This window comes from Phaenicophaeus curvirostris, chromosome 7, assembly GCF_032191515.1.
Source record: "Phaenicophaeus curvirostris isolate KB17595 chromosome 7, BPBGC_Pcur_1.0, whole genome shotgun sequence".
In the NCBI taxonomy this organism is placed as follows: Eukaryota; Metazoa; Chordata; class Aves; order Cuculiformes; family Cuculidae; genus Phaenicophaeus; species Phaenicophaeus curvirostris.
In genome coordinates, this window is record NC_091398.1 from 14264661 (window position 1) to 14334866 (window position 70206).

General features: G+C 41.0%; 4 protein-coding genes, 1 long non-coding RNA gene, 2 other non-coding genes and 1 pseudogene across 17 annotated transcripts; 4 read left to right on the forward strand and 4 right to left on the reverse strand.

The window, feature by feature from the left end:
• The first annotated feature begins 360 nt into the window (after positions 1–360).
• On the forward strand, positions 361–23988 carry CMKLR2 (chemerin chemokine-like receptor 2). Of its 8 annotated transcripts, none has more exons than XM_069860922.1 (2): positions 361–544; positions 21217–23988. In XM_069860922.1, the coding sequence occupies exon 2, from the start codon at positions 21233–21235 to the stop codon at positions 22283–22285; it is 1053 nt and encodes a 350-aa protein (XP_069717023.1). In that variant the 5' UTR covers positions 361–544; positions 21217–21232; the 3' UTR covers positions 22286–23988. The 8 variants fall into 8 exon arrangements, with proteins under 8 accessions (XP_069717023.1, XP_069717024.1, XP_069717021.1 ...); XM_069860923.1 differs by lacking the exon at positions 361–544 and adding an exon at positions 937–958; XM_069860920.1 differs by lacking the exon at positions 361–544 and adding an exon at positions 1192–1268.
• Positions 23989–26767: 2779 nt separating this feature from the next.
• Positions 26768–30756, reverse strand: EEF1B2 (eukaryotic translation elongation factor 1 beta 2). Its single transcript, XM_069860928.1, has 6 exons — positions 30609–30756; positions 30159–30281; positions 28656–28779; positions 28219–28285; positions 27424–27549; positions 26768–26960 (listed from the first exon to the last, which is right to left on the reverse strand). Exons 1-6 carry the CDS (start codon positions 30686–30688, stop codon positions 26806–26808), a joined length of 675 nt encoding a protein of 224 aa, XP_069717029.1. The 5' UTR covers positions 30689–30756; the 3' UTR covers positions 26768–26805.
• On the reverse strand, positions 27796–27929 carry LOC138722999 (small nucleolar RNA SNORA41). Its single transcript, XR_011337805.1, has one exon. It is a non-coding gene; the product is annotated as a small nucleolar RNA SNORA41 (small nucleolar RNA).
• Positions 28358–28439, reverse strand: LOC138722998 (small nucleolar RNA SNORD51). Its single transcript, XR_011337804.1, has one exon. It is a non-coding gene; the product is annotated as a small nucleolar RNA SNORD51 (small nucleolar RNA).
• A 572-nt stretch (positions 30757–31328) lies between the features above and the next one.
• On the forward strand, positions 31329–44716 carry NDUFS1 (NADH:ubiquinone oxidoreductase core subunit S1). The gene is made up of 19 exons (XM_069860927.1): positions 31329–31350; positions 31769–31920; positions 32146–32237; positions 33600–33707; positions 34616–34692; positions 34785–34866; positions 34973–35103; positions 35888–36073; positions 36521–36655; positions 37059–37173; positions 38156–38301; positions 38916–39044; positions 39644–39773; positions 40273–40433; positions 41993–42147; positions 42729–42904; positions 43631–43765; positions 43960–44032; positions 44346–44716. The coding sequence occupies exons 2-19, from the start codon at positions 31857–31859 to the stop codon at positions 44435–44437; spliced, it is 2187 nt and encodes a 728-aa protein (XP_069717028.1). The 5' UTR covers positions 31329–31350; positions 31769–31856; the 3' UTR covers positions 44438–44716.
• A 5719-nt stretch (positions 44717–50435) lies between these two features.
• Positions 50436–54608, forward strand: LOC138722591 (dual specificity protein kinase CLK1-like). 4 transcript variants are annotated; one of them, XM_069860932.1, is made up of 8 exons: positions 50436–51060; positions 52450–52566; positions 52700–52866; positions 52943–53037; positions 53128–53257; positions 53406–53488; positions 54082–54261; positions 54355–54608. In XM_069860932.1, coding segments are annotated over exons 1-8 (924 nt in total). In that variant the 5' UTR covers positions 50436–51058; the 3' UTR covers positions 54505–54608. The 4 variants fall into 4 exon arrangements, with proteins under 4 accessions (XP_069717033.1, XP_069717032.1, XP_069717031.1 ...); XM_069860931.1 differs by having other exon boundaries at positions 52943–53257; positions 54076–54261; XM_069860930.1 differs by having other exon boundaries at positions 54076–54608.
• On the reverse strand, positions 51604–52615 carry LOC138722592 (uncharacterized). The gene is made up of 2 exons (XR_011337729.1): positions 52553–52615; positions 51604–51676 (listed from the first exon to the last, which is right to left on the reverse strand). It is a non-coding gene; the product is annotated as an uncharacterized lncRNA (long non-coding RNA).
• Positions 54609–68734: 14126 nt separating the features above from the next.
• On the forward strand, positions 68735–68790 carry LOC138722992 (U2 spliceosomal RNA; annotated as a pseudogene).
• The last annotated feature ends 1416 nt before the right edge of the window (positions 68791–70206 follow it).

A 70206-nucleotide genomic window follows, 5' to 3' on the forward strand; every position in this document is an offset into this window, starting at 1 on the left:
TTTGTAGGAATCATTCATAAAATTTTGCAGATAGAGTGTTTCTGCAGAGTAGATTTACACACGTGAAAGCTTAGGCATGTGCTCAAATTATTACATGCCTGCAGAGCTGCATTGTTTAAACCTGTTTATTCCATCAGTGGCAAACACATTTTGTAACACGTTATCTTAGGCTTAAATAGTTTACCTTTATGGTGGTTTATGGCATGCTTAGTGAGTTACTGTGGCTCCGCTAACCTTTCATGACTTGTTGAAACAAAGGAAGCTCAGTTACATAGCTGAGGGACTCATGGTTTTTTTCCAGAATAGCTCATGTAAAACAGAAAGCCTTTTTAGCGAAGAGAAGGCTATAGACTGTATCTTATAATGCCAAATAACTTGTCCTTGGAATGTTCCTGAATATTTTTGTGAGGACAGAACGTAATTTTCTATCTTTTGGAGTGTTACTCAAAGATATCAGAGCTCAGGCTTGTGTTGCCAACTATTTCTTGGCTTTCAACTCTTTCTGTATTTGTGAACTTGAGGTTGCACCTTGATTCAAGCTCAGGTAAGGTATTGAGAGATATCCTTTTCCCTCAGTCTCCTCTTTCCCCCTAGGAACCTACTTCTCACCCATGTGCGTGAATAGTGAAGCAGGGCTGACAAATTTCCTTCTCCCTTCCTAAAATTCGTCTTCCAGTCCATGCATCAGACATTTTTCTCTTTGCTGTTGTCTATACTCGTCTATTCAATTTCCATAAACTGTCCAAAACAGCTTTCACTGCTTTGCTTCTGATTTTGATTTGATTTGCTCTGTTCTTCCACTTCTGTTAGACAAATATACGTCAAGGCTATAGTTACAAAAAACATTAAGAAAAAACGACAAAGGTTAACAACAGCTATTTTACTAAAAAGAATCTCAAATTCCTTCCAGCAGTTGGGTTGAGATCATAAAGAAAGAATGTGACAGAAGAAAATCAAGGTTAGAAAAACTAGCTGGCAGGAAACTCTTGCCTAGATTTTTATTTTGTTGCATGCTTGCTTCGTACATTGTAATTTTAAAAGCCTGATTTATCCTTAAGTTGTTGTTTTCACAAAATTCTTCAAAGGAGCTGAGCAAAGTGTTGACTGACTGACAGCAGCTGAGGGCTGGGGTTTGAGTCAGGCAGAGAGTACTTTTGCCAAACATCCACAAAAACGGATTGCTAGATCTAGCTTGGATTCTAAAAAGAACCACAACTTCCAAGACAGTTGAATTACATACGTGGATTTTAGAGCACTTCAGATTCTGAGTAGGCTTAGGAAAGGAGGATCTGTTCAACTTTATAGCAAAATAGATATTGCATAATGTCTGGCCTTTTAACCTTTAATTAGTAAGAACTGTAAAATTCTCTTAATACAATTTTGTTGTCTTTCTCTGAACAATCTGATGCTGGTTGCTGTTCAGTATCAGATACTAGACTAAATGGAGCAACAATCTGTTTTTCTATGGTATTTCGATTTTTTTCCTTTAATAACAGTTCAGTTATATTTAATAATAACGGTTTTCAAAGTAGAAAAAAAGAATTTATCATCTGTGCAAAAGGCAAGTATAATCTCTCAAAATAGAGCTGCTTGCTTTCTTTGGTTGACTTTAATTAGACCTTTTGCTGAGGTTGGCAAATTGCTATTACACATTTGTTTTCTGTGTTATAAACGTGAAAAATATAAACTGAAAAATATACAGTTCTTTTATTTACTATGGTATGGCACTAGAATCAAATACAAGCCAGAAAGAAAACCAAATCTTTATATATGGTTGTTTTTTGTTGTTTTTTTTTTTAAATTGTGGGCATTCTGCTCACTTTCTCATAATCTAAAACTGAGCTTTCTTTTTTTTGTGCTGTACTCAAGGTTTTGTAAAGTTAAATAAGAGCTTTATGTGAGTTAACACTAAAACCATTCCCAATGTATGGGATATTAGCTTAAAATCCCCCACACTTAAAGGATAGTCTAATTTAAAGGTTCTTTCTATTTTTCATTCTCTTGGCAGAACCAAGATTCTTAAGATTAAAAAATTGCAACTTAAATTATTATTTAAATTGCTTAGTCATTAAAACAACCAAAAAACTTGGTGGTAATGTTGTAATTGATTCATGACTGGGTAGGGACCAACAAAGAAGTTTAAAACTGAGAGGTTTATTAAAAAACCCTCATTTTTAAATGCATGGACCAAGAATCTTTTAAAAAGACATCTTATTTTACTTTCATGTAATTGGGTCTTTAATATTTAAAAGGTTACTTGAAGTACTTTCCAGTTTGAATATTTTTGCATGTCTTATTAGAAGTAAATCATCCCTACAGGGTTTTTTTGTGGCTCTTATTTGAAGGCCTTGCTGCTTCTTTGATGGGCTTACGTTTTCATAGTTGTATGGTTTTTACACTTTTTTTTTTTGCACTAAAATCTTAATAATATATTTTTTATACATGCACTTTGGAGAATACTGAGTTTTTTATTATGAAAGCGCTGAGCAAACATCTGAGATACTTGGGTTGATCCCAGAGCATATTATTATTGCTGTTACAGCTGCTGTTGCTGTTCATTTGCTGGCAGGTCATCCAGAAGGAGCAGGTGATGAGGCAACACTAAATATGTCACTTTAAACTGTACGGCTATAAAATTTATCCAAATGTATTGTTTTCAGAAAGTTTCTGCATGATGGGTTACTAACATGCTTAATTACATTTAAAATACATACCCTAATACTGCTGCAATTGTTTTGAATCTGTCAATTAGCTTAAATTAACATGGTTTTAGGACTTTCTGTTCTAAAGTTCAAAAGAAAATGCAAAGAAATTATATCAGCAGTTGTGCGGTTTGTCTGCCACAGCTCTAACATTGCATTAATTTTTCTTGACCGGACCAGGACCACCAAGCTGTACCTAGGATGACACGGAAAAAACAGGGTCTCGGTGTCCAGACAGCTCTCTCATGGAGCACAGTAAAATTCACTTGAGTTAAAGTAAAGGGGAAACTCCTCTCCGCATCCTTTTCCCATCTGTAACCTGAAAGGGCATTGTGCTTTTAGAGAAGGCATCTTTCATCATAAAATGCTAAATAGTTTGCTGTTACATTCACGGTTATTTCTGGATTCTGCTAACAATTGTTCAGCCAGTTCACCTCTCTGAAATAACTATGCCTGGTTTTTTTAGGGAAGTGACACAAAGAAAAGGACGAGGTCAGGAAGTAGGTTGGGGGTTGCCTGTAGGTGACTGCTCATGAATTGCAGGATATTCTTTGACCTTCAGGTTGTGCATGGAAGTTTTTTTAGCTTCAAAAATAGCAGTCCTTTAGAATTTCTCAATCCTATTTGCCGTTGTTTCATATTTATTTTTAAAAATGACACAGATTTTAAAATTATCTGATTGATGTAGTTAGATCAACTTTTGAAAAATGGCCAATTTGTCAAGAACAGAATTATTCTCATGTGCATGGCAAAATGTTTTGATTACCATGCTTTAAAACATGCCTCTTTTTATTATTATAGACATGGTACAAAATTTATGTGGCTTTCCTAATCAGATGATAATGTGAATCTTGAAATAGTTTGAATAAGTATAGCAGATTACTATTAGTCTTTTTTAGCCTACCTCACATTCTATCATATGAGGAACTCCAAGGCATTTTTACGAAAGTAAATATTGATTCCCATTACTCAAGCAAGGAATAATATATTTCTGATACAAAGAGGTAACTTTCTCAAAGCTTCTTGGAGGATTATTATTTCTGGTTTTGAAGAATTTTCAAGCTCCCAGGAGTTTAGAACCTGCCTTGACCCGTAGGAATATTCTGAATTAACTTTTTATAGCCGTCAATTTCAATGGAACTGTTCTGGTTTTAAATAGATGCAGATGAACATAAGATGATCCTGAATGTAAAATACTTCTGCAGCTTCCATGTCCATAGTGTAATTTATAGGAATCAAAGTCCCAAATACATATACTATTATGTTGAATCACTGGATGTTCTGCAGTCAGTTTGAGGTGGAGTCGAGATGTATTCCCAAGGTAGTTAAGTAACCGTTATTTCCTCTGCACTGACTGTTCTAAATCATACGAAATTTTTTTAATGTTCCCATGATAAACCACATAAGATATTTTCTTACATCTGAGAGCAAGCAGACTCTCTACCTTGCCTTACTTTGGGAATAATTTAAAGAAAGATTTCTTTATCCTATTCAGGAATAAAAAAAGGGGGGAAGTAAAACAAGAGAAGTTCTTTTTCCAAGGGCAAAACTTAATTTTAGGTTAGGAATGCTGATAAGCAAAACCATCAGCTTTTGGAAGAAACCTCTTTCTCTCATAGTTTGAAAAATATAGAGACTTTTTTTTTAATGGAAGATTTTGAAGAGAGAGAAAGTATTTTAAACAAAAAGCCTTTGATACCTGTTTCTTCAAGATTTCACATACTATTATTGGAACTGTAGTAGTTCTTTGGATCAGAGTGTAGTCTCTTTCTTTCATGGCCCAGCAGTAAAACCAGAAGTCTCTTCCACATTGCTGGGTGGTCTGTGATCAGAAGTGATCAGAATTCAGTTTCTGGTTTGCACCCAAGCTACATACAATTAATGTAATTCCCTTTGCCTAGTTTCTCATCTTGAAATGGAGAAATGGCTGTTCCTTTCTCCACAAGCTCCTTTCTCTTCCCTTGAAAAGAAGGAAGCCTGCTTAAATAGCCTTTACAAGAAATGCTGCAGTTGTAGTCTCTCCATATATGTAAATTCCGTATTCAAGTTCATGCTAAGTGCTGAATTTGGAGCACGTAGACTTCCTGAAAAAAAAAATTGCAAAGTAACAGGGATTTAAATTAACCTTTATGTGTCTTGATACAGCTTAAGGAGTAGAACTACAATGAACAAATAAATATTGTGGGGGTAGCTGCCTATGATCCCACTTTCAGCTTACTAGAGATACTGCTGGTTTTGCTTTCATTGAAGGCAATGGGAGAGTCAATATTGATGTAATATTAGACTTTAACTAACAAGGACATTTTCAGAGCTTCTTATAATTTTGTTTATATCACAAGCAGCATGTTGATTGGGATTTATCAGCTCCCATTTCATTAGAGAGGCTGAAGGCTAGGTAGGGTTTAGAAGCAAAATTATGTTCTCTACCCTAAGAGTGATCAGAGGAGAGGGCAAATGCAGAGCAACAGACAGAAACGTGCACTGATTCTCCCTGTCTCACATGCATTTCTATGGATAAATAACTTAAATCCATGTCACCAGGCACCTTTACAAAATACGTATACATCTACTAAGCAGAAAAACAATCTGACAAATGTAGCTGACTATAAAAAGTAACTTTAAAAATACAAATGAATATGTGCTGAAAACACTGACCATAGCTTCTCAGAACATCCATAGCTGACTGAGTTTGATTTGGATTTGATTTGCACCAGCTTTGCACTGATAATTCAGGAGGCATTCTCCATTGCAAGGAGCTACTGTCCAATTTAAAACCCTTGCATCTCCACAATTCCACATGTATGTAGATGTTTGTCTTAGTTAAGATTTTGAGTAGTCATGCTGCGAAGCGGCAACTTTGCTTGGTCTCCCTTGAGTCCTGTATAGGCACCCTGCCTATTACCCTGGATTTCAGGGAGCTGTCCTTCATTTTGCACTGACCTTCAGTTTTGCTCCATGTCTTTTGCAGGGGATTAGAATTTCTTTTCAATTTCCCTTTTTGCAGTTTGTTAAAGACTAGATCTGTCACAGTAAGCACAGCAGCCGAGAGCAATAGTATAGCTGCAGAACAGTGAGGGACTGAAGCTTGTAATCATCTCCTCCCTGCTGGTCTTGGTTTGTACATTGTTGTTCATCATGGCAGGCTTCAACAACTTAGCTGTTAATAGATGAATACAGAATGTGAAACTTAAATACCTCTTGGGTCACTGAGCCTTGTTCATTGTATGTAGCATGATAATATCCTGTTTGAACTGTGGGTTTGGGATTTTAATCAAGAGACCTATTGCATAAAAAAAACCACATGACTGAATCTCCAGAGTTTATACTTGAAATGGAAAAGAAGATCTCAGTTCTTTGAAAAAAAAATAGGTGTAGGCAGCTATGCTGGTGACTTAGATCCTGAGTTGATGGAGGCAGCTAAAATCCTGAAGAGGTGTGGCTCAGGTTCATCTCTGTGCTTTGGGTTTCTTTGAACCTGGGCTGGTTAGGCTTTGGGCAGGTTTTGAGACATCTGACTCAACCCATAGGTTGTAAGTTAGATGCGTAACAGTAAATCCTGTCTTCCCTTTCGAGGGCTTCTCTCCTAAGTCTCTAAGTGACGCTAGTTCCTGGTAATTTGTGTCGGGTGAAAAAGTGCAAATTGGTTAATCCCTATAGCAACACTAAAGATTGTGAAATAGGCAGTGAAGCAGCTATCGTTCGCATAGCCTTATTTTTGTTTCTGTAATCTCTATAGATCTCTCTGAAATGATTTTTCCAAACACTAGCATTCCTTTGTGTGGGAGGGTGACAGCATTTCGGCTAAAATGGAAAAATACTGTTTTCAAGTTGGCTATTTTTTAAGTTTTTTTAGTACTCAATGATATATCAGAAGATTTGTTGTTAAGACAAAAAGTCTGAATTTCTACTGCTATTGGAGTGGCAGATGCAGTCTCCTAATGCCATATGAATACAGAATTTGAATAGCTGTGGTCTGAAAGTATGTAGAAAATAATTCCTTCTTATTTTTGGAAAATGAGGGGAAAAGTAAGTATAAAAGCAACATCTCTGGTGAAAAAAAGGCTATTCCTGGTAGTATTTTCTTCAGGCATCATTCTTCATAATAAAAAAATATTTTTATTTCTCTTCCTTGTAAATTTTTTCTCTAATGTTCATGATTTAATAGAATGTAACACACTGCTCACTTTGTAGGAGTTAAATGAAGTGCTGTTTTTAAGCTCATGCTCAAATTTGTATGCATATTCATATACATATACACACATGCACATGTAGCAATTAATTCCTATACTTGTGTGCTTTGACCTGACTAAAGTAATAGATGAAGGGGTTTGCCTTCTGCAGAATTAATAAATTTCTTCACATTATACATGAAAACCTTCGTATTTCTAGTATCAGCATAGAAAGAGGATGTGAACCTGCCTAATTGAGCCAAACCTTCCTTCACCGGGTGGTGTGGTTTAAATGTGTCGCTGGAGAATTTTGTCATAGTTGGTGACTATGGTATATTGTGGGCAGTTCAACCACAAGTAAACATTAACAGCTTTACCAAAAGGACAGGCATGAATAGTCATTAGTTTTACAGGAAGGGAGGAAATTACCCTTTTCCTGATTGTCAGGTAGTTAAAATCTGTCTTTCCAGAGTGGATTTTAATCAATGAAGTGTTAATTCAAACAGTGAGAACAAAGGAACAGTGCAGTGTTTTTTTTAAAGAACAGAGCTGTAAATAGCTGAATCCTCCAAAGGTAAGTAATTTATTGCTTGTGTTGTTTAGCAGAGAAAAACTAAATATCTTTTGTTTGGCCTGATTTGCAAATTCATGGTTGGTACGACTTAATTTAATTAGTTGAGTTTGGTCTGGCGTTTCCACTAATTTCTGAGATTATCTGCAGTGGGAAATAATTATCAGAACTATCAGGCAATTATTGGTAATCCAGGTAAAGTAAAACTACTTCTGTTGTGTTTATTGCTTTGTATAATTTGTGCTTTGGTTAATAGTGGTAAAGTATTTCTGAAGGTTCTCCCCCTGTATCTTTTTTCCCCCCATACTTCTCCTGTCTTTGTTTTGCCTTATAGAGTTTTTAAAAAACCACAAAGAATGAAAAATGCTTTTAATACTAATCTGCTTTTCAACAGACTTAGTTTTTTCACTGCTGGACAACCCAGTATCTATTATTTGTATGAAAATGCTCTCGTTTGTTCTTTTTCCATCTGGTATAAAATCATATTTCTCTGTTCTGCAAGTCCCACATGCACTGTATGTTCATGAATGCGTGTCCCTCTTCAGTCTAGCTCTGGCATATTGCCATGCTCAGTGCAGAGGGAAAGCATGAAGACTTCATTAACTTACTCATTTGAAAAGGCAAAATAAAATACAACTCCCAAGCAGAGAAAGGAAAAGACAAGAAAGCAAACAAGGTGGGTTGGGCTTTTTTTCACTAATTTTCTTTCAAGTATATATCTTGCACAAAATTATCTGAAAAGATCACACTCATAAAATGATGTCAATGGTTAATGGGTTGCATAAACGTGTATATTAAAAAGCTGTATAATTTTGGACTAGACATTCAAGTTTTACTGTGTCTGAGCATAGAAGGAACTAAAATAAGGAAAGGTTTATAGCCCAAGCTTACATTCCTTAGGGACTTAAAGTTCCCACTGTGTGTAATCAAAACTGTAGAAGAATAAAATGCTGTACTTAGCTCTGAACGGAAAACAAGTACAACAAAAGCTTTTCAGTTGAAATTCAGTTTTGTCTGTAAAATTCTGTTCTCCTTTTTTTTTTTCTCCCAGATACATTACATATGCTGGTTATGCTATGCAAACTGGGTGATTGCTCACCAGAGCAAAAGTGCCTTTCAACTGAAAAGAATCAAATATAGGTAGGACAGATAGGTAGAGAGACACATTCTTTTATATTCAGTGGGAATCTCATTTGCTATGAAAATTTGTTTCCAGAAAATGTCTTCTGAGTCCTTAGCAGTTGTGATTTCATGTTTAGTACAGTGGTAGGAAGGTTGAGGAAAATTGCTGTGTCAGGTTTAATACTCCCTTGCCTCTGAAGGATGAAGGAGCTGAACTATCATTCCCAATACAAGTTAGAGCAGTCCTAAGCCTGCTTTAGTTTATGGTGAAGGAAGCAGCCCCTTAAGGACAATTTCCCACTGCCCCAAAACTGCTAGAATCCATTGCAGTCTCCAGAATGCTCCCTGCACTGAGAAGGTGAAGAGCATTTGGCAAATGTGTGATTCTACATACCTTGCTGAGGCTTTTTTTCTTTTACTGTAGAACATTTGTGAGGGATATTTACCTAGTAATTTCCTCTTTTGTCCTACTGAAATAGTACTGAGCAAGCCTGTGAATTAGCTGCCTTACAATAACTGGATTTGGCAAAGTACCTACACAGACTCACGTGCCATTACAAGCAAAAAAACCTCGACTGACCTGCTGTTTAACAGTGCCTATATTTACCCTATCCCAATATTTACAAAGAAGAGAACTGCTATTAAAAGAGCTTTTATCAGTGAAGGTTCAACAATTGGTTACCTAGAGAAAACAGGAAACCTTTAAAATGCAGTAAATGAACAAATACGTAAGTTCATGAGGTTCTTGAGTCTTTCCATACTCTTTCCTCAAGCAACACCCCTGTTCATCTCCTAGGTCATGTATTCACAGGAATCATAATCTCCTGTCCTTTCCTCATGATCCAGGGACTGTGTCCCCCACTGTAGCATCATCTTCATCCTCCTTTCATTCATAGCTTTTCCCCACTATATACAAGCTGTCAGCATTTTAAGTTATATTGGCAGAACAGGAAGAACTGTTATAGAGGGAAACCAAAGTAGGGTATTTTTGCTGGAAGGAGGTTTTGGTTCCTGTTAAGGGAATCTATGGTCTGTGAACTGTATGAGATGCTTAAGACTTTGCTTAGCTGAAATTCCAGTTTTGCTGCTTCTCATTAAGCCCTTCCCTTCTGTGCCTTTTTTGTTTCTTTCTTTCTTTATAACTCTCACTGGAATCAATAGAGCTAGTAACGTGAAAATTTGAAATTTACTAGATTCAATCTGCGTTAAACGTTTTACATGTTTTGCATTAATGACAGAGGAGTACTGCTGTTAGATTATTGCTTCCAGTAGAAGATTCAGGTTTTGGTAGAGGCAGACTGGCAGACGCTCTGCTGATTTAAAAGGTATTATGAGTGCAGTACCATCAAAGTCACGTGAAGCTATGGTATGAAGTTACTAGTAGAATAATATTTCCATTTTACTGACTGAGAAACTAAGCTACATGGAGATCATGAGACTTGGCTACAAAAACTCAGCAGGCCCTTTACAGAACTGGGAATCAAGCCAAGTCTCCTAAAATCCAGTTTGAATTTTTGACCAGTGTTACACTGACTGACAGAGAGAGGCACTGATTAGTGATGTTTTGAGGAACTCATTTCTCTCTTACATGCAAAAGGAGATTAATCTACTTATCATAAATACAAAATGAATGTATCTCACCATACGGTTACAAAATTATGCTTTCAATGAGACTTTTAAAGCATCTTTCTGCCCATTCAATATTATTTTCTATAAACCAGAGTGCTTACAAAGAAATACTGTTCAACCTCTTCTCTGCATAACAAAAAGCAACCTACAACTGTAAGGTCTCTTTCCATTCATCAGCCACCACATCTGTTGCTTGGACGCTGACCAAAATGATTCATTCACATGTCTAACATTTATTTTTGGTGAAATACTGGGATTATACAGAAAGCCAATATTAAAAAACTGGGTCTAGAAAACCAAGGGAAGTTAGAAACAACTTCCTCAGCTGAAAACAAACACGGCGTTATATCATTCTGCAGCTTTATTAGAAGGCAGGCAGCAGCCAAGTGAAGCAGCTGGAGTCACACTGAAGTCACTCTGAACTCTGCAGATCACTTCGGTCTTCCTTCTGCTACAGAGCTCACGTCCCTGATTTACAGTGTGTTTCATTTCAAAAAAACGAGGTAGGTGAATCTCTTGGTTATATTTTAAATCTTTCTTTCTCTCCCTTTTAAATAATGTGTTTCTACAACTACAACGCTTGCAGGCAAATCATGTAAGTCAGGGCAGCACATACTGGCTGAAAGAGACTCTTGGAAGAAAGTATATGATACTCCTTTGTTTCAGAGATTATTTTGAACGACCCCTGCAGCAAGAAAAGATATGAAAGTAGGTATGAATTCAATTCATAATGACTTTTGAATGTGTTTATACACATTTCAAGGGTTCTTTTATCCTGTCAGAGAATGAAAAGTGATTTTGAATTGAATCTGTCCCTCCTACCTTGTGTGTTGGTTTTATTTTTTTTATTTGCTTAGGAAGAGTGTGCCTCCTATAGCAACAGTAATTCCCAGAATTTTTAGAAATAAGTCCATCAGTTCTGATCTGAACAGATTCTAGAACAGAAAATCATTTCAGTTTAAGTAACAGATTAACAAAATAATCCTGAAGAATTACAGTCATGCAGAATGCTTCACATGCTTCTGTGATCTGAGCTGGAAGGTGTGTGTGTGTGTTCCCTAACCATCGTGGAATAAGATACAATGTGGATTTAGCTGTCATTAAGTGCATGGGGTCATGTTTCCTAGGAGGTGACAAGAAGATTTGCAGCCTTATATACAACCACACAATGAGACAGTGCTTGATTCCACCTCCTATTCAGACCTACTGATAAGTATGTCATTGTCACTGGTCATCCTTCTCAATGTGATCTTGGAAAGCCAAACAATATCCCAGACCTGGTTTTTGTAGATTTGCAGAAGATGTACAGATTGTCTATGAATTAAATTAAATTTGCTTTCTAGCTGAATAAAATTGTATTACTGAATAATTTTAAATGTTTATTAATTCCTAGTTGGGAGTGAATAAGTGTATGTTAGGGTAAAGGAATGTCAGAAACTGATTCAGAATTAAGTTGCGTATGACAGTTTACTCTTACTAGCAACATATTATTGGTTTGCCTCAACTGAACTAGAAAATGCAAATATTTTGATAACCCAGTTCATTTTTTTAATGTCACCACAGCTTCTGCCCAAATTTGAAACATTATCAGCTACTTATGTCAGGCAGAAGGATAGAGGTTTTACTAAATTTACTTTAATCCTAGGGATTTTATATGTGCTATAGAGTCCATTTTTATTGCATTTAGAATCTCTTTGAATGTGGCATAGTGGAAGTTATTTGACTCTGGAGAAGGAATTCACAGTTTGGATTTTCTAATTGCCTTTATGGAGAGGGATCATAAGGATTCCTAGGCAGGATCTGACCACAGATTTTTACTGCATTGATGGGGACAGAGGAAAACTGTTGAGACAGTAATGCAATTTGTATGTACCATACATCATAGATTATGAATTTCCTTCTCTGCTGACAACCTAATGAGCAACATCTAACACTATTAGATTTGTGTTTATTTCTGATACATTTGTTCAAGAGGAAAATTTTTATCTGTTTCCTGATAAAGTCAGTTGCCCTAATAAATTTTCTTCTCATGCTTTTTAGAGGACTCTTGAAGTTTGTGATCTTTTCTTAGATATTAACTTTTTATTAATAACACCACTGTTCCAAGCACTAAGCAGCTAGTTTTGTAGTTTGCTGAATGGTCTTGTTATTTGCTTATTTATTCATTTTGTCTTACGGAATGTGCCAGCAGTTCAGCTCTTTCTTACTGTGGTGGCTGGTTTTCTGGCTAATTTTCAGTCATTATTTCTGATAATGGTTTGATTGGTGTTCATTCTGTCTGAAACTAGCAGTTTCACAACAGTGCAGGGCTCTGTTGTTGATGGCTTTGCAAAAGAGATCTGAGTGGGAGGAACATTTTCTCATGTTATCAGAAGAAGGGATTGCTGTGACCGGAGTGGTGGTGTGCAAAGGGCAGCCAGTTTCAAGAGGGAAGATACAACCATGCACAACTCTCCCCCTCCTGCTGCTGCTTCTATAATATGCCTCAGGCTCCTGAGACAAAAAGAAAAATCATATGTCCTCAAGAGAAGCATATGGTACTTCTAGGAGAGCCCAGCTAATTCTGTGTTCTTTGTGTCTTCAGTATGTTCCAGAGGTTGAGGGCTTGGAGACAGGAGCAAAAAGTCCATGGCTGCTCTTTTCCAGAGAGAATTTTTGCTGGCTTATTGCAGGTCTCTTACACCCGGCCCACAATTTACTGCATTACAATTCTTCAGATGAACTGAACAGACCTGCTGCAGATATAATACCTTCTCATTAGTGAACCCAAAGGGAAACAAACAAAACTTGTTGCTACAAGGCAGGTTTGTTTGCAAGGGTTATCTGCTAAAGGGCAGCATTCTAGAAGTCTCCAGCCCTTGCGAGGGACAGTAGCTAGCAAAGAGTTTGCAGCTTTCTCCTATTTCTCTTCCCCAACCCAAGCTCTCTTGTCCCTTTTTGATACTTCTCAAAGGATGACTTTCAAGAATCACAAGGCACAAGTGTGAAGAACCAGTACCTTTACGTTTTATCCACAAAAGATATTTGCCTCTTCCTTCTTTTGGCAAGGTCTTAATTCTGCCTCCAACTCCTTGAGTCTGTTTCTTCTGTTTAATTGTAAACATGCCAGGAGTTGTCTCTAATTATGTGCTTATAGTGCCTAGCTCCAGCTAGGCTTTGATCTGAAAGGTTAGGGCCTTTGGGTACTTTCCCAACGTAAAATACTTGTCTCTTTCAGCAAGTGTGAGCCTGGCACAGTTTTATTCTCTTTTAAAGCCTTCTAGATGAGAGAGAGAAAATGGTGAATAGTAAGTCTTGTACCATCAATGTAATATCACTTTCTACACTCACATTTCTTCTTTGTAGTGATCTTCTTTTAACGAGCTCAGCCCCACATCATTTTAATGAGATGTTTGGGAATGTTAAGAACCATTGTCCATTTAAAAAAACTGAGAAATGTGTCGTCAAGGTCCTAAACTCTTAACTGAGGGTGTTGTGTCATAACTGGTGGAGTCAAGTTCAACATGACATAGAAGTGATTTGTTAAGGTAATGTGGGAAGCCTGTAAAACCAGTATTTCCAAGCTCCTAGTTTAACACCTTAATCATAGGTGCCAGCTATGCTTATCAGTGCTAGGGAGTGTTCCCAATGCCATTTTAGGGAGATACATAAATATCCAGCCCCCCTGAAATTGCGTCAACAATATAAAATTTTCAGTTTTGCAGGAATACAGGTACTGCTTATCTTAGACGTGAACTTCAAGTAAATAAAAGAATTAGTTTTGTATGAGTGGGAATATTAGGGGAACACTTACACAGAAATAGACACCCTTAATCTACTGGACACAATGATCCTAGTATATTAACTGTGAGTACAAAATAAAGCATCTTATCTTACCTTATTGGCTGGAACATTCTGGTTATATACTAGGACTATTTTGGAAACAGATGTTCTGATATACCCATGCAACAGTATGTGTCAAGAGTGATATAACCATAACAATTTTGCAATTGCGCTAAAAGAAACTGCTGACATAAATTTAATGAGCAGTAGAATAAACCTAGAAGAACAGAGATCAATTTAAAGGGTAGTACATAACCAAGCATGCCAGTAAAAGTGACTGGGAAATTAATATGTGAAGTAGGATATAAGAAGCCATATTTGAGGAATAAGTTGTGTTGCTAATTTTCTCTGGGGCTAGCTCTTTATTCTTGTTAAAAGAACTGTAAGTGTAACAGATTGTAAGCTATTTTCTCCCTGCTATTTGATAGGGATTTTGTATCTTGCTGGAGAGGGTTGTTTCATTTTTTCTGTAATGACCTATTGTTACTCTGTAGTAACCTGAGAATGGCTGTTGTCTGATGTGTTCAATTTGCCTTAATCTGTCTGCTGGGACAACAGTTGATAGTCTTAAAAGAATCTCTGTGTTCACTCTTTATTCTCTGCTGTCACTTTGCTGTGTCCAGTTAGGAGGAAGTGGTGGTTAAAGCATATATCTGCTGAAGGGGTACAGCCATGTAAAAAACATGCTTAGAGCTGGATAATCATGTAATGATCATATGAAAGCTGATCTTCTTTCATCACAACTGTATGGAACAGTTGCAAAGTAAAAATTCCATATAATTTTTTGCATGAAAACCATAAGAAGCTGTGCTTGGTTAGAAATACAAGTATTCATTATCTTATAAGTCCAGTCGCTGTGAAGCTGAGGCACTTCAAAAATATTAAATCAGGTATTTCCATAACTCTAGTTATGTAATTATTATGGTGGCTTATAGCCAAAGAAAATTCTATGGTGTTTGTGGAGGAAGAGAGAACTCGTGAAACTTCCCTGGAACAATGCTTCATTAGCGTGCATATCTTACATGCTGCAGACACAGCAGATAAATAGTGTATCTGCTGGGCTTCATCATCTGAGAGGTGTGCTTAATAGTTCTGAGGTATGTCCTGGGCCTGCAGAGACAGATCATAGAATCATAGAATCACCAGGTTGGAAGAGACCCACCGGATCATCGAGTCCAACCATTCCTATCAAACACTAAACCATGCCCCTTACGACAAGCAAGTGGTAAAGATCCAGGTTCTTTCTCTTCAGTGTGGAGAAAACAGATCAGAATCTGCAAGGGCTGCCCAGGTAGGTGCTGGCTTTCTCCAACACAGTGGGCATAGTGGCACAGGGGAGAGCCTCCCTTCAGGAAGGGGAAGGTCTCCCGGAGGTGAAGCTGTGGTTTTTCCACTCCATCATGAGTGAGAGCACAGTGTTAAGTTCAAGAAAGGAGGATAGGACTGTGGTCAATCCACTAGGCAGGGACTCTAGGTTTAGCACTTGGTTTGATCAGAGACTTCCTGTAGGTCATTCTCAGCCTTCTCATTCAAGTTCACTTTCACTAGGGGTTGTGAATACTGAGGTGTTATGACCGGTTATGTAAATATTTCAGCAGTGCTGACACATACAATATAAAACTATATTTTAATCTCAAGTGGCACTGCTTAAGTAAACTTCTGTTTTTACCTACTTGTAAGAATATATTTTTTTACCAGAATGGGGCCACTTTTAAGTGTTTCACAGATCTGACCTGTCATTTTCTAACACACTCAGACACATGGTGTGAACTTTTGGGGTTGTCCTATGCAGGGACAGGAGTTGGACTCGATGATCCTTTTGGGTACCTTCCAACTCAGGACATTTTATGATTCTATATTTGTGGTCACATGATAGATTTGCAGTGATTGCGTCAACTCCTTGGGTTCAAAAGGAATATTAAAAAATATATTTCTGCATTTAACTGTATAAGTGTAAGGGAATAAGAACAGAGGCCAAACACTAACTACAGTTACCAGGTGTACCCCATCCTCCTGACACATCCTGAGGATATCTGAGTGGTTTTGTCTTCCTTGGGGGTGGAAGCCGTGTTTCTTGGGATCAGCATGAAAATATATCACTTTTGATGATACGCAGTTGCTGGTTGCAGACATTTATGAGTTACCTGATTGTGGAAATGGTGCACTGCTCGGTTGCAGCAGTTGTCTGGATGATTTGTTGTATTCAGGCCACATTAGTGTAGATACTTTTCCTGCTAGAGCAGCACTATTTAGATATAAAGTTGGTTTTTCCATTTGTTGTTTAACATTTCTGCGGCAGCAAAAGGGCTGGTCTGAGATCACTGCTTTACCAGTATGAACCGAGTCTGCTCTGTAAGAGCTTGTTAATCCCACACTAACACTTAGTTTGTGTAAAATGTTATGAGGCTATTATCTGGTCAGATGACTTCAATACCACAGATGAAGTGGTGTGTTATGACTAATAAGGTCATGTTTGGCCTTGCTCAAAGAAAGTTGGTTTGGGCATATATTTTAGGAGATGTCTAGCTAGTACATTGCGTATACATTGGTAGCACTTCTTTGCTGAAAGACGTAATGGAGAATGATGGTTGTTTGTGTTCTTGTCTTATCTGCTAGAACAAGTACATCTATATTGTGGCTCAAAAAGGTTTCCAGGCACATATTGTATCTATTATGACCCATTCTCTTTGAATCAGGATGGCTTGCAAAGTCATTTTGTTACCGTATGTCTAATGACCATTAAAAGAACAGTCAAGAGACAGGCGTTAGTGGATGTGTCTTTGAAACAGAAAACATACACACAAGCCTTGATTGCCCTTTTGTGTACACTAGCTTAAAATCCTCGTTTCCAAGTAGCTTTTTCTGCAGGGACAGCTTTACACTTAAATTATAGCATAACTATGATTTAATTTTGTATTATGGGTGTATCAAGCACTTTCTGCTATAGGAATGTTTCTACACGGAGGCAAGCGGTCTTCTTGGCTTTGTTCTCTTAAGCGAGAAATATGAGTCTATGGTAGTTTGTAATCTAATCAGTATTCCTTATGAGTTTTAGAATCTTATGTCTTTGTGAAATACTTGCTAGAAGTACGTATATACCTCTAACAAACTTGCTCACACTTCTGTGTGTTGAACTTTACAGATAAACCACTGGGTGAACTTCATGCTTCTCTTCTGAAGACCATTAAATTAAAAACATAGCACCTCAAAAGTTCCAAGAAGTTTTTTTGAGAGCTCTCAAATGAATTCAATATCCAAATTTGCTCACAATTTGACAAGCAGGTTTTAGGTGACCTTTTGAGAGTAGCTTTCCAACATTTGACCCTTACAAATGACAAAAGTTAAAGTGAATCAATCAAATAAGCTCTCCTTCAGCCATAGATCATACACATAGAATGTGATATGCTCAGAATTATTCATATAAACACTGAAAGGTGGGTTTTTGCAATATATTCCCTCTATAGAGTTAACTGTTGAGACAGCCAACTCCACAAACCATAATTTCCCTGTTAAGTCAGGACCAGCTATTGTGACCACTGAAATCAATTTAGCTGGCCAGAGGCTCTGAGCCGTTTTTATCAGACTGAGCAAATAGATTCGGGACTACCACTCAAATATTTGTGTTAACCTTTAACTAACATAGACAATGAATAATCTCTTCCCTTGGACTTCTCTGCAAGTTTGAAAATAGTGAGGACCAAATGTGAAAGAGGGGTTGTCTGGGCTGTAGCACAAACATGCAGCATAAACTACCACTTAATTAGAGTTGGACCCTAGCTTGGGTGGTGCCCAGAGAACTTTGAACCCCCAGGAAAACTTTGCATCAAGTGAAGTGAGTGGAAATTGCAACTGTTTTGTTTGTTTTCTCCTATTTTAGGCTTAAAACACAACATAATTTCATCCCAAAGCCCTTGGACTGACCTCAGGGCTGAGGCGTGGAGAGGTCAAATGACATTCCCCTGGTTAAGCAGGATGCATGTGGCATAGACATGAATAGAGTCCAAAGTACTGGTCCCATGTCATAACCTTAAGGCCATTATTAGTGTGACAAAAGCTGTTCTATTTCAAGCAGATCAAATCATTTGTCTGAGTTGTCATTATGGCTCAACTTTATGAAATACTGTAATGATGGCAGAGAAAATGAGCTCAAGGTACTTGTTGCAAAAAGCTATGAATATGTCGATTGAGATCCAGTTCTGTAATTCCCTGCTGAAATTCAGAGAAAGACAGTTCATGTAGCACATGATGTAGTCTCTTTCCAGCAGTTCTGTGGCTTTATATTTTAGAAATATTTCATAACGATCTGTACTTCTTAGTAATTCTGTTTTCTGTCACAGGATCTAATCGGTACCAGCCTGTGGTACTCCTATGAATTCGTTTAGTAATTAACTTCTGTTCTACGGAAGGGGGCAGGAAATGAAACCTCCCGGTCAAACATTCTGAAAATTCTGAAAAGGCATTTATTTGCTTAAAATTAAGCAACTATATTCATAATTAAGGAACTGAATCAAGGAGGCTCAGTTTTCAGAGCTGCTCATGACCTCAGCAGACAGGAACAGACTCAAGTCAAACAACTGTGGAGCGTACACTTTACATAGGCTCTTTACTATTAAAAAAAAAAAAGACAGGATGAACTCTAAACTTGGCTATATTCATCCATATGCAATACAACACTGTTCTGTAACCTGTGGCTGCCCCCAAATCCTATTGCCAGGCCTCTAACCACACTTTCCTGTTTATTGAAAAGAATTTTCCTCTCTCTGTCTCCTTTTTGCAAGCCCAGAACAGCAGGGACTGAGAAGGTGAACTGCACCAAACCTCCCTTACCCCTGTTACTAGTTGGCCTGAAAGCCAAGTGGAAGCTAATTGTTTTCTCTACCAAGCCTCTGTTTGCAGACAGCTCATGAGAGTCTTTCCAGCCTGGAAATTAGGACATTTGTCAAAGATCTTAGAGGAAATCAGAGACAGAATAAGGAACAGAATTAGTATTCTTCACTTTCAAGACTTAAACTTGAACTGCAAGAGAGTTCTGACTCTGGAAGTTATTAATAAATAAGATACAAACATACATATTTGAGACTATGTGTGTTTCAAGAACACAAAGAGACATCCGTGAAGAATGATGGTTAATGGTTTTCACAGAAGGAAAAATCTGGGTCCTTATGGATGTAAACCAGCATAACCCTGCTGAAAATCCCCTACTGCTTATCTTTTTCAGTGCAGGGCTTCATACTGTGAGTGCTGTTATAGAAATACCTCGTATACGTGAATGTCAGATGCAAGGTTACTGGGTTGTTTAATTGCATAAATTTGTTTTGAAGGCGTAGTTCTGCATATAGGCAAAGACGCTTAAGAATTCAGTTATTACCCTAACTGTCCTCTGAAACTGTCCAGATATAATGCTGTTCCAGATGTTAGTGGTAGTGCTCCTTGTTTATATTACTTCTCAGCAGCTGTTAAGCCATTTGAAAAAAATGACTCAGATGGGTGGTACTGGTATTTGATGCAGAATCTACCCCCAAGGGGCATGTAATTACATAAATGCAGCACAATAAGTATCATTTTATCAGGACAGCAAACCAAATAACATTCCTTTAGCCTGATGTAAATTATGAAGGGCAAATGTTATCATAGCCTCTTGACAGAACAGGCTGTATTAACACTCACTACATTTTTTTATAATCAAAAGATATGCAATTACAGATATTTCCCCCTCTCTGTCCCTCTACAAATGAGAAATCTGATCCTACTAATGTGTGTGCCTATGTGTAGCTTCAGTCGCGTGAATAATCCTTTCAAAATAAGCAAACTACTTTTTTTGGAGGAAAGGTATGAACATGAATACAACCTTGCTGATGTGGCTCTGCAGGCAGTGTGCTCTGGAGACTCTGCTCCTGTTGTCCTTAGCTTGCTAAAACTAATGGAATTAAAGGAATGCATGGCCGGATTGCAAAACACAGGCTAAATTTCAGTTTCTGAATTGAGCTAGTGCTCCAAAGCGTACCAGTGAGCTCATCCAGAGTATGGCTAATGGGCTGGTTGTATGCTGCTCTCAGGAAGAGGTTTTTTGTGCAGCAGGGTCCAGCTAGGCAACATAACTTTAAGTGATAACAGAATTTAGCAAAATGTTTGTTCTGACCATGGTGGATGCTTTTATCAGACTGTGGCCATCTGTGTCTTTGACTGTACTGTAGAAATGAACATGTAATTTTTCCTGTGCAAAAGTTATGCTCAAACACATAACTTTTCCTGTTTTCCCATCCATTTCTTTTTTTCTGGGTTTTTCTTTTGGTTTATATTTCATATACACACTTCTCTTCCTCCCACACTCTTCCTTTGGAGTTCTAGAAGAGAATTCCTATGTGAACAATCATGTTCTATTTCTAAGTTCCAGAAGCTTTCTTAAAAAAATAAAAAGAGAAAATGAGACACATATTTACGTATTTCTACCTATAGCTCTTACAGAGCTGGGAGGCTTTAGTTTCTTTCACCTACTACCTGTTTCTCAGCTCACTAGTAGAAGAATATCACAATTGTATGTGATATCCCTGAAATATATTCTGTATCTTTCCTTCTTTACTTCCTTTGCTGTGTTAAGGAAATCAAAGACGTTGAATGTGTCTGAAAATCAGCAGTCCTTGATAACAAAGATAGATACATGCTTGAGAGCAATAAACCCAGGAACTTACAGCTGCCGGAGAAATCACTGTCTATGATTTTATTAACTATAATTTGAAGGGTGGTGTGGTAATTTTATAAAAAATGGTTTCCTGACATTTTAACTGCACTTTTTTTTTGCCTACAGAGATACCTAGTGCTTCTCTGATAGATACAATCCATAAAACTTGCTTCAAATAGGAACAGACCAGGAAAATACAAAACCCAACTAGAAAATAATAGAAAAATTGCACTTCAGTAAAAATTCACAGCTGCTCTCCCAGAAACATATCAATGATGCTGTGTGTTCAGTGCTCTCAGTTAAGAAATAAATGCAAGGAAAACAAGTTCTTGAAGATTCCGAGTGTTGTCTTGATTCTATGATTTCTTAAAATGCCCGTGACCAAAAAGTGATAGATATGTGAAACTAAGTCCATGGTTTGGGTCTTTTTAAAACCAAGAACTTAAAAAGGAATTGTAGGTTACTCTTTGCAGTGCAGTGAAACATTTCTCTGTTGACTGATCTATTTCTTTTCTTCCCCAGAAAGCAGCTGTGCAAAATGACATTTGAAGATTTTGAGAACTACTCTTATTTCTATGACCTGTCTGAGGAAGATGAATCACCCCAGTCCTCCCTCAGCATTGCCCATATGATTTCCCTTTCCTTTTACAGTGTGGCATTTCTGCTGGGAGTGCCAGGTAATGCCATTGTCATCTGGTTTATGGGCTTTAAGTGGGATAAATCTGTTTCTACACTCTGGTTCCTCAATCTGGCCATTGCAGATTTCATTTTTGTTCTCTTCCTGCCCCTCTACATTACATACGTAGCAATGGGCTTCCACTGGCCTTTTGGGAAGTGGCTCTGCAAAATGAACTCATTCATTGCACTACTTAATATGTTTGCCAGCGTTTTCTTCCTGACATTCATCAGCCTTGACCGCTACATCCGCCTAGTCCACCCAGTCTTTTCCTACAAGTATCGGACTGTAAGGAACACCCTGATTCTCAGTGGGATCATTTGGATGTCAGCTGCAATTATCGGTGGCCCTGCTTTATACTTCAGAGACACAGCTACAGTTCTCAACAATGTCACCATTTGCTACAACAACTTCCACGTGCATGACAGAGAACTTATTTTGCTGACACATCATATTCTCATTTGGGTGAGGCTTGCATTTGGTTACCTCTTTCCTCTAGTGACCATGGTCATTTGCTACTCATTGCTCATTGTCAAAGTGAAGAGGAGGACTGTACTGACTTCCAGCAGGCTTTTCTGGACCATCATTGCTGTAGTTGTAGCTTTTTTTGTCTGCTGGACACCATATCACATATTCAGCATTGTGGAGCTATCTGCTCACCACAATGAAAACTTGCATGACTTACTGCAGGATGGCATTCCCCTCTCCACTGGTCTTGGTTTCATCAACAGTTGCCTCAATCCAATCCTTTACGTTCTGATTAGCAAAAAATTCCAGGCCCAGGTGAAGACAACAGTCTCTGAAGTGCTGAAATTGGCACTGTGGGAGGTGAGTCGCTCAGGAACTGTCAGCGAGCAGCTGTGGAGCTCGGAGAACACCCATGCGCCTGTGCGCTATTGTGAAACTGCTCAGTGACTGCTCTTGTTGCCATCCCTCTCCAAAATAGCTAACAGGAGATTTGGAGATGTTCTTGACTTCACATCTGCCAGTTAGATGTGCATCGTTGCATATACAGTTTCATGTAAACAGCTGGCTTAATTGCACTTGCTGCTTTTCTTGAAAGGTTTTTAAAGGACACATCGTTTGGGTGTGGTGCACTTGCAATGCACACACGGCCAGAGCTGAAAGTGCTCAGCATCAGTAGGGTTCCTCTAACTGTGTTTTTGATCAGGAACGTTGCTGTAATCCTGTTGTTTTGTTGCAGTTTCATGCCCCATTGATATCAGAAGAGCACATAATAAAAATATTCCTCCTTGCCATCACTGAGAACACTATTGATCTGGGCGTTCTCATCCAAGAGGTCATGGGCATGCATTAAAGGGTCACGAGTCTCCTGATTGTCTAGTATTACATTAAATAGGAATCACTTGGCTGCAATCTCAGCTAAGTGAAGCTGTTGGTGGCTCCACTCTGCAGTTGGAGAAGAATCCCAAGACCGAGAAAATGGAATCGCTGCCCTCACTTGTCCAAAAGTATAGAAATAAAAACCTGTTTTCTCCAAGTGCTCTTGATCTTGAACTCAAAACTAAGACAGGAGTTCCTGTGTCTTCTGATCACTTGTGCTTTTAGCACAATTTGAGTTTCATATAGGTGTCAGGCTCATTTGAGATGTGCAAAGAATTAGTGAAAATGTTTATTACAGAAGCTGAGATTAAAGGCCTCCTGCCACACTTGTTCCTTTTCTGTGTTTAAACTTCCAGGCTTAAAGAGGTTTACAGCTATTGGTTTCTCTTTATTGCTCTGTCAAACAAAGGTAAAAAAATAATGTAATTTTGTTTGCCTTGATGCCAGTCTTCTAAAAATGGGCAGAGTGAATTAAACAATATTCTGTTACAAGTCTGTAGCCAGATTTGGACTCCTTTGCCAAATGAGAGGCAAGACAGAACATCCCAGAAATAGAGTGCACTCCCTTAAGAAAGAAGAAATAGTCCAAACTATGCTGGTTTCTGTTCCAACATGCTGCTTGCTGTAGAATCACACATACACTAACTGGAGTAGATCAATTTGTGATTCAATACCCCTTAACCAAAAGGTTGACTGTGGGATAAAACTCCAGTAAAAGTAAAACCATGAAGCTTTGGTTAAATTTGAACCCTTTTTTTCCCTGTTATTGACCTGGATGCATAGACTAAAACTGCCTTTCAGATAATCTACCTAGTTTCTATGGCCTGCCAACACACATAAGTAGCCTTTATACTGTAAATAAGGCCTTACATGTAAATATATTTGCTTTTGTATAATACATATATGTATGCATGCATAGGCACATCCAGTATCGCTAGCTACATGGATACAAACAGTGGGAATGTGGTCTGTAACTGCTTCTTGGGGCTCTGGTTTCAGAGCGTGGGAGAGTCAGACAAGATCAGTAGAATTTCAATGTATTTAGCTTTGGGCTGGAACGTTGGTACGCAGCGCTCTTTCCTTTGAGTCATCTGCGGCCTGGTACATAGTGACTCATCATAATATTTTGGCATCGTGCTGCTGAATGTGTCTAAATCAAACATTTTGCAGTTTTTGTTCACATGTTCCCTGACATCTTTCTAAGAATGGTGTATTAGTACTACTCTCCTGACTGTGCTCCAAGTGAAGTAATAAAATGTTGCTGTTTCCAAAGAGTGGGTTCATTTGCTTTTCTCAGTGGCAACACGCAGCGACTGTCCGTTCTTAGAACACCTCCTTCCCAAAGATTTTGGAAGATGAAAGAAACCCTGACCCTTTCTACTGCAGGAATTAAGGTTTATGTCAGCTTTCTTCTTGCGTGTCAGCACACATATTGCTAAGTACAGTAAAAAGCTTGATTTTCAAATAGGGGAACACACATTTTCTGTCTTGAGTAAATTGCCAGAAAGCCTCTCCTGAAGTAGACAACTGATAGAAAACAGAATTGAATGAGGTCAGGCCAGCCTTGGTCTATGGAAATAAGTGGATTAATGACTGTGCAATGCAACTACTCTCGCATTTACACCACATCAGTTAGAGAATTATCTCAAAATCATTTCTGCAAGAGTAAGGGGAGATACCTAAACAAAACAGATAATGCTTTAAAAGCTTGTTTCCAAAGACTGTCCAAAACAATGGCAACAGTTCTACACTGCTTGGACTGAGGAATGCTCACTCAACCCACCACAATGGAAAAATAGTTAGACGGAGGGTGTCTGTGTTATTGTGCTACAGGATACTAGAGAAAAACACTTCACAGGAAATGGCTCTATGATAAAGAATAAAAGCTATTGACATACCTTATAATAGACAAGTTCTGGTTTCTTAATTCTTACCCGCTTCCTGAACAGATTGTCCTTCTGAAGGTTATTATGTACATGAGTTTTAACCAATACTGTTGAAACTGCCCAATATTGCTATCTATCACATATTTAAGTTATGGTACTTTTTGCTGATCTTTCTGTTACGGTGTCTACTTGGTACAGAAGTGCCTCATTTACTCCAAGATGCTGATTTTTCACAGACATAACAGCACAATAATACATCAGCACGTACCCAAATACGACACAACCTCCCCTAAGGTCTTCCAGATACATGTGAATTCTGTGGAATCCTCTTGCCCACATGCCTATTTATTTTGTTACTAGGGAGACTATGCTCTCTAGCTTTTTGTTGTTGTTCCTGTGCAGCAGGTTTCCTTCTAACATGAGGAGGGAAGGGAAGAAATACAAAAGAAACCCCAACAGCTGAAGAGTTTGTACATGCCTGCTGAGCATAAATAAACACAGAAAAATCCAGTGTAGCAGGTCAGATACATGGCTCATGGGTTGTATTTTGGTAGAGTTAGAGTCCATAAATCAAACCACTTTATCCACTCAGCTTTCATTTCAAGGTGAAGGAAAGACTTTAAAGGTAAGAAGCGCATTGAATGGGAGGTCAGGAACAGCGATGGCCAAGGACAATAAAAATTATATTTTTAGGGGCATAATTTTTGTTTCTTTTTTTTTTCCTGATGTGGCATTTGATAATTTCTTGCCTTAGCAGCACCATGACAAAATTGCTAGAACTAAGCTACATGATTTAGCAGAAATGACAGCTAGAGCATTGCCACAGAAAGGGTCTTGTGCCTGAATTATACACAGAATGAAGATTGTCCTTTAGGAGTTAAGTTTGTGGAAGGTGGGAATGAACCCTGTAATTACACTTACTTTCAATTCTTTAATCATGCTTTAAAGCTCTGGCAGGCAGATTTTTTTTTTTTCCCTGAGACAAATTATAAAACAAAGCTCTTGCATAATCTGAAGTTGGCAGACCTTTAAACAAAGAGAAGCAGGACCTGCTGTGCCAGATAACCACATGCAGACGCTCTGCAAAAAAATAAAGAGCAAAAAGCTGTTTTATTTGCTGTTGTCGGGCATCTTCATCTGAGTGACAGCGTGGCACATAAAGGGCTTTCATTTCATGGTCACACATTTACCTAGATGCTTCATGGTTTTGACAGCTTTTACATTTGTATCAGTCCCATGGACAGTTCTCAAAACAATTTAGTTCCAATTGGCTTCTAGGTCAATTTTAACATATTTTAAAGACTTAAGAACCCACCTGGAACCAAGTAAACAGCTCAGCCTGGGGTTAATTATGCTACTTTATGGAACACCTATTTTGTCTTGGCTTTAGCCTGCAGCACTCTCCCGTTCACCCTCCGCCTGCACAGCTGTCCCGGGCGGCCCTGCGGGAAGGCGCACGCTGCCCCCTAGCGCCCCCTGAGCTCCCCGGCCGGCGCAGGGAACCAGCGGGCTGCATCCCCACCGGCAACTACTGGGCTAATTAAGGAGCCCTGGAAATCCTGCGAAAGGTGAAGCAGCTTCGCTGCAAGATGTTTTCAGACCTCGGAGGAAAAGGGCTTCACATCCACACAATAGACGAGGAGCCCACGGCAGACTCGGGTCACACCGCACACCTCCCTATCATCTCCAGGGAAGTGGAGTCCTCTCTCTTGCTTCCAATTGATCTTCAATCCCTGCTCCTCCCCCAGGGACAGCAGCTTTAGCTTTTAACAAGCCACTATACAATTGGCTATTATTCACCCCTCTTATTAAAGAGGAATGCATACTATAGTTTAACTGCTAAAAAAAAAAAGTTATCTGCACTTGGCTGCAGCCCTATGCTTCTCCCTTAATAACACCACCTCCCACAGGAATTACAGGAACTTCCAAAGATACACCTTCTACCCAGAAATGCAGCAAAGCGCATTTTGATGTCTCAAGCCACGTAGAAATTGAATCTGGATTGATGGTAAATGCACACGTTCTGTTTCCTCTGCTCACACTCCTGGGTACTACAGCAGAGCATGGAAGCAACCATGAAATTCAGCATTAGCTCCTACCTTACCCATCAACCATATTTTACATCCCAGTTGGATTAACACCACCATTTTGATCCAACCACAAACAGTCCATTTCTGCAATTACATTTATTCTACATATCAAGACTTAAATCTTATTGAAAGCAGCTACATCCATTGATTGTACATAATCTTCAAAAGCCGTTATTCTCTCTTCCAGCATATCTGTCCCAACTTTATCATCTTCAACGACACACTGGATCTGCAGCTTTTTGATACCATAACCAACTGGTACTAGCTTGGCTGCAAGAAAAAAAACCCAAAACATTTAGCGCTCCTTGACTGATGAATCCCTTAAAAATGCAAATCCAGATTGAACTGACCAAAGTAATCTGCAGGAATACATAAAAAATACAATTTGTTCCATGTTAGCCTGCTTGATCAGCAACACAGCATTTATTACAAGGTGGTCACAAAGGATTTGGTTTCAGTTTTCCCACCTTTGAAATGAGTGACTCACTGCCATCAGGAACCATACAGGGAGATGTGTAACAGCAGACTTAAAGTTTTAAAGCTCTGGAACCCACTACTTGAGTTTGAACCTGCACCGATACACCTTTCTATGTCAGGATACTGAACTCCTGTAGTGTTCCAATTCCCACCCTGTTTTAGCTACCTGCATCTTCACAGATCAGCTGACAGTGAGAAGCCCACCTAGTCACACACTATCTCCCCTCTCCCTGCTTTGAAATCTTCTCCTACTTACAAGATCCCCAGACCAAGCCGTCTGCTTGAATGCTTCGAACACACTCCTCTAGTTTGGCCATGTCTGTCTCATCATCCCAAGGTTTCACATCAAGCAAGAGTGATGATTTGGCAACAACAGCTGGTTCTGGGGAAGAAAATCACCATTAAGAGCTAGGAAATTTTAAAAAACTCAAGGAGATACTTGCAAACTAACTTTACAAGAACAACTTTTCCAACTGCATCAACAAGAAACTCCCCCCAGAGCTGAGAAGCCTCTTGTACCAATATACATTTAAAAATTATTTAAGCTGTGGACATCCCAATGTTCAAGATGCAGATATGTATGTCCTTGAGAGAAAGCCTTGTAAGAAAACACAGACTAAAGAGCTAACATTGTTTGTTACAGAGGAAGTCCTTTTCAAAGGATCTGAGAAGGAGCTTCATGCCATGTAACAGTTTATTTTCCACAGAAGGAATACTGCAACTGCTACAGTTCTGAACAGTTCCAGACCAGTAGCTGTGGAGGGACTTGTAGATCACAGCCTTCTCTCTAAACTTTAAAAAAAAGTATCTCTTTTTATATAGCAGGCTCAGCCTCTGGGCAAGACAAATGAGTTTATTAAGCATGACAAACTGTTAAGGTTCCCATTTGTTATGGGAAAGGCTAAGCTCACAGTCAATTCCAGTGAAGCCATTTACTTCCATCTCATTCCAGTCAAATTTACCTACTACAGTTAGCATTTCTAGCCATCCTGTTCAAATGCATGAAAGTTAAACCACGCATAGAATATTACTAAGTTCTTGGTAGACATACTTTTGGACTTCTTTGATTCATACTGGGCCAGACGTTCCTCCCTCAGTTTCTTTGCTTCTTCACTTTCCTAGAAGAGAAATCTGAAATTACAGAAATGCTCCAAAATCCAACACTGCTAAAGCATGTCCAAATTGACTGGCATCTACTCAGGCAAAAACAAATCATCACATCAGTCAGCCGAAAGATGGTGATTTTTTTTGTTTTATTCATCATGTAACCAGTCAGAGTGTAAGTAGACAGTTCACACCAGAGCACCATTCCTTTCTAACTTGGGAGCTTCTACCTTTCCAAACCTTGCTGTTCTGCAAAGCCAACCACTTTTAAGAATTCCGAGTCATCAAGGTCACAAATTCAAGTAATGAACTAGTTAAGGCAAAAATCTGCATACTTGGTTACCTCTAAAACACCTACATAAAATACAAAAAGGTGACAAGTACCTCCTCATCATCAGATCCAAAAAGATCAATGTCATCATCATCTTTGCTATCTGTGGCTGCACCTGTTGTGTCCTCAACATCAGCAGGACCATATTTCCCCAAGGCCTTCTTCACTCCTGGCAAGCTGAAAAAAAAAACAGCAGATGCTAGGAATCTGCTCAAATGCCAATACAAATACTGCCAATTTGTCAGTGAACTTACAAGTGTGTTCATAGTGAAAATGCTGCACTAAAAAAAAAAATGCCCAATTCTGCTACTCGAGAACAGAACCTCCTCAAAAACAATCCTCAATAATCTTGACATGCTGGCTGAGACTACAGCAAATACATATTCAAAGATTGTTCATCTCAGCTGGCGTAACCCTACCCAGTATCACTGCTCCACTTAAGTACATAGATCAAAACCATTTTACTGGAATCACTTGTCTGCAATATATTCTATGCAGGAAGAATCATCAATTTCTCATTCTGCTTCCCTAAAAATATTCCCATTTGTTTAAAAACTTCATTGTGACAGAAAACATATTGTCACAAGGTAACTGACCCCATGCCTTCTGAAGTGTCAGCTAACACTTTAACCTGAGAGATATTTCCCAACAGGACATGAGGTACCAGAACCCCTAAAATGAAAATTTTCCTACAGCTCATACAGTTTTGTAGTTTTAGAATAAGCCTGCATTTCTACTGCTACTGCAAACAGCTATTACAAGACTGAAAAAAATAGCTTTAGTTTTCAGAACTGGTAGTTTCCAGGGAGCAGACTTTGTGAAGTAGCTTTATAATCCCAGATCCCTTTTGCATTACAAGAGCTTCAGAAACACAATTGTGACTGAGCCACCCAACTTTACAGGGTGTCCCTTTAAACAGGACTGAGGCACACAGAGAAGGCAGTGTAGCAGTGCTGACACTACCTATGCTGTACCTTTTTAGAGAGGCCTGCAGTCTCCATGGATGTCAATACAGCACCTTTCATGAACACTAAAATCGCTAAAAAAGAAAAAAGATAACATTTGCTTCCATGTTTTCCCTTCTTTATACCTGCTTCTGCATTGCAAGCAAACAATTTTGTTCTACCTTCCAGGAATAAAAGTGAGCAAGCCACTTTCCTTAAATACGTGGTATGCAGATGATAAGTATTTTTTAAGACTCCTGCAGTGCTTTCTAATCCATTTTGACATTGATTTCAGGGGGTCTTACTGGTAAGTAATTTCCAGCTTTCAGCACCTGCGTAAACGGCAGCAACATAACTCAAGACCTTCTTATTTCAGCAGAAATCTCAGCAGCTGGATGGAGACAGCATCAGGTTGCCTAAATTCTAAGCGAGAAGCATAGCGTGCTGACACAAGAGGTCGGCTCTGCTTCTAGAGTTGCTCCTGTTCCAGCAGCGACATAAAAAGCCACGTGGCACTAGTGAAAAAACTTTTCTTCAAACTCGAAAAAACAAACGCAACACTTTGTAAGGCAGCCCACACGTATGTATTCCAGCTTCGCAGATGAACCATACCTTGCCTTTTGCTTTTCATACGACTTTATATGATTGTACCACCGAAGAGCATGAAACAAGTCTGCAGGAGGCGGGGCACCGACAGCCTCAAAGACTGCTATATCAGCCTGAGAAGGGACGTACCTGTGAAGAATAAGCCCAAGTTAACCCAGTTCCTCGGTGCAGCAAGGTTTGAGGCAGCAGGCGTCGAGCCCGGAAGCACCCGCGCTGCTGCCGAGCCCAGCGGCGAGAACCCCGGGAAAGGCGAGAAGCCGGGCGCTCTCAGCCCCACCGCGGCGGCCCAAGAGCTCGTCTTTCTCCCCCATGAAGACGGGAAAACGCGTGCCTCGAGCTCCCCCACGCCGCTCGGCCCCCCCACCCCCCCCCCATCAGGCCTCACCACGGCCTCTACCCAGCCCAGCCCAGCCCGGCCCGGCCGCCCCAAGCCCCAGCACCCCAGGGGCCCCTCACCCCTCGATATAGCTCTTATCGGCCAGGAAATCATTGAGGACGCGGAGGCCAGCGGCGGACTTAAGGTCCCCAAAGCCCATGGCTGCAAGACCGCCACACGCCCGGCCACCGCGCAAAGAGATCCAGCGACCCCTGCGCCGCCTTTATATAGCGGAGGTATGCGGAGGTATCCGTCCGTGTCTTAGCACGCGCTTGTATCCCTCCGCAGTAATGAACCGCGAAGTAGATCCTCACGGTTCGGCTGCTCCAGCGCAGCGGACGGGACATCAGCGGTGCGGGGAAGGAGCGGAGCGATAAAAGTGACGCTAAGGATAAAGCATAGGAGGCTTTTCAGTGCTATAACTGCGGTGCAACATTTCTTGTGCCGCCCCCCCCACTTCGTCAGCCACCATCGGAAGTTGCCGAGATTGGTCGAGGATCGGAGCGGAAGGAGACGGAAATTGCTGGGGGGCAGGAGGTGTGACGGTGGCCGAGAGGGCGCCGGGAGCGCGCCGGAGATTTCCGAGCGCGGCCGGAGACTGCCGAGCGCCGCCGGAGATTGACGAACGCTGCCGGAGATTGCCGATTTCTGACGGAAATCCCCGAAGCGGCTGGTTCCGGAGATCGCCGAGCGCGCCCGTCAGGCAGCGGCCGCGGGCGCCGCCGGTCCAGTGGCGGCTCCGGGCAGCGGTGGGAAGGCCCGAGGCCGCCACCATTGAGGCCGAGGCAGGCCCCGGCGCCTCCGCCGTTCCTCCTGCGCAAGGTAACGGCGGGGCTGGGGCCGGCAGCTCTCCTTCAGCTGCCCTTGGCGGGCCGGGGCCGGCCGAGGCACCTCCAAGGTGACCCGAGCGGCGGCAGCGGCGAGGAGCGGGGGAGTGAGGGGATGGGGGGAGCTGGGGGGACGGGGAAAGCCGGAGGGATGGGGAAAGCTGGGGAGAAAGGGAGTTGAGGGAGCTGGGAGGGGACCGGGGGTTGCTGGGGAGTCGGGGAGAAAGGAGCGGGGGAGCCGGGGAGAAAGGGGGCGCACCTGCGCCCCAGGTGTCCCCTGTCTCCTTTCTTTCCTGGCGTCCCCAGCTTCACCGGTCCCCCCGGTTCCCCCCACTTCCCCCGGCCCCCCCCAGTCCCTGCTCCCCCGGCGCTGACCCCTCCTCTATGGCTGCTTTTTCTCCGTCCTCTTGCAGAGCCGGTGGTTTGAGCTAGGCTGCAGCTGTTCGTCGCTTGCGCGGACTGGTAAAAACTCGGTGCTGTGTTCTCTCTCAAAAAAGCACCATGTTTCGACTGCCCGCTGCCCGCAGGACCTTGGCTGGAGTTGCCCAGTCCCAGAGAGTGTGCGGTAAGCACCTCCAGTTTGTGCATGGTGAGAAAATCAACATGTGTGTAGTTTACTTAATGGAAGGTGTGTGCACGTATTTCGTTTGTGGCTCTGGCATTGTACGTTGTGGTGTTTTGTAGAACTGGAATTCTATCAGTACTGTAAAACTGTAAGATAAGGAGCTCAGGGTGTGACAGGTCGCATCTAGCAGTAACTGAGTCTGTTTTCCTTTTCCATGTCTCTCAGGACGTACAACGGCAACAGCAGCCACTAACCAAATAGAGGTGTTTGTGGATGGCCATCCGGTGTTGGTGAACCCAGGAACCACAGTATTGCAGGTGTGGGATGTGACATGCTGAATTTTGCTGGGACAGGCCATCTTCCTTTTTGGAACGTTGCGTTGTCTTGCAGTTCTTTAGGGGTATTTTCATTCACTGTGCTGCAATTTCACATAGCAAAAATAACTTGGGGAGTTCAGCATTTGAAAAAGAAGCATCTGCTGCAATTGCCTGATAAAAGATGCATGCATTTAAATCTTAGCTACAAAAATTTATGCAATGCAATAAGACTGATAAATTCTGGTTGAAGTTCTAGCTCTGAACTCAATGTGACCTGGTAATATTTAAGAACCTGTTAATTTTGTATCTTATTAAAGTGATTGTCTCGGGTAACCAAGGGATTGTTGTTTTGGTTATTAGTTCTTATGATGCAGAATGCTGATCCTTCACTGCTTTTATTCTTCTTGGTGCGCAGGACGTGGAACCTGGATCTCCTGGCCTGTACCCAGCATTGTTGTTTTTCAGGCCAAAATTTCAAGCAGATCTTTTTCCAGTCTAACTTCTTTTTAAGAAGACATTAAATGGGGTCAAAATGTAGTGAATTAGATCATTAAAACACATAATGATTACTTTAAAATATCTCTCTTATTCTTGGGATGCAAGTTACTGATCTATTTAGGTGTTAGAAAGCCCCTGGTAGGAGTCTTAATGTAGTATTTTCTTAAATGCTATTTTTTAATAGCTTTCTAGCTTTGCATGCATGCGATGTTTTTTTATAGAAATCTTTGGAAAAAATAGACCTTGTTAGTTTTTTTTTTACTGAATTCAGTGGTTCTTCTCGCAGGCATGGCTAGTGCTATGGCACAGATCCCATCAGCCATGGGGATTTTACGCAGGAAAGGCCCCGTTCATGTGCTGTTGTCTCTGTCCTATCTGTTTTTCAGACGTGTCATGGAAGAACGTTTCTGAGTTTGTGGTTCTGCTGAAGTTGAAGATTGACTATGTTCCAGTACCTTTGTAGATAGTATCAGTGCTGTTGAATTATCATTATTGTTTCCTTTATGTTTTTCAAATTTTCTAGGTTTTTTTTTTTAAACAGTACATGCTTTCTTTAAAAAGTTACTTTTATTGCTAATGTTCTATCAGAGAGACTCCTCTCCATTCTTGAAGGAAAGAATGAAAGAGAGTTCAGTTTTCATTTCCTCAATCAGTTACAAATTTTGGAAAAAATATACTCTGAGTTGATAACCTGACATGTTTCTGCTCGATCAGTATATGTTATTTATGGTTACTTAAGATGAAGGATTGAATGCACTGTATTCATGACCATGAGCACTGTTATTCTTTGAAAAACTCAATAATGTCTTATGACATGGAACTGACAAGTCAAACTTAGTTTTCCTTTGTTTCTTATTCTTACAGGCCTGTGAAAAGGCAGGAATTCAGATACCTCGGTTTTGTTACCATGATCGTCTCTCTGTTGCTGGAAACTGTAGGATGTGTCTTGTGGAAATAGAGAAAGCTCCCAAGGTATTGTGTATGTTTCATAGGAATTAGGCTTCAACCGCATATTTTCAGCTGATATTACACACATAATAAACTTCAGATACTGTATGAATTCAGCTGTAAGACTAGTGTTTGCTGGTTTGTTCTAGCTAAGGAGACGTTGTAGTTACTTAACAGTTTATGTTCTGATGCATTATGTGCCATTGACATCTATTACAAAGTAGCAGTTGACTTCAGGATTGGAGGCTGTCTTAAGCAGTGTTAAGACATCTACACAGATAGTTGAGGCATTCTTTTGTGCGTCAGTCTTGGATTACACATTTATATTCACCTGTAAAACTGTTCAGCTCATCTCAATTTGAATTTCATAGTTTTGTATTGCTGGAAATCTTGGGTTATCACTAAAGATGGAAGTCATGATGAACTATCTCATAACATAATTGAAGAGTAGGAGGGATTCATTTTCTGAGCAGGAGCTTTTGTTAAGCTTGGAGTAATCTTGCGAAAAATTTTATTCCAAGACTTTGTATAGACTTTCTCCAACTAAATGTCTAATAAATTATGCCTACTCTGAACTTCAGTTCTAGAGGTTTTCCAGGCCTCTGTTGAATCTCTTTGATTTGCCTTTCTTCTTGCTATTAACTACTTGAACTGGAACCCAAAAGTATAAAATTTTCAACTTTAAAAATAAATAAATTACAACTAATTAACCTTTTTATATAGCAGATAGTTAATAAGTATGGCTTCTAGAGACTTTATTGGATAGATTTTTTTTTTTAATTTGCTTTGCAGATACCTTTTTATTTCTACAATGTGTTAAATTAATTAACAGATTCCTATGTAAGAATTTGGAGGGAAGGCGAGGTTGGGGGTTGTGCTCATGTTGAGAAGAAATATGTTGTGTTCACGCTTGCTTTTTATGATGGTTGCAGCCAGTTGCTGCTTGTGCCATGCCAGTTATGAAGGGCTGGAACATACTGACGAACTCTGAGAAGTCCAGGAAAGCCAGGTATCTTTCTTCTAGCCTCCTCTAGCTGATGAGTTGTGCTATTTACTAAATGACATAAATTTTATATTGACTTTAATTCCTGAACCCAACAGAGAGGGTGTAATGGAGTTCCTGCTGGCGAATCACCCATTGGACTGTCCTATCTGTGATCAGGGTGGAGAATGCGATCTACAGGTACAACATCAATTGAATTATGTAGACTTATGTAATAATACTCGTCTTAGGTGAAATTGTGCTTTCCAGCAGCCTGGATATGTCTGTTTTCTGTTGTCTGTTCTAGGATCAATCAATGATGTTTGGCAGTGATAGGAGTAGATTTAGAGAGGGAAAACGTGCTGTGGAGGACAAGAACATTGGCCCATTAGTCAAAACAATCATGACTCGGTGTATACAGTGCACTCGATGTATCAGGTAATGACCTTTATTTTTCACTGGAGAGAGTACTGAACAGTAACATTTATATCAGTTTGTGCATGAGAAACAAACACTGAGAGGCAGTCAATTTTTTTTATTTCTTTTCTGACTGTACTTTAGAATATATTTCCAGTACAGACTGAAGTATTATTCCATTAGTATCTTTATACCATAGCTTCACGTGACTTTGATGGTACTGCACTGATAGCTGGTTTCCCAGAACTACCGGTCAGCTGTCATGCTGGAAACAGAGAGAGCTGACCCAAACATGAAAGAAATCAGAGTTCTACAGGGTGAAACTCATCACATGTTGTTAGTGCCAGAATGGGTTTTAAAACATTAAGTGATTTCTGCAGCCGTGGTTGCAAAAGCTTAGTCCTGACAGTCTCTAGTATCTAAATCTATGCTGTTCTGCAGTCCAAAGATTCAGAACCAGCTAACTTGGGCCAGATGGAAAAGAATCCAATGCCTAATTCCAGAAAACTTTTGTGTTAGGACTAGTCTTGGGCTCAAAATGTGAAATTCAGCAAGTACTGAACTGCTCTGTTTTTTTGATTTAATTCCGCCTAGTTTTTGTAGCCCCATCTAAATGAAATTCTGCAGGTGTATCGTCCTGCATGTGGTGGTGCCAACTAATGCATCTAAACAATTCTTTTCTTCTTTCAGGTGTATCAAGTTAGGCTAATGTTTTATCATAAGAAAGTTAGATAAGAATTGAAAAGCATGCTGTGTTGTTGTTGTACTTTCCAGGTTTAGTTTTCATTCTGTTTGTATCTACCAGGTTTGCTAGTGAGATTGCAGGGGTAGATGACTTGGGAACAACCGGAAGAGGAAACGATATGCAAGTTGGTACTTACGTTGAAAAAATGTTCATGTCTGAGTTATCAGGAAACATTATTGACATCTGCCCAGTTGGTGCTCTTACCTCTAAGCCATATGCCTTCACTGCGCGACCGTGGGAAACAAGGTATGTATCTTATCTCATACTGAAGATGCAGCTTTGTCTTAGAATATGTCCATCTATGAACCAAGGGTTTTCTCTGATTTTCATTCTCTGCATTTATGTTGTAGACTTTTCCATGGACTGAATCTGACAAATTCTGTTATTTGCTCACAGCTTATTCAAGAAAAGGAGGAATGTTATAGTTTGTATACTGTTCTTCCCTTAATTTAGTCTAAAACGTTTTGGAATTGTGGGTTGTGTTGATTGCTTAGTAAAGAAAAAAAATTGTATAGAGGAAAATTCAAATTCATTAGCTCAGTAATTGTTGAGAGTATTATTTAAAATATTGTGTGAATCTAAGCTCTTATACGTGTATCTAAAGTTAAACCTACAGCATTATTTTTATTGTTTTGTTTATTTTATGTTTTGCTTGCATTTGGAAAACTGTAAATAGTTTATTCTTCTAAACAGGAAGGTAGAGTCAATTGATGTTCTTGATGCAGTTGGAAGCAACATTGTAGTAAGCACGAGAACTGGAGAAGTGATGAGAATTTTGCCAAGGCTGCATGAAGACATTAATGAGGAATGGATATCTGACAAAACAAGGTGTGTGGGAGGTGTTTATACCCACTTGTGTGTTTGTACACACACTAAAGGCACACTTTGTAGAACCAGAAGTGTGGACAGCACTGACTTCTGGATTCCATTATTAATATTGTAAAGTTATAGCAAAGAATGTTTGGTAAAACAGGTTTTTAATACTATAATTGAAGATACCAAGTTTTTTAACATTTTCATCTTTTAGCCCTTTTTTTACAGTAACTTTTTTTGTATCAGATTTTCTTGAGAGTATCAGATTTCTGAGAAGGTAAAGTTAAACTTCCAGGAGAAATATTTCTAGTGTTTCTCTTTGCTATTCATTGCAAGCTGTAAGGAAACTCAGAAAATATTTAGTGTACACAATTATCTTTGTCTTTGCTCTTTAATAATATTTGTGCTGTTCACTTAGGTTTGCTTATGATGGTTTGAAACGTCAGAGACTTACTCAGCCAATGATCAAAAATGAGAAAGGACTATTTGCTTATGCCTCATGGGAGGATGTATTGACTCGTGTTGCTGGTGTGGTAAGAACAATTTCCAGTATATATGTTGCATTAAATTAATTTCTAAGGCTGGATATATTGCAATGATTAGCATGAAAACATTTATATAGAAAAGGGCTTTTTTCTTTAAGATTTGATGGGAGCATTTGACTTCTAATCTAATTTCTTCTTCTGAATATCGTTTCATGGATTATACCATCTGAAGAACTTTGTCTTACTATGATTTCATTTGGGGCAATGGGAGAGAAATTACTTTTATTAAATAGGAAACTAAAGTGTTTCTTCAGAAATTTAGGAGGAAGCAGCTTTCCTGAATTACTCTGATCTATCTTAAGATGCCTTCAAATTTATTTAAACTGTGCTATCACTGCTCTTGTTATCAAAGCTATTTATTCTGTATTACTTATATCTGAATTGTGCTTGCCTCGGTGCTTTCTCTGTGGTGATTGATTCTGCTGCTCAGATGAAGTGCTGAATGACTGCTCTGGATTTTGATTAAAAACGTTATGTGGGATGGAGTAGAATTGAATAGCTGTAATTGAACTTTCCTCAGGGATTTTTTTGCCCATGCTACAGTAGCAGGGTTTGTTATGAAAGTTATTGCTTTCCAGATAATACCTTTGAGTTGACTTTACTACCTGAGCTTGTGTTATGGGATTTTATTCTGTCGGCTCTGTAGCTTCATTAAAATAAAAGCATTCCCCAGTCTTCCTCTCTTCACCCACACCAAATGAGAACTGGCCACAGCTAAGTAATAACTCAAGTGGGAGAGACCTACATAGAATACAGAGAGCTGTTCTTTGCTTATCATGAGTTCTGAGGGAGCTGAGTTGCTACCTTGCCGCAGTCAGATGCTTGCTAATCATTTTGTGCTACTGCAGGCCAGCGGTTGTATGGCTGGCTGTAGCACATCCTAATATAACACACATTCACCTACGCCAAATGGGAATTTATTTCAGTGGTTTCTGTTGCTGATGCTTATGGTTTCTCTCTCTCTGTCCAGCTACAGGCTGTCAACGGTAAGGAAGTAGCAGCAATTGTAGGAGGACTGGTGGATGCAGAAGCACTAATAGCTCTGAAGGACTTACTGAATCGAGTAAATTCCGATACACTCTGCACTGAAGAGGTCTTCCCTACTGCTGGAGCTGGGTAAGAGTTCAGGCAAAGTTTGTCTGTAATTAGGATGTTAATAAACCTTCCAGACTGGAGATCATCTGCAGATCATCAAGATTTTGAAATGACACAGGATAGCAATTGCTGATGCATTAGCAGGTTTTGTTTGAATTTACAATATTACTTTATAGAGAGCATGGATGAATGGTGAATTGATAGTCTCTACTACAGCAGGAGTTGTACACTTTACTGTATGCTGAGGCTGCTGTAGTTTAACAGGAAGCTACTGTAAGCCAGTTACACCCTGTTCTAAGTTGGATCATTTATTCTACTTCTGTTTCTGTTGTGAAAACTATAGTACAATAATGATCTTGTAAACTCTGTAAAAGCAGATGAAGTTTTTGAAGGCTGACAATAATTGTAAATGTAGCAAATATACACATCGTAATTCCTTTAATGTTTTGCTGTCTGTGATAGTCATGAATGAGAAAAGCTCTATTTTATTTGGCTTAGTAATTCAGATTGAGAAATCTTTTCTTGCCCTGTCTCTTCCTTAGGTGAAAAAACCTTTTGAGCTTTTAGCATCTTTATCGTATCCTTTCCTTTACTGAATTCACATCCTTCTTCTTTTTCACCTCTTTGTGTTATAGCACAGATTTGCGCTCTAACTACCTTCTTAATACCAAGATTGCTGGAGTGGAGGAGGCAGATGTCCTGCTTCTGGTTGGCACCAATCCACGCTTTGAGGCACCACTTTTTAATGCTAGAATTAGAAAGAGGTTTGTATTCCTTGGTGATGAATAAGCATGCAAATCTATCTGGATTCAGTACGATGCTCAGGTGGAGCTGCAGGCAGTAAGTGGAGAGCGTTCATCCAGATGGGACTCGCTGGATTTAGTTCACCTTTTAGTAAAGGGAATGATGATAAATATGTAGTTAAAGGGGGTTTCTTCTCCCTGTATTTTATAGCTATGGTTTGTTCATTCTCACTTTGACATTTTAAGTAAGTTCATATACTTTGACGTTTATTCCTTTTTCATGTGACACACACCTCAGATTCTGTCTTATAAAAGCTTGAAGCCTATTCCTTAAAGAATTATTTTCAGCATAAGTTTGCTGCTTTTTGTATTGTTGTAACAAATGAGACTTGCTGATTTTAGAAGCAGTCATTCAAGTTTAACTTTTTTTTTTTTTGCAAGGAATTTGGCTTTCCCAGACTTTTCAACATACCTTATTAAAGTTGAGTTAGCTACGTCAGCAAGTAATGAGGTTTATAGGAGACCTGTCCTTCCTAATGCTCAGATCATTCAAAATACAAAATGGTTGAATAAAACTCTCTATTTCTTTGATTTTTATAAAATGTTTCTTGTGTTTTCAGCTGGCTTCACAATGACTTGCAAGTGGCGCTTGTTGGCTCTCCTGTGAATTTGACCTACACATATGATCATCTAGGAGAGTCCCCGCAGATACTCCAGGACATTGCTTCTGGAAAACATGCATTCTGCAAGGTACACATGGCTTAGAACTGCCACTGTTAAATTTCAGATGTATTGAATAATTGTCTCTTCAAATCTGTCTCTGTGAGGAATGCAGAAGTACCATGTTGTAATGGGGTTATCTGCTTTTAATCAAATGCAGAGTGGAGGTAATTATTAGTGTGCACCAAGTACGTGTGAACTGCTTAATACATTCAGGCGTGTAAAACTTTGCAGTGCAGGACACTCCTGTGATATTTGTGGTATAAACCAGTGTTTCAGCCACTGCTATTTCAAATTAAATGTCGGGTTATCAAGAGTATAGTCCTGTATTGATGGGATAGCGTACTGCTTATAGCAGTTTCTCCTCACTTTGTCTCTAACCAAAACAAGGACCATTTGAGAACCATGCTTTGCAAAGAAGACTTGTGTAGAAATTATTGGATTTATTACATTATCTGCATGAAGCATTGTCTTTAGAGCCCTGAGATGAATTTCTTGGTTTTGTTTTTTTTTTTTGTTACTTGCACAGGTCCTTGACCAGGCCAAAAAGCCAATGGTGGTGGTAGGTAGCGCAGCGCTGCAGCGCAGTGACGGAGCGGCTATCCATGCTGCTGTTTCCACCATTGCACAAAGTGCCAGGACAAAAAGTGGTGTTGGTTCTGATTGGAAAGTCATGAACATCCTCCACAGGTTTGCTTTAAAGCTTTTTTGGGAGCCACTTCCATTCATGCTGGGTCTACATGTTTTATCCCAATGTATATGTACAGTTTTCTTTGTGTACGCACAAGTAGCTTACCAAGGTAGAACCTGCAGGGAATATTAAAAAAATAGAAGTACAAACTAGCAGAAAAATCTTTAATAAAAATGGAGTCCTTGATCTGGCAAAGTTTTCAGGCTCTCAGTGAGATTTTATTAATCCATTAAATTTAAATGTAGAATTTAGAGTTTAAATTTGGAGGTAAAGAATACAAGAGCTTAATAACATACCACAGTGCTCAGTAGAATGCACATTAGACCAGTGTCGCTTTGTAAATGATTGCGGTCTATGTAGAGAAAGCAAAACAAAAAAAATGCCAAGAGTATTTAAGTAATGTGGTTTCTTGTAACATTGCTTTTACTATGCAGTTTATTAACTGAATAATGAAGATAAAAAGCTTCAAAGTGTTTCATTTTAGGGCTTTTGGTCTTAGTTATTCAGTTTATTGGGAAGTTACTCTTTTTAATAGTCAAGCTTCTCTTGGAACAGTTCTTCCCCACTCTTACTAAGATTCTTGTCAGTCAGATTAACAACTTGTGTAAAGGAAAAGTTATTTCAGCAAATGTAGTGACACTCAGATTTAGAGACTCAACAAAAGCTTCGTTAATGTAAAACCAGTACAGCAAGAGTAGGGCTTGGTCCTCTGAAGGAGATTTGAATATAAACTCCTTCTGCTGAAACTGAAATATTTAATATCAAAACACAGATGAGTTAGATACATTTTTTACATACGGTTTGGCAGTTTTTCATGTTGCTGACTTTCATGTTTTTGGTGCACCATTCTCTCTAGCTAAAGTGTAAAAAGCAACTTACCTTACTGGAACCCATGTATCTGACTATGTCAGACAAACATGAGTAAGACTGAAAGATCTGCACACTACAGAGAGAATTTTTTTTCTTTTATATATAATTAAGTCTGGCATTCGATTATGCAGGATTATGCAAAACTGTTTCTTGCAAAAGAAAAAGGCTGCCAGAAAACGAGAATGGTTATTCTTTTGAAAGTATTTTTGTGTGAATAAATGAATAGTGATGAAATAGTAGTCTTAAGTCTTAGATGCTTCAGAGTAACTGATGGTCCAATAACTGGTCTTTCATCTTCCATCTGAATGCCCTAACTTAAAGGCCCGCTGAGTTCAATTCATAACTGAAACGTGAACCTTGATATTCCAGATGACAAGCATGCTGCCTGTCACTAGGCCCTTACCTCGAATGTCTGCCTTTATTTTGCTATCCCTTATTGAATAGGTGAAATTCCCCATGAAAACTTCAAATGGCATCAGTTTGCATTTTGACAAAACTAACTGGATATTATGCTAAATACTCTGTCAAAATTTTCATCTGCCTTTATGCTCAGTTTCTGTCCGGTTACTGTTGGAGACCTCTTATGTCCCTCCTAAATGCTGAGTCAAAAAAAAGAACTTAGGTTTGTTCTGATGAGGAAGGGGGAATTCTGAAATACCTTGTAGTCATAATGTGTTTCTTCCTACAGGATTGCAAGCCAGGTAGCTGCTTTAGATCTGGGTTTCAAACCAGGAGTGGAAGCAATTAAGAAAAATCCTCCCAAAGTGTTGTATCTCCTGGGAGCAGATTCGGGTTGTATAACACGTCAGGATTTGCCAAAGGATTGTTTTATCATCTATCAAGGTAAATAGTAGATGTAAATCAAGAAATATTGCATCTAATAGCTGAAAAAACCCTAATCTTATAAACATATCTGAGCTTTTGATAAATTGTCTTTATTTTTTGCCATGAAATGAAGTTTGCAACACAACAGACATAGCGGTTACCTGTTTCTTAGATAAAAATGGGAAGATGTTGCTGAGTAATAAAGGAATACAAACCAGTTTGGTCTTCTGCAGCATAGCTTCAAACCTGGCAGGCAAACCAGTGTTGGTTCCTAGCTGCTCTATCATAGTGAAACAGTGTGTTATCTTAATTCACTAAGCGTCCTTGTTCCAGGAGTCTCCCAAAGCTGAGTGGCTGTGGAGCCTGAGCCACCATTTACTACTGCTTGTAGTCCATTCATTCTCCGCAAAGAATTAGGCAAGTAAAACCTTGGAGCAGTCAGCCTAATAGGCTTTATATTACCGATTAAGCAAACCATAGAAAATCCTTTTTTTTCTGGAAACACAGAAATTCTGTACTGTGTTAGTAAAGCAGTTCCTTTTATTTTAACTTATGTATGTCTTACGGTTGTACACTGGTTTCTCTTTCCATGTGTTTAGGACATCACGGGGATGTGGGTGCTCCCATGGCTGATGTTATTCTCCCAGGAGCAGCATATACAGAGAAGGCAGCCACATACGTGAATACTGAGGGTAGAGCCCAGCAGACAAGGGTAGCAGTGACACCTCCTGGGATGGCAAGGGAAGACTGGAAAATTATTAGAGCTGTCTCTGAGGTACTGTTGCTCTTATGAATTGCTTCTAATAGAAGTATGCTGAGAGGTAAAGTTCCCTTTATGTTGAAAAGTGCTTTCAGAAGAGGTGCGTTTACAGGGGAATACATGACCATAGTCTTAAGTAGTGTTTTGTATTGAATCCTTTGTTAATTCTGCGAGTTATATTGTGTTGTTTCCCTTCTGAGGACAGCACTGATATTGTAGCTGCTGTATGCTGCTGGAACATGCAAGGGGTGAACCTTTGTATGCAAATTCTAATGATCTTCATGATGTGCTCTAGGTGAGGAGGATGCTGTGTCTTGTTTTTTTCAGTAAGAAAACAGCATGAACTGAGGACAGGATCTGGTATCGTTAGATAAGGTCAGATGTGTGCTTACTAGGTGCTGGGAACAAGATGCATTGATAGTTGCATCAACTTTGATCACATTTGGTGGTAAGCTAGGGAAAGTACAAGTGACATCTGTATGGAAGGAGAAAAGTAATTCTTGTTGTTTCTTTTTTTTCTTTTTTTATAGCCAACAGGACAGCCTAGTTTTTTAATATGGGGGAGTCTTAACTGGAGGTATCTGAAGTCCAACAGAATACTGTCACTTTACTTCATTTTGTACATTATAACGTGTTTCAGGAGTGTAGATTTTTCCTGGTTTTATATTAAGTATGTTAATGGATTGGTAATCCAAACCGCTGTGTATTAAATCCCTGGCATTTCTTTCTGTAATCTCTTAGTTGGCTGGCATGACACTGCCTTATGAGAACCTTGATCAAATACGGAAGCGTCTAGAAGAAATATCTCCTAATCTAGTACGATATGATGATGTGGAAGAGGCAAACTACTTCAGCCAGGCTAATGAATTGTCAAAGGTAACCAAAACTAAAGCATCTGAGCATGATTTAATGCCATTACATAGCTTGATGCTCCTTAAAGAAAGGGACCTTCATATGTAGTACTACAAGCATTCTTTGACCTGCACTGAATGCAGAATTCTCTAAACAAATGCTTTGGTCATGATTTTGTGTCATAAAGCTGACTTTTTTTTTTTTTTTTCCTGTCACAGTTAGTGAAGAAACAGCTTCTCGCTGACCCTCTTGTTCCACCTCAGCTCACAATAAAAGACTTCTATATGACAGGTACGTATAGCACGGCCTTTCCATTCTGAAATTGGTAATACATTTTACTCAGCTTTACATTGAGAGTCTTATGAAGCATTTAAAGCTTTCCACTAAGACATGTAGGGTTTGTGTCTTTTGAAGAAACAAAGTTTTCCAGTAAAATCATTTGGAATTCGCATAAAGCACAGACTATTGGACTGTATTTTCAACTAATCAAATTTTCTTTATCCTCTGTTTGCAGTCCTGTACTAAACCTCTTTTATATCGTGTCTATGTATAATTTGGAAACCAAACAGTTGGAACACTGACATGTGTTTGGATTTTTTTTCAGATTCAATCAGTAGAGCATCCCAGACGATGGCCAAGTGTGTCAAAGCTGTTGTTGAAGGTGCTCATGCAGTAGATGAGCCTGCCAGCTGCTAAAGGCTAATCAGACTGATACCAACTCCATCCAAGTATCTGTTGCAGTTAACGCTGTGACTGATATTTTTTTCCCCAAAATCTGTTTGTTAGATCGTTGTATTTTTGTTTTCTTCATTCACTTCCTCATCAATTCAAGAGGTCCCATAATATTCTAGGAATGTTGTGTCTGAGAGAACATGCAGCATGCAACTTACTATGCCCAGAGGCAGAGTACATGATGATTGTATACAAATATATTATAACATAATGCAAGTGCATTTGATTAAAAAATAGGACAACTTTGATGTTCCATGTTCAATTATTAAGCAAAAATATTCAGTTATTATATGGTTAAGTGGAACTGACTGTATTCATTAAAATATTTGTTCCAAACAAATGTATTTAACATTCAGATAATATGCAGAATAGGTGATGATTGTATATCTCCATGGAGATCAATAATGGGATTCAGATCATTGTGTAACAAGTCTGCAAGTTTAATACAGAGAGAATGTCATTATTAATGTCTCTCTTAATGATGGTCATTATGCACAAACACTGATTGAATTCCATTTGTTACCTGCATTTGAGCTGAGAGGAATAATTACAATTTAAGTGTCCCATTCATAAAAGAGTATGAATGCAAAAATTATACTTGAAACTGACAAAATGTACTTTGAGGATATAAAAGTATATCTTAAAAGTATTAAAAATAGCTTAGTTTTAATAAGATGGCATATAAAGATCATGCATTATCATCACCTTTACGTTAACTCTTATAATATATGACTAATACTAAAAAGTGAAGAAATTAACTTTTAAAAGTAGAAATTAATGGAACAATAGACTGTTGTCATACAGGCTATTGGAATGGACAGCTCTATATTTGGGTTGTAGTCACCCGTCTTCATAATACCCAGTTAACTAGTCAGCTGCTGTATATTTTGGAGATTACCCTGCCATGTTTTCTGTGACATGTTTCAATATGGGGTTTGGCTAGTTAAATAGGATATTATCAGTGCAGCCATTTATTCAAGAAAACCTTTTCCGTGTGCTATGATTTATTGCATTGCACTGGATGCTCATTTTACCATCAAAGTGATTCAAGTGCTTACTACAAGTACTGGAGGGCCTGACCCAGGACAGCACTCAGCCTTTCAATAGTTCTTTGTGCCTCTTGACTTCTCACTGAGGTGCTTAGTCCTTTATAGGATTGGATACTTAATCTATAATTATTAATAGTAGCAATACTCGTGAGGGGACTGCCTGATGACATATCTCCTGAAGCAGTAAACGACAGCAGAAGTCACTTCTTGCCATCTTTATATACTGTCTAAGAGATGACAGACTGGCTGGTGGGAGTAAGATCCCTTCATTAAGGGGTTAATATGAAAGACTCCTACCCATTATATTTTCTTGAGTCAACATGTAGGCTCCTTCTGATGGGACCTTGAAATGATTGTTTTCATTTTTACCAATTTTTTTCTTTTGTGTACATGCATAGCTATTCTAGGTAAGCTTTTTGAATAGATTCAGGTAAGTTGTTCTCAATGGTCCGTTCATGTGCGTGGTTGATTTTTGGGAATGAGCAGGCGATTTCCAGCTATTCACATTAGGACTGAATTTTGCCTTTTTTTTGCTGGGTGGGATTATAACACGGATTCAAGACTCCTTTTGGCAGGGTGCATACACGTTATCACATTATTATTATTATTATTATTGATGTTGGCAGCACAAATCAATTAGATTATATGTGAACGTTCTGTCTTTCTGAGTATTTGTCCCCATTAAGAGATGAAGTCATAAATAGTTGAAAAAGTGTTACAATGACGAAATACTCTGCTCAACAAGAACAAAACAAACAAACAAAAAAGCCAGGATATTTACAGCATTTCATCCTGTATTTTTACCTCTACTCTTTGTTGGGCACTTCACTATTAAAAATAAAATTCTAGACTCTCTTTTTTAAAACTATTTAACACTTGGTTAAACACTATTTCAGTACTTCTCACCAGGCAAACATTTCACTGTTAAGCAAAAGTTACGCTAAAATGGTTCTGATTAAGCAGCAGTCACTGCCATGTACAGTTGGTAGACTAAACAGACAGACAGACACGCCAGGGCAGGGTCCCTGCACAGACAGACAGACAGACAGACATGCGGGGCTGGGGCAGGTTCCCCGGACAGACACACAGAGAGGCGGAAAGGGTGGGGGGGGCAGGTTCCCCGCAAAGACAGACACACAGGCAGGCTGGGGGCAGGTTCCACAGACGGACAGACAGGAAAAGACGGACAGACGGGGGGGGCAGGTTCCCCGCACAGACAGATAGACATGCATAGGCAGGTTCCCCGCACAGACAGACAGACACACAGACAGACACGTAGGGGGCAGGTTCCCCACTCAGACAGACACACAGACAGGCAGGAGGCAGGTTCCCCGCACGGACAGACACACACGCGGGGAGCAGGTTCCCCGCACGGACAGACAGATACACATGGGCAGGGTACAGGTTCCTCGCACAGACAGACAGACAGACAGGCTCGGGCAGGCTTGCAGCAGCTCCCACCCCCGCAGCCTCCGCGCCCTCAATCCAGATGAGGACCCAGCTCTAAAAGCCACCAGTTGTCTCCAATAAATCTTGTTTCCCTCTCCAGCTCTGGGGTGCCTTTGTGCTCTCCTTGCCCTTGCCTTCCTCTTCTCCACCAGAGCCAGAGTTCAGGTCTGTCTATATTTTGGCTTCTGTTACGAAGAGAAACCTTAAGGACAGCGTGTCCTCTACAGTAGCTGCTTCTTCTGCAAAGTTAGCTTTAATCCTGGTGCAAAAGCTGGGTTGTGCATGTCTAAATATCCGTGCCCATTTTGGTCTAAAAATTCCTCAACAAGGGTTTATCTAACTGTCATTGGAAGAGCAAAAGACCCAGGGCTGACATCTGCCCTTTAGCAAGTGACGGATGCTTTTTTTCTGAGCAAGAGGTCAGGGACAGCCCTTGCTCTTAAGTGTGAGGATGGCCTTTATTTGATGAAACAATCAGGTTACACAGGCGGGAAGGTCCCTGTAGTATTCAAGGGCTCGCACTGCAATAAGGAATTATTTTTTTTGTTAATTTTAGGAGGGGTACTCTGGTCACCAGTATTCTTGTGAGTGGTCATTGTTTTTAAACGCCTAGGAGCACCGGCAGGAATTTCCAGAGGAATTCCCATTCCAAAGACAGACTGTGGAACTAACCACTAGCTCTGCTGTAAAGGTTAGAAATCCTGCCTAGACTCATCAGCTTCTCAACCAAATAAAGCCTTTCTGAAATACACCTCTAGTATCCGGCTCTCAAGACAGGAAAACAATTACAATCAGTGGCGGTTCTCATACCCATTTTTCAAAGCGCACTTCACAGCACCATCTTCTGGTGACAAAAAGTTGGATTTGACTCTCAGGCTTTGAGAGAAAAGCTCTCACAATATGAGAGATAATTTTCATACAAGAAAGAGTACTTGAAGTTAAAAACTAAGCAATTCGGAATAGACAACATTGGAAAAAATCACAGAAGCCACTAAAAGTTTATCAACCTGTTACTCTTAGAAACACAGAAAGTGAGAAAATATCCTTTAAAATTTCTTAAACTCTTCATCAAGAGAGTCAGGCGTGAACCTTGTGATGCCTTTGACGACTAAAGGAAAATGCATATTGTTCCCATAATAAACTGTGAAATCTCGAAGGACGTATGCCAGCGGAGCGTTCTTCTCAGCTTGTACATGGACTCACAACGGCAAGGTGGGGGTTACAAACAAACAAAGGTATGTGGGCACCGGCCCTTTGTGACATCACTGCGGTGGATCCTGGTAACACCGTGTGGGGCAGGGGCAGAGCTGCGGGCAGAGGTCGGCGGGCAGGAGGCTCCAGGGGCTGAGCTGGGAAAAAGAGCTGAAGAAGAGCCACCGACGGGTCTTTCGCAGGAGAAGGAGAGAGCGAGGCGGCCTGGGGAACCTGGGGCTTGACGTGCGCTGCGGGCAAGTTGCTTAGCACAGTGAGCTGGGAAAGGTCCAGGACGCTGTTTGCATATGTCACACACCGTTTCTGAGCCCAGGTAACACGCTCTCCTGCCCGAGGGGACGCCGACAGCCCAACAATCCTAAGAACCCCCCAACATCCTTCTCTCTAAACTGCAGAGCAATGGATTTGATGGGTGGACTGATTGGGGGATAAGGAATTGGTTGGATGGTCGCATCCAGTAAGTAGTGGTCAACGGCTCGATGTCCAGATGGAGATCCGTGACAAGTGGGGTCCATACTGAGACCTTTGCTGTTTAATATCTTCATCAGTGATAGAGACAGAGAGATCGAGGGCACCCTGAGCAACTTTACAGATGACACCAAGCTGAGTGGTGCAGGTGTTACACCAGAAGGATGGGCTGTCGTCCCAAGGGACCTGGAGAAGCTGGAGAAGTGGGACTATGTGAACCTCATGAGGTTCAACAAGGCCAAGGGCAAGGTCCTACACCTGGGTTGGGACAATCTGTGCTTTCAGTGCAGGCTGGGGGATGATGTGACTGACAGCAGCCCTGCGGAGAAGGACTTGGGGTTGCTGGTTGATGAGAAGCTCGACATAATCAGGCAACGTGTGCTCACAGCAAAGGAGACCAACCATATCCTGGGCTGCATCAAAAGAAGCGTGGCCAGCAGGTCAAGGGAGGGGATTCTGCCCCTCTATTCCACTCTTGTGAGACCTCACCTGGAGTACTGTGTCCAGGTCTGGAATCCCCAACATAAGAAGGATATGGAACTGTTTGGACGGGTCCAGAGGAGGGCCACAAAGATGATGCAAGGACTGGAGCACCTCTGCTCTGAGGACAGGCTGAGGGAGTTGGGCTTCTTCAGTCAGGAGAAGAGACGGCTCCGGGGAGACCTTATAGTGGCCTTAGAGTACCTGACGGGGGCCTGGAGGAAAGCAGTGGAGGACTGTTTAGAAGGGCACGTAGTGATAGGAGGAGGGGGAATGGCTTTAAATTGGAAGGGGAAAGATTTTGATTGAACATTAGGAAGAAATTCTTCCCTATGAGGGAGGTGAGGCGCTGGCCCGGGTTGCCCAGGGAGGCTGCGGCTGCCCCATCCCGGGAGGTGTTCAAGGCCAGGCTGGATGGGGCTTTGGGCAGCCTGGTGTGGTGGGAGGAGTCCCTGCCCATGGCAGGGGGCTTGGAACTGGATGGGCTTTGAGGCCCCTTCCAATCAAAACCGTTGGGTATATCTTGGTTACAGACGTGGCATTCCGAGCAAACCAATCATCCTGACATGGATCAAAAAGAAAGTCTGGATCTTGGAAGATGTGACATGGCTAGAAAGAGAAAGAGATCAGCCAGCAATGCAGAAAAGACCCAGCACAACAAACTGGCTCTTGGAGGTGTCAAGAGGGCTAAAAAGAGAGCGAGATCAGCGAGTCCTGTGCCAGCGAACCGGGGCTGCAATCCATACTTTGGAAGTTGCAAGAGGCCTACAAAGAGAAGGAAATCGGCAAGTGGTGCACCAGAGAATCAGTGGAAGATACCAGATCTTGGAAGAGAGAAGAGATCTAAAAAGAGAGCGAGATCAGCAAGTGGTGCACCGGAGAGCAAGCACAAGAAATTGGATCCAGGAAGAAGCAATACAGCTAAAAAGAGAGCGAGATCAACAACTGGTGCAGTGGAGAGCAAGCGCTGCAAACTGGATCATAGCGGGACGAGTGGTCACAGAAGGGAATTGCAGGCAAGGCCCAGTCTCTATGAATATTTGCAGGAGATGTGACCCATTCTAGTGGAAGATTTCTTTTAACTTGATATTGTGGAAACATAGAGGAGATCACATATGGGTTTTATTTCTGTAAAACCATGTTTATTTAGATGTTCTAAGAACGGCTGAAAAATCTATAGAGTCAGATATGTATGACATCTGCCTGCTAGTGGGGCAGTTGTTCTGCTTACGTATTTAGCTACTGAAAAAGCTGCAGGTAATAGTTTTAACGTAAGGTCTTAGGCTGAGATGGCCTAAAGTAAATGCGTATGCTGTGTGCGATGAACCAAACAATTCTATCAAATACTCAGGCTAGTGATTTAATTTCAGTTACTTTAGAGGAGTACTTCAATGTGGCCAACAGACGGTTTCATATAGAAATATAGAAGAACATTCTGTCCTCTATCTCTGGAAGATACTTCTAAAAGACACCTTAGATGCATAGAAGAGAATTCTCGAATTGTTTTGCATTAAACAAGAATACGGGCACTGAAATGCTGAAGAAAAATTCAAGGAACCAATCTTGTAAAAGGAAAACAATGCCCTTGTAGTTTTCTGCTGCCTTGCCACTGAGAGTATCAAATCTGATAACGTGTTCCTTGCGACCTTTCTGCCCTGCAACATAAATTATGCGCCCTGTGACTTGCCAGGGGCTGAACTGGAAATTGTTCCTGCCAACCGTTTGTGGCCTGGCGCGGATCTGGGTGCCCGACTGCCTCCCTGCTGAATGCATTTTGTATTCGTAGCTGAATTCACTCGGGTTTGTTGATTGGCTGGACAATCTTGGTGCCGTTCCAGGCGAGTCATCGAAGGAGCAGAACCAGGAGTGTGGAGGACGACGAGGCGGGTCACCTGATCTGTTGGAGAGGAGACGTGCTAAACGCAAGATGTATAGAATATTTTTCAATGCTTTTTATCTTTTCAGACAAAATAAGTTCTTTTAGCATAAGATATGAGGGGGTTTTGAAGTCTTTTCTTTCTCTCTTGACTTTCTGGTTGCGGGTGGGACTGGTATTTTTTTCATAATCTATTATAACTACTATTAACAGTATATTTGGGGGACTTTCCTCCTCCCTCCCAAACCCAAAAATGAAGTTAATACACCTGCTGGAACGGGATCCCCGTAAATGTACTTTGAAGGCAGTCATCCGCTAACATCTCTCAGACCAGATATTTACAATTTAGAGCACAGCCTAGAACAACCTCCTGTGATAGTACTGAGGCCTTCAGAACACTTGTTTTACCTCTGTTTATTGTTGGTTATTTGCGAGGCTGTTTAATAGCTGAGTAACGCGACCAGCTGGGTGATTAGGAGTCCTTTTCTTTACAGACAAAGTTGTTGCCGTGTTGGGTCAAGGTGGTTATGGAAGAGTAGTGGAATGCATCGATCACAAAGCGTAGGTCTTTTAATTCAGCACCTGTTGTTTTTCTAACTGAGACTCTCAGTGTGAGGTTCGGGAAGTGCCTTCTGATCCTATCAGGCTTTCTCTTTGCTTCCTCATGTGCTGCTCTCTGTATTTCTCTAAGGCCACCTCAGCTGCCAAACCAAAGTGTACGTTGGTTCATGCTGCTAAAAGCAGCCCCTAGACACGAGGGTTGTGCAGGGCTGGTGGATGAGGCGAAGGCTGCACCTTCTGCAGAAGGTCAGGGCTGACGGGGAGAGGCGGCCTGGAGAGTGCATGGGGTGCAGCTGCAGCCCCCACACTGGGCAGTCTTGGGCCCTGTGCCACCCAGCTCTGGATAACAGTGTCTGACATTGTGTAGCTTCCCTCGAAGCCTCATCTGCAAGGAGGCAGCGCCATTTGGGTTCTGAGTGTGCACTATAAATCAAAACATATTTTGTGCTTGATTGCACTTTTGCTGTGTGCAACATTGTTTGGAAAGAAGTTGTCTTTCCAGTCCCCGCAGAAGGTATTTGACACCTCAGTGACATTTTTACTACTTCTTGGAGGACTGAAGGCGGCTTCTCATTTTTGATTAAGACTGGAAAGTGGGGAAGTTTCTCCAGTGTTAGCCCAGCACCCAGAGAAATGAAGGGGAGGTGAAAGGGGCTTGAAGAATGACACCGCTCTTTAAAGGATCGAGTGGGTTTTCAAAACGTAAAGATGAAGTTTTAGTTGTGTTTGTGCATAGATGACTCTGGGTTACAGGAAGTCACTGTGCCCTTTTCCCAGAAGGTTTCCAGTGTTAGGAACAAGGCAGATGGGGTGATAATTACCCAAGAGTCTGAGTTAAAAGTACCCATTGTTCTCATCTCTGCTAAAACCTGTCTTTTCAGGAAAGGCAAGCATGTCGCTGTGAAAATAGCAAAAAGTATCGATTCGTACTCCAGAGCCACTCAACGTGAAATAAAAGTGCTGGAAGATTTAAAAGCATCAGACCCCAGCAATGCCTAGTAAGCACACAAAGCTGACTGTGCTGTCTTCTGGCTTGGAGACTTCTTCAGTGCCACTTTCTGTAACACACAGTGTATGTAGGGGCGCTGCACAACTTGCTGTTGCAATGCACGTGCTTTCCTCCTTTTGCAGTCACTGTGTCCAGATGCTGCGATGGTTCGAGTACCACAGACACGTCTGCATTGTTTTTGAGCTCCTGGGGCTGAACACCTTTGACTTCATGAGAAAGAACGGCTTCCAGCCATTTAGCCTGGACGACATTAGACGCATGGCCTATCAGATCTGCACCTCTGTCAACTGTAAGTATGTGCCTTCTTTGCTCTATTTGTTAAAGTTTGCTTGCGGAACCCACTAACTGTATGATTTCTCTTGCAGTTTTGCATATGAAGAAGTTGACACATACTGATCTGAAGCCAGACAATATCGTCCTTGTGACGTCTGACTATGTAGACGAGTACAACCCCAAACTGGTAAGCTGCTGTCCTCTTCCCCACCTCTCTCCTCCTCAGCCATCCTCTGTGTTTATTTGGTCACTTGCATCCCATCGCCTTTCGTTTCAGCAATGCAATGAACCCAGGCTGAGAAAAGCAGACATCAGAATTGTGGACTTTGGGTGCGCCACGTATGATCACGAGTATCATGGCACTTCGGTGACTACCAGACCGTACAGAGCTCCCGAAGTGGTCCTAGGTCAGTGGAAGGCGGTTTCTTTGGCTGACCTTTCACGTATGAGACTCGTGTGCTATTGAGTGGAGCTAGAGAAGTGTTTGATGTCTTGCTTCAGCTGCTGAATGTTTGCAGCCTGGTCTAAACATCAACAACCTGAATCTTTTCACAGAGCTCGGATGGTCACAGCCGTGCGACGTTTGGAGCATAGGATGTATTCTCCTGGAATACTACCTGGGAGTCTTAATATTTCCGGTAGGGAACTATGAACCCAAAAGAGTGCAGCATGTATAACACTCCCCAACATGCTGAACAAAGGCTACAGAGAGGTGGGGACTGAGAGGAATGGTCTGTGCAAGAAAGCAAGCTGCATTTTTCTGTAATGCCAAGTTGAAGAGAACGGAAGGTGTAGGCACCAAGGAATGTTCTCAGCAGCAGATTTTGACAAGTTGCTTCCAGTAGACATTTTGGCAGCAACTTGAAAGGAAGGATTGTCCTCCTAACTTTTGGAATTTACAAGGTACCCTGCTACCAGATGTGGCTTCATCTATCACCACCAGCAAATACTACACAAATACCTGAATCCTGTCCTCTTAACAGTATTGCTGAAGTTGAACGTGAAGAAGAAAGAAAAGAAACACCCACCAAGGCAAGGGGAAGGGGAAAAACTCCAGTAGCTTGTTACTTCTTTCAGGAGATAGAGAACTTGAGCCTCTCTGTTTTCCCTTGATCAAGTTCAGCTTGATTGGTTGCCGGGTACAGACAAAAAAGAAGTCAGGCTGGTGTGTGCTTCTTGATAACTTCCACCCAACCAAGAATGAAAAATGTCTCTCTTGACTTAGCTCCAGGCCGATGACGACAAACAACACCTGGCGATGATGGAGCGATTGCTGGGGCCTTTGCCAGAGCAAATGATTAAGAGAGTTGTCTCACTAAAAAAACAGAATTATTTCTGTAATGGCCGGCTGGACTGGGCTGGACTCAGTGCTGCTGGGCGATACGTCTCAAGGCGCTGTAAAGCCCTGAAGGTAAGATTACAGGGGGAAGATGCTTCTGGGCAGCAGAGCTCCAAGTGCAGTTCTAAGATTGGAAGCCTGTGTTTTTTTGTTATCTTCACAAAGGAATACATGACGTGCGACGACTGCGACCACAACAGCCTGTTTGACTTGATTGAAAAGATGCTGGAGTATGACCCAGCCAAGCGTATTACTCTGCAAGAAGCACTGGAACATCCCTTCTTCCTCCCGCTCAAGCAGGAAAACAGCACATAGACTCCTAGAGCTGAGGCAGACGAGCTTCTCTGTCTGCCTGTTGAGAAACGTAAACTATGTTAAGGGTCGTTTGTTTGTTTGTGTATGTTAGGTATTTAGTTATTGATGGTGAATTCAAATTCTTTCGTTGGAATAAAATTTATTTAAGAAAAAGATACTGATGTGACAGAAGCAACGGGACATCACGCAACGATCAACGTGATCCAAGTGAAGCCGCTTTATTTTTGTTTGTTCTGCTTTTATAGAATTGTTTAACCTTAGCCCGCCTTCAAGAGCCAGCTTCCTGATTTGCGTAACACAACAGAGTTGTTATAACCTTTTATAACCTTGAGGACCCTGGCTATGGCTTCCCAACTCCTCCCAGCCACAGTGCTTGGGCTGCTCATTGTATGCTGCCACCCAACAATTCCCCCGTTTTCTTCTTTAGCGACCCAAGCACCATTAAAAGCATCAAACACTTAAAACTACAATAATGGCAATCAAGATAAACAATCCTTGCTTTAAAGCTCCAACAAGCCATTTTCTTGACTTGTGACACAGCTTCAAGAGCTGCAACTCCTGGGGCTAATAAACCGACAAAAAATTTTCCTCAAAACTCCAAAAACGTATACTTGGTGTAAACAACGTTAACTTTCCCAACTAACAAGGTCCACCAACTGGTTTGCTGGGTATTCCGCCCCATGCTCTGTCACCACAGATTAGAAAATATCCGGGTGGAAGAGCCTTTTCAGAACCGTTATTCCAAATTCCCTTTTCTGTCAAAAGACCACCCCAGTTTCTTCTTCCGATGTGAGGTCCTCTTGCTCCGTCATCTTCCTTTCTTTCCAGGGCTTGATCCACTTTTGTGGCACCCAGCAAGGTCCAGTATCTGTTAGGACACAAGCATAACCTCTTCCTGTCATTTTTAGTTCAACAGGTCCTTTCCATTCACCTGAGTCCCAGTCTTTGTAATGTACCTTGATACCTTGCTGGTCCTGGTTATTCAATCCTGATTCCAGTGATCGATGATGAATTACGATTGGAGGGCTATTCCTAGTTCCAGTAAGGCGCAAAAAATTTAACATATATGTCGGTTTTGCAATTCTTTCACTAGGGGGCAATACATCTCCTCCCCCTTTTTGTTTTTTCAAAAGGGACTTCAAGGTTACATGAGAACACTCAATGATTGCCTGACCCGTTGGAGAATGTGGGATACCCGTATTATGACGGATTCCCCATTGAACACAAAAATGTTTAAATTTTTGAGAGACATAAGCTGGCCCATTATCTGTTTTTATCATTTGAGGTATCCCTAATGCCATTATAGCAGCATACATGTGTTTAATTATGTGTTTTGTAGATTCCCCGGTCTGTGCCGTGGCCCATATGGCCATAGAAAAAGTATCTACTGAGACATGCACACATTTCAATCGCCCAAACTCTGGAATATGGGTCACATCCATTTGCCATAATTGTAAGGCTTGAAGCCCTCTGGGGTTTATTCCAAATCCTAATCCCATACCTTGTTTTTGACAATCTGGACAAGAATTGATTATACCTTGTGCATCAGACAGAGGAATATTAAATTGTCATTTAAGTACTTTAGCACTTTGGTGAAAAGATTCATGTGAGGCTTCGGCTTGTAAAAAGAGATTTGTTCAAGGATCATTCCAAACTGCAGCAACACGGCGATCGGCACGATTATTCCCGATTGCCAGGCCAAAATTAGGTTGATGGCTTCGTATATGAGTAATAAAATACTTATGCTCTCGTTGTTCTAACAGGTACAGCAATTGTAACAATAATGCATACAAAACTGCATTTTTAACTTCTTTTATCATAGCCCGTTCTATTCTACAAACAGTACCTACAACATATAATGAATCAGAAACTATATTAATAGGCTGTGATGTATATTGTTGAAATACCCAAACCACTGCTCGTAGCTCCATAGTTTGTAATGAATCACCTGGCTGTGTGACTATTAACTTCTGGTTCCACTGTCCTCGCTTTTGCCAGGTAATAGCAGCCCTACCAGATTTCTTTCCTGCATCTGTAAAAAATGTAATGCCTTTCACTGGTGTTTCAGATCGCATCGGTATCTGTTCAAAGGTTTGGTTTTGTATCAAAGGAATCAATTTGCTAATCGGATACGTGTTGCTAATTTCTCCCATAAAATCTGCTAATGCAATCCCAATAGGTTCTGAATGTTCCATAAGCCAATCCAAATATCCCTTATTAATTGGCAGGTAAATTCGTGAAGGTTCAGTCCCAGACAATTCCAAACATCTTTTCCTGCCTTTCATTATTAATTGACCAAACAGCTCTAGTCTAGTGGTTATAGTATTTTTCAGTTGATACGATAAAAATATCCATTCAATGATTTGAAATTTCTTAAGTGTCTGTCTGTCCCAAAAGGCCAAAGGATGTTTTCGATCTTGACCAGAGTTAATCAATACTAGCTCCAAAGGCTTATCTGCCACATAACGGGTTACATTAGCTTTTAAAATTTTTTCTATGATTTTGTCCAGCTGCCCATCAGTGGTCGCTCCCCAAAATTTGATTCCAATCGTGTCTCCATTTGAGACAACACATCTTGTCCTAATAATGCTACCAATCCACCGTGTATTTATTTTGTAGTCCTTTTCATGGGCATCGGTGGCTACCCATGCATATAGATTAAGTGGGGTTGTTTGTTTGTTTGGGGTTTTTTTTGTTGTTGTTGGTTTTTTTTAAGTAAGGGATGCCTCTCTGAATTTGGGAGGCTCCCCTGGACAGGCTGTCCTGGGCAGTATCTTGATTTGCTGAGGGAGAAAGTAGCCAATAAATCCCCTTGTTTGTTTTTTGTGAGCAGTGCAAAATAAGCCCAGTGGTTGCTTTTTGGCTAGGCTAACGATAGCTCCACTCGTTTTCTCAGCCTGGGGGGGCTGGTCCTCTTTCCAACAGGACCTATAGTAGCAGCTATTAGTCCCTTTGTCAAAGTGGCTGCAGGCATTTTTTTTTCTCGAATCGGGGGGCAGCTTTTGGCTGGGGGCTGCCGCTTTTTTGCCAACCAACGTAGGTCAGATAGGGGCAGGTCAGACATTAAATATTGGGGAAACCCCTCTCCTATTCCAGGAATAGGGATTTCAATCTCATCATTCTGCTCCCAAAATCTATTTTCTCTACCCCAGCAGAATCCTGCTTGAATCACAAAGCATAGTGCTTCCTCAAGTTTCTGCTGAGAAACTCTAATCCTGTCCTCTCCCTCATAAGCAACCTCTGTTTCAAACAGGGGTCGGAGCTCAGGGGCACGATGAGGCCGCACCCTCTCATCCCAACAATAAGTGGCCGCTTCCTGATCACACAAATGTTCCCAAGCTTGATAAAAGGCAAGGCGCTGAGATGGGGATAATATTAACATAACTAATTGCCAAATATCTGCAGGACAAAGGGTATGACTCGTAAATATAAAGTCTAATAAACCCTGTGTAAATGGTGATTGCAAACCATATTGTTTACAAGCAGCCTTGACTTCTTTTAGTAATTTCCAATCGAATAGTTCCCATTCACTCGCCCCAGTCTGTGTATTTAACAATACAGGATACGCTTCCACAGTTACCCCTTCTAAAACCGCGTCCCTAGTTATCCCCTGCCAACGCGCTCCTGGTCCCCGCCACCTGGTCCCCCCAGTCACGGTATCAAACCCCATCGATGGTAGAGCTGGTGCAGTCGGTTCAGGCCGTGGCTGCATTCCTGGGTAGTCGGGCGGAGGTGGTTCAGGTGGATGGCTCTCCTTTTCCTGGCAAATTCGAATTTCTTCCAGCTTTGCCAGCAGTTTATCAAATTCTTGTCTGAAATTGGAGCACTCAGGAGAGGGCGACACAGGACGTTCAGAGTCCTCACTAAACAAAGGAATTAATTGAAGGAATTAATTCCTCTAAGGAAGGACTATTAATTGAAGGACTTTCTGGAGGAGGAGGCCAAGGAGGACCTTTATGTCCTTCACCTTCGGTAGCATGAACCTCCTCATGTTCTTCCACTGGGGGAAATGGGGGAGAAGGCCAATCTTTGGAAGGTGGTGGTGGTGGTGCCTGCGTGGGTAAATTACTTTCACGGAACGATAATGCAGATGCAAATGAACCACCACTGTTCTCTTGATTCCTATGCATAGCAGCATAAGCCAATGCCGCAACTTCTCGCTCGATTTTCATATCACACAATGTCTCTTTAACTAATTGCCAAAGAGTAAGATACTGCCAAAGGCTCTTATTTCCTTTCAAGCATTCATCAGTCTTTGTGCCATTTTCTCCCAAGTTTCTTGCTCGAATAGGGCAGTGGTCGTTGTAACAACGCCGCTTTGATAAGCCCATGTTAACATAGACTGCAATGCAGTTTTTTCATAAGTAATTCCTCTAACTGAGACCATATGTTGGAGGAGCTTCTGTGCAGATTCTACCCGAGCCTTATCCTCGGAAGAAAGCGCCTGCCCCATCTCCTCTCCGACCGATCGCATGGCCAGTGGCGAGTTTCCTCAATTCTTTAAGCTGCGCAGCCCTTGAAAATTTTTTCCCGAGTGCCGGGGACAGCACTCACCTATGGTCGGCTTCTCCGTACCCTCTGCCGCATCTACAGTCATTCAAGGCAACTTCGGCAGGCCATCTGAGGGTACCTGTTCGGGCGCCATTTGATGGTGCCCCACGTTGGGTGCCATTTGATGGAAGAAAACGGGACATCACACAACGATCAATGTGATCCAAGTGAAGCTGCTTTATTTTCGTTGGTTCTGCTTTTATAGAGTTGTTTAACCTTAGCCTGCCTTCAAGAGCCAGCTTCCTAATTTGCATAACACAACAGAGTCGTTATAACCTTTTATAGCCTTGAGGACCCTGGCTATGGCTTCCCAACTCCTCCCAGCCACAGTGCTTGGGCTGCTCATTGTATGCTGCCACTCAACACTGATGAGCCCGGTTGTGTTTCTCCAGTAAAACAATATCTCAGGGCACTTTTCTCATGTGGACGAGAGCACCCTCTACTCTACAGGCCTCCCAAGAGCCAGGAAGTATTAATTTAATTAGGGTTTGTGGAGGAATAAGGGAGAACACACAGCCAATATGATCAAGTGAAGCAATGCTTTTGCTAGGAAAGTTACACTTAAAGTAGGATAAAACACTGATCATCGACTAATCAGGAACTAAGACTGAATGTAAAATTTCATGATTCTGTTGATTCTTAACGTATCCTAGCAACAGACCCGAGGTACTTGCTCAAAGGACCTCATGTAACAAATAGGATCCAGGTGTGCTTAGGAAAAGTACGTACTAGCTACCCTACCCAAGTAGAACATACACCTGCAACAGCCAAAAGACCATCATAAATCTTGTGAAGGACAGAAGAATAGGTTTCAGGAGGCAAGAAAGATATACCTGAGCGGTCAAGTGGAGGTAAGTGCGGGTCCAGCCAAAAAAAACCGACGAGTTTGCCAAAAGAACAAGAAGTAATAAAGACAATGCGAAGAAGACTACTTACTTCATCTGAGGAAGACTACTTACTTCATCAGGACGACCACCAGAGGGGGGCTACGCAGGCGCAATAGAGACTGATGTCGCAATAAGGTGATGAAGTAACCTACCTATGCATATGTATTAGATAATGAAGTAACCTGTTGAATATACAATAGATTGCGAAACTTTTAGAGAATAAAAAGCGGACGCGATATGACGGTCTTTGGAACCAGATCTGGGTGCATACCCCTGGTTCCCGGGGCCTCGAAATAAAGCACCACATATAACCTCCTAGTGTGGTTATGTGTTTGTCATTCTGCTAACAGTTTTTGGCGACCCAGATGGGACCTCGCGGGCATTGCTGAGGCGGCTCGCGCATCGATCCTGCTCCAGCCGGCACCGAGTGATTCTCGGGGAGCCATCGACCGCAACCGACCTCCGCTGCTCCCGACGGACCAGGGATATTGGTAAGACACGGTGCTTTATCTGGAATGGTACCATTTGGGGTCTGGTAAAGCCTGCCTGTCAGATGCGGCGAAAGCTGCGCTTGGTTGGGCTCAGGGGTCTGGTAAAGCCTGCCTGTCAGACGCGGCGAAAGCTGCGCTTGGTTGGGCTCAGGAGCTCCGACGGGAAGCCTAGGCGCCGTCCATAAGACAGTGGCGAAAGCTCTGCAGGTTCGGCATCAGTGGTCTGGTCTGGTAATTCCGGAATTCTGGTATTTCTGGTATTTTGTAGTTTTGTTCTGCTCTCAGTAATTTATACTTTCGTGTCTAGTTAATCCATTTTAAGCTGTTTGTGGTAAAAAGAAAAAAAAAGAGAAAAATGAAGAAAAAACTAACAAAAAAAAAACCAAAACCCTCAACCACAATGTCAATACCTAAGTCATCTCCATTAGGATGTATTTTGAGTCACTGGAAGGAGGGAAGATTTGGGCAGGATATGCAAAAAGGAAAGTTGATTGAATATTGTAATGTCTGGTGGACACAATATGAATTAGAAGACCAGGTTCATTGGCCAGAAAATGGGACTCTAGATTATAATACGATTTTTCAGTTAATGTTGTTTTGTAGACGAGAGGGAAAATGGGATGAAGTACCATATGTAGAACTGTTTTTTATTTTAAGGCGGAATGATGAATGGAAAAGAGCATGCAGACTAATGGTTGTCAGTGTAAAATCAAATGGGCAATGTGATGGTTGTGTGGCTGAGAAAAAGTGCATAAAATGTTCAGCAGTAGAAAATGCTTCACGACATCAGCAAGATGATGATTTTGATTTATTGATAACCCCCTCAGCCCCAGACCCCAGGGAGGGGGAATCGGGTAATGAGGGGAGGGACAGAAAGAGGGGGGATAGAAAATGCGAATATGAGGAGGAACAGGTTTATCCAGGTACTCCGATCTCTCATCGAACGCGGCAAAGAGAAATCCAGGGGAGGGAGGCTGGACGTCAGCCACCTAAGGCATTACTAGCACCACTGCGTCAGGGGGTCGGAGCGGAGGGTCCGGTATATATTAAAGTGCCTTTTACGCCAGGAGATTTGATGCTTTGAAAACAGTCTGCTGGAGTGTATTGAGAAAACCCAGACAAGGTAGCAAGGGTAATAAAAATGATTCTAAAGACTCAGAATCCTGATTGGGATGATATTCAGGTGTTATTGGACACTCTGATGGATTCCACAGAAAAGAGATGGTGTTGAGAACTGCCTGTGAGCGGGTCAGGGAAGATATTAGACAGGGTGTTGTCACTGAGACAGTTGATCAGAATTTTCCTCTTGAAGATCCTGTGTGGGATTATAATGCTATGGGAAGAATGAGGAAGTTGAGAAGGTACCAGAAATGGGTAGTTGTTGGAGTACAGAATGCTATGCCCAAAACAATTAATTGGTCAAAGCTGTAAAGTGTTAGACAAGAGAAGACGGAGTCTCCCTCTACATTTTTAGAGCGGTTGAAAGAAGTTGAAAATAAGACTAGAAAGGGAAGAGGTGCAATTTTTGGTGGATACTGGGGCAACATATTCAGTTTTAAATGATTTGTATGGAAAAATAGGAAATAAAACAACTACAATAGTGGGAGCCACAGGGAAAGAGGAAATATGACCATTCATGCGACCCTTAGAATTACGATTTGGGAGAAAGGAATTAACACATGAATTTTTATATGTACCCGACTGGCCGGTTCCTCTTCTGGGACGAGACTTGTTATCTAAACTAGATGCAAAAATTAGCTTTGAAACTAGAGAATTGATTATGCAAGTCCCAGAATCGAATGTAGGAAAGATCTTAGTAGTAAAAGAAAATCCCAAACCTCAGATACCCAAGAAGGTAGAAGAGGCAGTAATCCCTACAGTTTGGAAAACAAGTATACCAGGAAAATCAAAAACTGCTCAACCGGTAATAGTGGAGTTAAAAGAGGGAGCAAGGCCAGTACAAATAAAACAGTATCCCATAAAAATGGAAGCCCGATACGGAATAGTAAAAATCATTGAAAAATTTTTAAAATTTGGAATATTGGAGGAATGTGAGTCAGAATATAATACTCCGATCTTTCCAGTAAAGAAACCAAATGGGGAGTATAGGTTAGTACAAGATCTAAGGGCCATCAACAATATTACGAAAGATATACATCCAGTCGTAGCTAACCCATATACATTGTTGACATCTGTGAAGGAAAAATATAAATAGTTTACAGTAATTGATTTAAAAGATGCCTTCTTCTGCATTCCCCTTGACAAAGATAGTAGGAAACTTTTTGCTTTTGAGTGGGAAAACCCATATAATGGACGAAAAACGCAACTCACATGGACGAAGCTCCCACAAGGATTCAAGAATAGCCCAACACTTTTTGGAAACCAACTGGCGAAAGAATTGGAGATTTGGACTACGCAGGGAAAAATTCAGGTACCAAGAACACAGTATCTTTTGTTACAATATGTAGATGACATATTCATTGCAACAGAACAAGAATCATTATGCATACAAGTGACTATTGAGATTTTAAACCAACTGGGCCTAAATGGATACAAGGTTTCAAGAGAAAAAGCTCAAATTGCATGCACAACTGTATTGTATCTTAGATGTGAGATAACACAGGGACAACGAAGGTTAGGAATGGATCGTATTAAAGCAATTTGTGCGATTCCAGAACCCCGGAACTTGCATGAACTGAGGACATTCCTGAGAATGGCAGGGTGGTGTAGGCTGTGGATAATGGACTATGGACTTATAGCAAAATCTCTGTATGAGGCACAGAAATTGCCTAATCTCATTTGGGAAGGACCTCAAAAGGAGGCCTTTAGGAAACTAAAAGAGGCCTTGACTAAGGCACCAGCATTGGGCTTACCGGATTTAACAAAGACTTTCCAGTTGTTCGTTCACGAAAGACAACGATTAGCACTGGGTGTCTTAACACAGAAATTAAGAAGCTGAAAACGACCAGTGGGATACTTCTCTAAACAGTTGGACCCCGTTAGTGCAGGTTGGCCATCCTGCCTGAGAGCCGTAGCAGCAACTGTAATTCTGATACAAGAAGCCAGAAAATTAACTCTAGGAAAAACATTGAAGTTTATGTACCTCACATAGTGTTAACAGTCTCAGAACAAAAGGGGGGCATTGGCTTTCCCCTAGCCGAATGATGAAGTTCCAAACCATACTCACTGAACAGGATGATGTAAGTTTAAAAACAACTAACCTGTTAAACCCAGCAGCCTTTTTAGGTGCAGCAACAGAAGATGGTCCTTTAGAACATGATTGCATAGAAGTCATAGAACACACATATGCAACAAGAGCGGACTTGAAAGATAATCCAATTGAACAACCTGATCAAGAGCTCTTCGCAGACGGGAGTAGCTTCGTGGAGAATGGAACGCGGTATGCAGAATATGCCGTGACCACACAGAGCATGGTAATAGAAGCACAGGCCCTACCGGTGGGGACCTCAGCACAACGGGCAGAAATAATAGCCCTCACAAAGGCATTAGAATTAAGCAAAGATAAACGAGTAAACATATGGACAGATTCAAAATATGCCTTTGGAGTAGTTCATGTACACGGAGCTTTATGGAAAGAACGAGGATTATTATCCTCGCAGGGAACCAATATAAAATACCAAAAAGAAATTTTAAACTTGATATCTGCTGTGCAATTACCTAGGCAGGCAGCGATCATGCATTGCAAGGCACATCAAGGAGGAGACTCTCAGGTGGCCGAAGGAAACGCATTGGCAGATCGAACGGCTTGGCGGATAGCACGACAGGTACAGACGATGATAGCCTTGATACCTATCAAGGTAAGCCCTTTACAAAATTACCTGACACAGAAACCGAAATACTCGGAAGAGGACAAGAAATTGGCCAATTTAATGAAGGCAAACCTAAATTCTGAAGGATGGTACGTAACTACAACTGGACAAATAATTATACCTCCTGTCATTATGCGGGCAATTCTACAGGCAGAACATCAAAAGTGCCATTGGGGAGCAGAAGCATTAGTGACTTATCTGAAACGAAGCATAATTTCGGCACAGATGTTAACAATGGCAAAATCTGTAAATTCAAAATGTGAACTTTGTTTGAGGAATACTCCTGTGGTTAGGAGGAGAGTAGAAATGGGACACATCAGAGTAGGCATGGAACCAGGAGATTATTGGCAAATAAACTTTGTAGAATTACCTAAAGCTCAAGGGTACAAATATTTGTTAGTTGGGGTCGACACTTTTTCCGGATGGCCAGAAGCCTTTCCCTGTTGCACCAATCAAGCCAAAGAAACAGTGAAATGGTTGTTGACGAAAATTATCCCTAGGTTTGGGGTTCCCTTAGGTCTATCGTCTGATAAGGGACCACACTTTGTAGCCACAATTGTACAAGAAGTAAGTAAGGCATTGGAAATTTCCTGGAATCTCCATACCCCATGGAGACCACAATCTAGTGGACAAGTAGAAAAGATGAATCAGACGATAAAAAGACAGGTCAGTAAAATATGCCAAGAAGCTAAAATTCAATGGCCCCAGACATTACCAATAGCCCTTCTAAGAATAAGGATAAAGCCTAGGAGTGGGATGGGACTGAGTCCTTATGAAATCCTCTTTGGGAAACCATATGAGTCGCCACAACCAAACCCAAACATGCATATTAAAGGACACCAAGATGTGTACAACTATATGTTATCTCTTGATAGAACTTTGACACAGCTATGAAGGGCCTTGATCTGGAACCGTCCGGTGTCATTAGAGAATTCAGTACACGAAATTAAACCGGGAGACCAGGTCTACGTCCGTGATTGGAGTGAAGAGCCACTGAAGGAACGGTGGAATGGACCATACCTGGTGCTGCTAACAACTTTCACTGCAGTAAAGGTAAAAGGAATAGACTCTTGGATCCACTACACATGAGTAAAGAAGGCACCCAAGGACTGGAGAGTTGAAGTAGTCGGACCAACGAGACTGAAGCTGAAAAGCAAGTAAAATGTCGTACTTCGAGTACGGGACTTTGATTATAGTTTAGTCCTTGATACCTATAATAGGTGTCACATCTCTAGAAATTTCATGTAAAAGGGAAACAAGCAAGTATACCATTGGACAAAATGCCATTCTGTCTTGCAGGTTTCAAAGTGATGTCCCAATGAAAAGGAAATTAATTCAGATTTTTGGGAAAAGGTGTCTGGAACTTGTGGAGCACCTAAAACAATCTATGATAGCAAAGGTTTGGGGTTAGATGGTTACAAACCAGAACTACGAGGGACATGGAAACTTAAAGGGAAAGTATCGAACAAGTTTTATCCACGAAATCCCATACAAGGTGAAACAAAACTGAGGCTGACAAATTTAACTTTGACTGACCAAGAAAAGTATAGGTGTTTTGTGAGAGCAGGAAGTAATGTAGACTATGGAAAAAGAACACTGATAATAAATCCCCTTCAAGACCATGGAATAAAAGCAGGGCATAAACATTATCCGGCTCCTCTGGGTAGTGAGGCACTTATTTACTGCCTCCTAGAGGACCCCCAGCCTGAGAAATTTGGATGGATAAAAGAAGGAAAAGCAGTTCTAAGTGATAAAAGACATTCAATAGAATTGAGACTGGAAGGAATGTTAGTCCAGATTATTAAAGAGATAAAAAGATCCGACTTGGGAACTTACAGATGCCAGTATCAAAATGCTACTACCTTTGGATATAGCGAAATCAATATTACTGAAGCCAGAGTGAAACGAGCCATAGAACTAACCCAGGCACCCCAGGAGATTTATGTTCAAAAAAAAGATTCTGAAGAAAATTTGATAATTAGGTTAATCAAGGATTTTGCTAGAATGCAAAATACAAGTAAGATTACAGCATGCTTGCCTTTGCCAAAAACGGCTGGAGAACCGATAAGCTGGGGAATATTAACTTTCCCACTCCCAGAGGTAAAAGAAAATAAAACCGAATGTAAACAAATAATAACACCCATACAGGAAAAACAGAAAATAAGTATAAGAAGGGAGTGGAGAACTGCAGGAAATCGAAGCGATTGTGAAAAATTACCAAATTATAAGTTCACACATATTGGACGATTTAAAGATGTAAGATGGTGTTCATATGATGAAATAAAGGAAATAGTGAGAGAAAGAAATACAATGGAATGGGTGTGCCAGAAAAGAAATGATACAGAACAAAATTGGGACACAGTCTGGTCAACAAGTATTTTACAAAAATTCCAATACGGAGGAGAAACATCTTAGTGTTTTAAATGGACAGGAAAACAAAGTAGTGACAAATTACCAGTAAATGGCTGGATCAGTAGAGATCCTATTGATAGCATTCCATAGTGAAATTGTTCTAAAATTTTAGATTGTGACCTAGACCCTGAAGAAATCACCATACCTCCAATTAAAATGGCTCTAATAGTAGGGTGTGCCTGTCGGAGATTTAAAGTCGGGGGAAAAGTAATACAAGTATCAGTTAATGGAATAAACTGTAAATATTCGACAGTACGCAGTATGGGTAATTTTGTTTGGGCATCTAATGATGGAACTTGGACTACACATTTATCAATGAAGGGTCCAGTTAAAGAAATAACTCTGGGGTTGCCTACCCTGTGCCCAATTTGGAAGCGATCCCCCTTCAGAGGTAAATTGGAAACTTTACAAATTCGTGCTAAAAGAGACATAAAAAATGATATTAAAGACATAGATGACACTTGGCAGGAGCCTGAGACAGGAGTTAAAGTGGAATGGGCATTAGAATCCCTTTTTGCCCAAATTGCGACGTATCGTAACAGAGAAATGATTTACAAACTAATTGGACAAACTGAAAGATTGGCAAAAATAACGAAGAAGGGATTTCGAGATTTAAACTTGCAACTACAGGCGACAACGAAAATGACTTTGCAGAACAGAATGGCATTAGACATGCTCTTGTTAAAAGAACATAGTGTCTGTGGATATCTCAAAGATTGAACTGATCACTGCTGTGTGCATATACCTAATGTCACAGCCGATGTGGAATATGATATCTCGCAATTGAGAAAAATAGAAGAAGAAGCTGAAAAAGAGAAAGAAGAAATCGGTCAAAATTGGGTTGGGGCATTATTTGATAGATTAGGCATCCATCTTACTGGCTGGATACACTCTCTCATTCAAACGTTATTCACACTTTTGCTTATATTCCTTACAATCTATCTGGTGTATTTGTGTATCCAGAGAGAAATTACTCGCAAACAAAACAGGACACGCAAAATTATTGGAGCAGTGACACGAGAATATCCACAGCACCCAATACCCCCATCAACTTACCAAGAAACAGTTACATAAAATGAAAATACTTGCTGAGGTGAAATATTTTCAAAGGGGGGAAATGCTAGGAAAGTTACACTTAAAGTAGGATAAAACACTGATCATCGACTAATCAGGAACTAAGACTGAATGTAAAATTTCATGATTCTGTTGATTCTTAACGTATCCTAGCAACAGACCCGAGGTACTTGCTCAAAGGACCTCATGTAACAAATAGGATCCAGGTGTGCTTAGGAAAAGTACGTACTAGCTACCCTACCCAAGTAGAACATATACCTGCAACAGCCAAAAGACCATCATAAATCTTGTGAAGGACAGAAGAATAGGTTTCAGGAGGCAAGAAAGATATACCTGAGCGGTCAAGCGGAGATAAGTGCGGGTCCAGCCAAAAAAACCCGACGAGTTTGCCAAAAGAACAAGAAGTAATAAAGACAATGCGAAGAAGACTACTTACTTCATCTGAGGAAGACTACTTACTTCATCAGGACGACCACCAGAGGGGGGCTACGCAGGCGCAATAGAGACTGATGTCGCAATAAGGCGATGAAGTAACCTACCTATGCATATGTATTAGATAATGAAGTAACCTGTTGAATATACAATAGATTGCGAAACTTTTAGAGAATAAAAAGCGGACGCGATATGACGGTCTTTGGAACCAGATCTGGGTGCGTACCCCTGGTTCCCGGGGCCTCGAAATAAAGCACCACATATAACCTCCTAGTGTGGTTATGTGTTTGTCATTCTGCTAACACTTTCACTGACTCCTTCAAATCCCCTTCAACTGAGGGTGTTGCGGCCACTCCAGCAGCATCATATGCTTCAGCATATGTATATGTGCTTATTTAGTATGTGCTATTATATTATGTGTATGTATATTTAGTATGTGCTATTATATTAGTATGTGCTATATATATGTGTGTATTATTATTATATGTATATGTGCTATTTAGTATATGTGCTTCAGCAGCACATATACTAAAATTGGAACGATACAGAGAAGAAGTGTAATATCTGTTCTTATCAGTTTAATATCTGATACGTCCTCGATGAGAGGACTTATTTATTTTTTATTTTGCTAGAAACCTAGCTAAGCTCATAAATCGCGCTTTAAACTAGATGTGAAGGGGGAGGGGGTTGAGCCCAGGCTAGACAGGAACGAGCCTGGATGTGGGGCAATGGTGATTGGGAGAGGGTGTGCTGGTGAGGACCACCAGTACCTCACCACACAGAAAGTGGGGGAGAACACACCTCGGGGTGCTAAGGGAGATACGGGCACTCTGGAGCTAGCTACTCCAGTTACCAGGCAATTGGGAACAAACTCTGTTCCCTCTAAGAGGGCTGAAGGCTCGGCAGCTCAGCTGAAGTGCATTTACACCAATGCACGCAGCATGGGGAATAAGAAGGAAGAGCTGGAAGCTGTCGTAGGGCAAGGAGCCTATGATGTCGTTGCCATCACGGAAACGTGGTGGGACGACTCATATAACTGGAGTACAGCTATGGTGGGGTACAAACTCTTCAGGCAGGACAGGAAGGGTAGGAGAGGAGGCGGGGTAGCCCTCTTTGTAAGGGGGGACTTGGACTCCGTTGAGATGGATTGTGGCGATCAGGAGGTTGAGTGCCTGTGGGTTAAAATCAGAGGAGCCCACCAGAAGGTAGATTTTGTGATGGGAGTCTGTTACAGACCACCCAGCCAAGGAGAAGCAGCTGATGAGCTCTTCTATAAACAGCTGGGGTTAATCTCTAGATCATAGAATCATAGAATCACCAGGTTGGAAGAGACACACCGGATCATCGAGTCCAACCATTCCTATCAAATGCTAAACCATGACCCTCAGCACCTCGTCCACCCGTGCCTTAAACACCTCCAGGGAAGGTGAATCAACCACCTCCCTGGGCAGCCTGTTCCAGTGCCCAATGACCCTTGCTGTGAAAAATTTTTTCCTAATGTCCAGCCTAAACCTCCCCTGGCGGAGCTTGAGGCCATTCCCTCTTGTCCTGTCCCCTGTCACTTGGGAGAAGAGGCCAGCTCCCTCCTCTATACAACCTCCTTTCAGGTAGTTGTAGAGAGCAATGAGGTCTCCCCTCAGCCTCCTCTTCTCCAGGCTAAACAACCCCAGCTCTCTCAGCCGCTTCTCATAAGACCTGCTCTCCAGCCCCTTCACCAGCTTCATTGCTCTTCTCTGGACTCGCTCCAGAGCCTCAACATCCTTCTTGTGGTGAGGGGCCCAGAACTGAACACAGCATTAGAGGAGCGGTCTCACCAGTGCCAAGTACAGAGGGAGAATAACCTCCCTGGACCTGCTGCTCACACCGTTTCTGATACAAGCCAAGATGCCATTGGCCTTCTTGGCCACCTGGGCACACTGCTGGCTCATGTTCATTCGGCTGTCAACCAACACCGCCAAGTCCCTCTCCTCCAGGCAGCTTTCTAGACAGACTTCTCCTAGTCTGTAGCACTGCACAGGGTTGTTG

Bases quoted from the DNA above. Each gene is read 5' to 3' on its own strand.
- CMKLR2 (XM_069860922.1), top strand. From the start codon at position 21,233: ATGACATTTGAAGATTTTGAGAACTACTCTTATTTCTATGACCTGTCT.
- EEF1B2 (XM_069860928.1), bottom strand. From the start codon at position 30,688: ATGGGCTTTGGGGACCTTAAGTCCGCCGCTGGCCTCCGCGTCCTCAAT. The intron at 28,286-28,655 runs GTACTTGTCACC...TTTCTCTTCTAG, and splicing joins TTGGATCTGATGATGAGGAG to GAAAGTGAAGAAGCAAAGAA. The intron at 26,961-27,423 runs GTAAGTAGGAGA...TTTTTCTTGCAG, and splicing joins CGGCTTGGTCTGGGGATCTT to CCAAGCTAGTACCAGTTGGT.
- NDUFS1 (XM_069860927.1), top strand. From the start codon at position 31,857: ATGTTTCGACTGCCCGCTGCCCGCAGGACCTTGGCTGGAGTTGCCCAG. The intron at 33,708-34,615 runs GTATTGTGTATG...TGATGGTTGCAG, and splicing joins AAATAGAGAAAGCTCCCAAG to CCAGTTGCTGCTTGTGCCAT. The intron at 37,174-38,155 runs GTAAGAACAATT...CTCTCTGTCCAG, and splicing joins TGACTCGTGTTGCTGGTGTG to CTACAGGCTGTCAACGGTAA.
- LOC138722591 (XM_069860929.1), top strand. The intron at 52,567-52,699 runs GTAAGCACACAA...CTCCTTTTGCAG, and splicing joins TCAGACCCCAGCAATGCCTA to TCACTGTGTCCAGATGCTGC. The intron at 53,258-53,405 runs GTCAGTGGAAGG...ATCTTTTCACAG, and splicing joins AGCTCCCGAAGTGGTCCTAG to AGCTCGGATGGTCACAGCCG.